Consider the following 72,089-nt stretch of genomic DNA (forward strand, 5'->3'; position numbering starts at 1 on the left):
CGCTATCCTTGTCGCACTGTCCTCTTCACACACTTAGCGCTATCCTTCTCACACCTTCGCACCGTCTTCTTTCCGCGGATCCCCCTTCTCCTCGCGGACCCCCTCATCCATCGCTCGCGCCGCGGATCCCTTCCCCGCACGTGACGTCGCCCCCTCCCCCGCACGTGACGTCACCCCCCGCCGGGGTTCCCCCCTCGCACCTCACCCCCCCCCCCTCGGAGCCCCTGGGTTAGAACCCGCCTAGTCTTATTACTTATATATATATATATTGTGACGTTGCCGTCTCGACGCGCGTCTATCCGCCCCGAAAATCTTGACGGGGCGCGAGCCGAGCGGCCGCACCAGAAAAAGATTGCGAGAGTCGTATCGAGATCTCCGGGGAGACGAGCAATTATTGATATTTCGCGTTAATATTTATTTTTTTTTGTATTATTTTGTACGTCGGGCAACTCGCCGGAGAACACCGGGAAGAAAAAAAAGAAGAATCTTTTTGCGACAACCAACACGGCGCTTCCAGCCTCCGATTCGAAAGCGGAGATAGCGCCCGAAGAACAGGACAGCGCAGAGTCGCGGATGGAATTCGCCTCCATCGGCAAGAGGATGAACATCGTAAAAAGGAAACAGCTGTCTTTGATCGGGATTGCAGCGCCCGGTCGGCGCTATCCTCCGAGGATGGAGGGCAAACGATCGGCGTGAGAAGACCGTCGATAGAAGGGTCGTCGAAATTAAGATTTTTGAATTATCGGGGCCGTTACGGTCCCCGATACGGCGTTGTCGCGGGGCGCAATAATATCGCGCTTGTCGCGGCGCTATTGGCCGCGAATCCGCGCACCCCTGCGCACAGGATTGACGCCGTTATCGACCCTGGATCGCGAGATCCAGGGAGACACTCTGGTGCGGGCGCTCACAACGTGTAGTTGTCTCGAGTCTCTTGTAAATCTTTCGTTGTCGTCTAGTGTGTATCGCAGCCGAGAATCATGGCTACAGGAGCGAGTATCGGTAAGGTTGCCCATCTCTAAATTGTGAGCCACGTACGCGATTCCGTCCGTAGACCAGCCGCTCTGTCGCCGTCGCCATTTTCGTGTCTCGTTGTCGCTCGGGTTTTGCCCCGAGCTTTTGATTTTCGTGCATTTCGGGCAACCGCAGACAAGCGACCGAGGCATCAAGGACAATCGTAACGTCGGCCGTAGTTGATAAGAAGCCGTTCGTCTCTCTCCGGGATTCGGGGTGTCGCGAAACGCATAGCGACCGGCTCTCGTATATCGACCACGTGCGCGGTAAATCGTGGGGAATGCGTTCGCTATACGTGTTGTCGAAGCCGCGTAAGACATCCCTGCAATCGATCTTCATGCGACTTTCGTGTATTAATTAGCGTGTGTGTATGTGTGACCGTTGCGTGTCTTGACTTTGCGAATATCGTTCTGTCTTTGTCGCGCTTATTGTGTGTATGCTTTGCGCCTATTCCGTGATATTTGTCGGGTGTGTGAGTGTGTCGCGGTGCGTGATAGATTATGACAAATTAAGAGATTGCCGAAATCCGAGAGATTCGCGTAAGTAAAGAGCGTTACACCGAAAAGAAAGTAAGCGGCGTCCGACGGCTGTCGAGTATCGATCGCATCGACTGTGCTCGTCGCAAGCGAGATTTTCCGTCTTCGCAAATTAATTAATTATTCTCGCTCCATTATTAAGCATCCTGTCGAACATATTGCTGTCGATTAGAATAGCGAGTAAAAAAGTAAAGGGAATAGATTGGTACAATAAATCGATGATTTGATATTGTCGAATTTCCGTTACGTTTTCGAAACGCCGTTCGGCCTCGCAGAGTCTAGCCATAAAAACGGGCTAGAAGAAATACAAGGAATGACTTAGCGCTTTCTTCTATTCTCGATTTCGTGTAAACATTCGATCCATCTGATTATACAGGGTGTATCTGAAATGAGGCACTACATTTTAGGAGCGTATTCTAGAGGTCAAAATAAGACTTTTTTTTCCTATGAACATGGGTTCGCAAATGAACCCCCTTCCGAGCTAGAGGCCCCTAAAGTTTGGAGAAAAAATTAAAAATTGGCTGTATTTCAGAAAAAAAGGGTTTTGACGTTACCTATCATCCTCTCTTGAGAGATAAATAAATTTGCGTTGCGGGTGTTTGGTCAATTTCACACATTTTCGAATTTTAGCTCGGAGGAGGGTTCATTTGCGGACCCATGTTCATAAGAAAAAAAAGTCTTATTTTGACCTCTAGAATACGCTCCTAAAGTTTAGTGCATCGTTTTAGATACACCCTGTAGATTATTACCGCCGTCGAACGAATATCTGTTATATTTCGTTATTTCAAATTTTCTGATTTATGTTATCATTATTTCTCTCTTTAATTTGTTATTTCTTTTATTTTATTTCTTTTTATTTCTTTTTCTTGAATAAATTTGTTATATTTTCTTTTTATATTAAGTCCGCGTAATTTATTTGAGTGTTCGCCTTTCGTGATCGTTAAATTCCGTGATGTTTGTCGATTTTCGGAATTTCCAAAGCCTCGTATAAAACAAATAACTTTTCCATAGACCCTGCCCCTCTACCGTTAGACGAGCTAGTCGGTCCGTGGCGAATAAGGCAAACGTTTTTCGCGTTATTTTGACGTTTAGCGAACTGATACGTGAAAGACCGTATCTGGCGCCCAACTTCGAGATCTCGAGACGGTCTTCGCTTCGCCGCGGCTCGTACGAGAACACCCTCTATCCCTGTTCCTCCGAGTGCGAGTATTCTCTATTCGTCCTGTGTTTTTGACGACGTTTTCGCTCTCTTACCTCCTCTCTAATACCCGAGGAGGAATTGTAAAATAAAATAATCGTCGCAATGTACAAGGTGATTCTGAACAAACATTTGTGTTTAAAATATCAAATTCTTGAATGAATTCTAAGACGATTTTTCCTCTTGCAAAATTTTGCCCGGAGCTTAGTTTTTAAACTATAAAGGAAAATAGTTAACTAATTACAGAACGAGTACAAGAGGTAGGCAGGGACGGCGCGATATAGGCGATTACATGGGGCGCTCGCCGCGATCAGCTGATTGCTATACGCGATGAGTGTAACAATCAGTGTGTGTGTGTGTGTGTGTGTGTGTGTGCGCGCGCGTACATATTCTCACACACAATATCACCGTGATCAATATTAATGTGGTCAAACGGGTCCCACTCATAACAGACGCGCGCGCGCGCGCGCGCGCGCACACACACACACACACGATGTGCATAATCCGACCGGCAACCTCCACGTGGTGCACATTGGATAACGCTAATGCCGGCGGTATACGTCATTTCACATAAAAAGAAGGTTGGTTTCAAAGTCATGTAGCTCGGTCAAAAAAAATCGTAGGAAAATTTAAAAGAAGCGTTTTGTAGGCAAAATGATGTAGTTTATGTAATTTGAGGTGAATTTTTCGAGAAAAATTTTTTTAGCGAACTGTAGAGTGTCAAAAATACGTAATTTTAAGGAATAAAATTGTTCTTTTTTAAAGCACAAGGAGGATATAAAATTTTAAAAAACTAACGATAGCGCGTTAAAGTTGAAATTTTAAGCTTCACAAAATCCTTTTTTTATTTTTTGTCTACAACTAGAACAATATAAGCGCGCGCTACGCGCGCGCCATTTATTTTATGTACATAAATATAAACAAATACAAATCTCAGTTCCTAATTGCTTCAGAAAAAAAAATATATATAGGGGAGACCGGGAACAAAAGTAACATTTTTTGTATTACAGGTCAGCTATTAATTATCGACAGAGATATAATAAAAAAGATTATATATTAAAAAACTATTTATTATTCTATTATTATACTTATGTTTCAATCTCAAATGATAGATATTTAAAGAGCTACTATAGCTTTTCGCAAGTACGTTGATTGTTACTTTTATCCTGGGGTCTGGGACGAAAGTAACATAGTCTGGGGATAAAAGTACCAGTTCTTATTTTCGCGAAAATATAATAAATATGACTTTTTTTCAATTTAAGGTAACTTTTATTATAATCTTTTATTAAACAAGATAATTTTTATTATAATTTTTATTATAAACTTGTATTATATTAAAATAAAAAATAAAATAAATATTTATTTTTATCATCTTTGAAAAACTTAAAAGAAATAATCTTCGTTAAGCAAAATAATTATAAATAATATTATAAAATAATTATATTTAATATCACATCAGTTTTGTGATTTTTTAAGTCTAAATAATAGTTTAATTCTAAGTAATAGTGTAATAATTGTATGATAACTACTAATACAAAAAAGATTGGTCTATTCCGATTCACAATTATGGCATACGTAATAAGAATCGCCTTTGGTACAGTTATTATGGGACCAGTCCTTACACTCTAAGCATCGAAACATGTTACTTTCGTCCACAGAGTGTCGTGTTATTTTTGTCTTCGGACACATTTTTTAGAATAAAAGCATTATAACCCAAATATGATGCAAGACTTATCCAAATCATCTATAAATACTTAAGAATATATTTTAGAAGAATGCACCGGCAAATAATTATATCAATATATATACTTTAATTAGGCATAGATACAAAAAAACTAAAACAAGAAATATTTACGTGAATAATGCAAATACACTAATTTCACTCCTGCATGTGCAACTGGAGCGATCGTTCTACAACAATTAGCTGAAAAGGAAGAGCATTAGGGCGTATGTGTTTGACTGTATAGTACAAATTATTCAATATATTGTGTAGGTTAGTAGTAGGCTTATTACTTTCATGACACTATTACTTTTGTCCCCAGTCTCCCCTATATATTTATTCATATATTTTTAATTTTTAATATTATATATATATATATTTTACACACACACATATATATTCATATAGTTTTAATTTTAAATATTATATATATATGTGTATATATATATATGTGTGTGTGTGTATACACACACACACACACACACACACACACACATATATATATATACATATAGGTATTCCTTTTCTTCATCTAGCAAAGATAAATTCGCGTTCCTTTTTTATGTATTTATAGAAATACAGAATTAGTAATCAAGGAAAACTTTATATTTGATCAATGATTAAATTATTGAAAATTATTATATTATATTGAATGTATTATATTATTTTATGTAGTTGTTTTTGTTATTACAATATACAATTTCCTTTTGTCAACATCTATGTCACAATATTTCTTATTATTTATATTAGTATACTGGGTGTGCTAGGATTCGCGAACATGGAATATATATAATATATGTATACAGGGTGGCCCACGTAAAGTGTTACAAATTTGTATTTCGGAAACGAAGCAATTTAGAGAAAAATATTTCAGACAAAAGTTGTATGGTTTCAAGGGGGACATAAGATGGTGCTATTAGTTTAACCTTGAAGAGTCACCTGAAGGTCACGTGCAGGTCACCTCCAACTTTTTAAATGGGACATCCTATATGCTTTTACATATTCTTGTAGCTCATCTCGAGAGCTTTCCAAAACACTATAATTAAGTTAATTTTCATTAAGTACTTTCCGAGTTATGAGGCTTAAAATCATTTCTTAATTTTACATAAACCGTAAAATATCTTGTAAAATATTCACTTTTCGATTATCTTACCTTAATACTTTTATGTACAAAATAATTGGTATTGGTATAAATAATTGGTTATGTACAGAATCAATTGGTGTAAAGAAAACACATAATTGTTGTTTTCTTTCTTTTTTATGTGTTTTCTTTACACCAATTGATTCCTCTTATTATTTTGTACATAAAAGTATTAAGGTAAGATAATCGAAAAATGAATATTTTATAAGATATTTTACGGTTTATGTAAAATTAAGAAATGATTTTAAGCCTCACAACTCGGAAAGTACTTAATGAAAATTAACTTAATTATAGTGTTTTGGAAAGCTCTCGAGATGAGCTACAAGAATATGTAAAAGCATATATGGTGTCCCGTTTAAAAAGTTGGAGGTGACCTTCACGTGACCTTTAGGTGACTCTTCAAGGTCAAACTAATGACATCATCTTATGTCTCCGTTGAAACCATACAACTTTTGTCTGAAACATTTTTCTCTAAATTGCTTCGTTTCCGAAATATAAATTTGTAACACTCTACGTGGACCACCCTGTATATATATATACATATATATATTTCTCATATATTTTTTATTTTTTAAATTAAAACCTCTAAAAATATAATTTTAATTATGTTTAAAAAAATAATTATATTTAAAATTATAAATTATTTCTATTTTTTTTAATTTTATTTGTTAAATATCATTTAGAATTACGTTGTATCATTTAACTAAAAATAATATTCTTTTTAAAAAATTACGTTTTTCATACATTTATAAATTGTTACTAAGAACTTTAAACTTTTATGAGAAAAAATGCTTATAAATTTATATCTTTCATGAATCTTTTTTTATTTGAAATTTTATTATTAATTTAATTTAAAATAGAGAAATTTTGCATCTTTCTATTATATATTTCTATGTTTTTATTACATATTTTTATAAAACATCAAATCAAATAAAAAATGAAAATATCTAAAATATCTAAAATTGTCTATACATATAAATTAATATTTTAAAGTTTAGAAATATAATTCTTTATACACATAATTTTTGACATAAGCATTATCTCTTTGATTACCTAGAAAAACTTTTAATGCTTGCCAAGAACGAACTCGTGAGAAAGCAACATAAAGTTGCCCATGATTAAAAATATCTTTGCGAAAATCAAGACCTACTCTATCAAACGTCTGTCCTTGTGATTTATTAATTGTCATAGCAAAAGCTAATTTTACAGGAAATTGTCTTCTTGAAAAAGTAAAAGGATAAACGTTTTCACAATATAATGTTAGGCGATTTAGAAAAACAATATCTCCTGTTTTATCACCTGTTAAAATTTTACACTTCAATAAATGATCAGTAAGTTCCATAATCATTAATCTAGTACCATTACAAAGACCTTCATTAATACTAAGATTTCTGATCAACATAATAATACAATTTGGTCTTAATCGTAATTCATGAGGAGGAAGAGATGATGGAGATAAACTATTTAGATATTCTGGTAACAAAGCTTCTCCAATATCACCATTGTCACCACAATTTACAGTACTATCTATACTCGTATAAATTCGTTCACCAGTTATATCTAATAATTCTACAACTTTTTTATTGATTTCATCTACATCAATATTTCTTGCAGAAAGTATAGCACATTTAGTTATTTTATCAAATTCCTTTTTTCGTATTAAATCACCATATATATCTTCTACAATATCAACATTAATAGGTGCTATGCAACATTCAGGAATTTGTATATTATCATTGGAATCATTTAATATACCATCTCCCATATCTAATAAAAATTTTGCAAATTCAATTTCTTCTGGAAGAACTCGCATATTTTGTATCAAAGAATAATTTACAAAATGTTTCCAAATAGGACTAAATTTGATAGAAAGATTCACAATTTCACTTCGAGTGCCACGTACTTTAATAGGGAGAAGTTGTCTAAAATCACCACCCAATATAACAATTTTTCCATCAAAAAGTAAATCATTATTCATAATATCACGCAAGGTACGATCCATAATCTCTAAAGCATATCGTGGGGCCATTGGTGCTTCATCCCAAATATAAATATCCGTTTCTTTTAAATATTGAGCTTCTTTTGATTGGATTTTAATAGCAGATGATGAATCAGCAAATAATGGAACTGGTAATCCAAACGTTTTATGAATCGTTCTTCCAGCAGGTAATAACGTCGCTGCAATGCCCGTAAAAGCCATTGTACATACGCGTTTATTTTTAATTTTAGCTAAATAATAAATAGTTGTATATATAAATGTTTTCCCTGATCCACCCGGACCATCGATATAAAAACAATAATTATTATTAGTATCACTATCTAATCTATTTAATATAAGATCGACTATTTCTTTTTGCTTCTCATTTAATTGTTTGTATTGTTCGGTACCTATTTCCATAGCTTCTTCAAGTGTCACGTAATCTTCCTCTGTACTATTTTCTGTTAACTGTTCCATTTGTGGAAAATCGGCAAGACTTTTACCTTCAGCACGAAGTATACTATTTATTTGTTCATATGCTTTATTTTGTCCTTGTAACATACCAAAATGTCGGATGTAATCTTCTGACATTGCTATTTTAAAACTTTCCCATAACTGTTCTGGCTGTAATGGCTGACAGTGTAATAATATACGAACAAATAATCTACGAAGTTGTCGTGGCATCATCCATTCAACAGCTTCATTCATAGCTTGTTTCCATTCATCATCATCTTCGATTAGACCTAAAGCTAAACATGTCTCTGAAAATGATTGATAAAATTGTCCATTTACAGTTCTTAAATCATTAAAACTTGTAGCGCCCTTTACTGTAAGTAATAATAATCGTAAATGAAATAATTCTGTTTGTGTTGGACTAACAGAATACATTCGTCCTACACAATTAAAATGACTTTTGCGTTTGACCCAACATGATACATTTTTAACATTAATTTTTTCTTTTTTAAATGTATAATAACGTGGAATTTCTACATATAAATATTGTCTTGCTTCTTCATCACGTGAGTTCAATGAAAAATAGTCTATTAACATAGTAACTTGATTTAAAGCAGTAAGCATTGCGTCTTCAGTAGATTCATTTTCAATTATAATATTTTGTTCATTAGGAAGGTGGACTGGCAAACGTATTATAGCATGACTTTTATCCTGTAATTTTTTACTAAAAATACGCCAGGTGGCTTCCACAGGTCCAACATAACGAGCTTCAATATAATTATGTATCTCATCATGATCAATAATTACGTTTTGTGTTGTTGGTTCAATAGTTATAGCAGCAGCATCATGTCCTTTATAAATATATTTATACAAATATTTAACTGATTTAATACTTGAAACTACTTCAACATTAATATGACAATTAAATATAACTGATAAAGTAGGACAATATGGAACAACATAACGATTATCAACTATATATTTACCAGGACGTTCAAAACATTTACCATTATTTCGTCGACGATAATAAGGATAAGCATCTTCATCCATTCTAGTTTCTTTGAGATAAGGTTTTGGATAATGTTTCGAACACTGCCCATCTACCAAACACCAATCGCCACAAGGTCCATGAATCATATGTCTCATGACTATATTATGTAAAATTGGATTCTCATAGGGATCAGGAATTTCAGCAGAAATATATTTATCAACAATTTGTGGTGTTGTTATTTTAAAATTATATTTTAATGTAATTAATATATGAATATGTGGTAATCCGCGTTTTTTAAATTCAATAACATATACAAACGCTGCTACTTCACCAAAAAATTTTTGTTTCACAATCAAATCAATTAAATAATCTTTTTTAATGTTAAAAACACGAGCACAAATGTCAGGCCTATCACAAGCTTGTTGACCAGGCAAGAGATTTTCCTCAATTTCACGCCATTTTGGATTACAAGTCATGGTAATAAAAAGATCTGGTTTACCAAATTTACTAACAATTGCCATTGCATCTTGATAATGTTGTAACATGTTACGTGGTGACCCAATAAACGTAGAAGGAAGTATAATCATTTTTCCAATACGTCCACTTAAGTTATTCGCCATAGTTTGTATGTAATCTTTTAAACCTTGATATGTTTCAGTACGTAATTCTTTTTGATGAGTTTTGCAATAATCAATTCTATCTTTTTCAATTTTTACATAATTATCAACGAGCCACTGTTGAAATAGACGACGACCTAATAAAACAACATTAAATTCATCACGAATGGCCATGCGATATTTAATATATTGTCCCCTGGTTATTCGTCTATTACTATTTAATTTTGTTAAATGACGATGCCATCCTTGAGTACCAAATGGATAAAACAATGGATATATCCATGGTTCAACATTGGGATCCATAATACTAACTTTTTGCAAAGTTTTAGTATTTTTATTACGTATTATAACATATGAATCTGGAATTTCTCCATCAGCAGTCGTATAAAAAACAGCAGCAACTTCATTAGTTCTTTGAGCATTATATCGACGTCGATCCATACCTGGTTTTAAAGTAAATAATAATTGTAATTCCGGTAATTTTTCACCAGATTCCATTTCTAATTGTTGATTTTTTAATTCTTCACCCATCATTTGATAAGAATGAGCAAACACATTACAGTCCCGCATTATATATTCAAGATTTTGAACGATTTCACAATCTAAATTTGAATTTTGATTAAGACGATAATTTATTGCTTCATTTGAATCAACAATAAAAAGCTGACCATAAGTTGGACTCTCATTTTGTGTAGCATACAATGCTGTATTAATTTGATAATAAATCTGTCCTTGTATTTTAAAACAATATGGACCAGATTGCCAATTTTGAAAATTAATCAAGTTAGCATTAAATGATGCAAACGAAAATGAGCTATTATAACTGCGAATATGTTGAAAGAAATTGTTTGATTTTATATGACTGCCATCAAATAATGTTCGAATAAATTCAGGAAAATCAGGCATTGGTTGCAAATATACTGAACCATGATTACAACAATCATGAAATGAATTTCCTTTATTAGATGTCTTTTCAGGAGCGAAATGTTTTGCATTACAATGAATACAATTCACATCCATAGGACCAATATAATATTCTACTATATTATCCATCGATGTTATATTATTTATATTTAATTGAGGTTGTCTTTTTTTCCGTAATCGATATTGAGATTGATATTCTACACGTTTTTGTAATGAAGTCACATGTGTTGTTACGTGATTATCATGTACTTCACTAACACTTGCAAGATCAATAATATTATATCCTTGGTTAATTTTGTTTTGTAAACTATTATCAACATTTGTTATTCTCATAGCTTGTCGACGTTGACGTTGATTTTCAGCTTTTTTTTCACGACGTTGTTGTTTTAATTTTTCTTTTTCCTCTAAATTCCGTTCTATTTTACGCCTTGGCATTTTATTAAAATATAAATATGTAAATTTTAAAATGTTTAAAAATATGCACTATATATATTATAATTATTTTAATTAAATACAATTAATAATTTAATAAAACTAATCAAATTAATTTTTATTATTAATTATAAAATAATTATTTAAATTAATTATTATAAATTAATTTATTTTTTTGAATAATATTATTTAATAATTATCTTTAATAGTTATTTTTACTATCATAAGCATTTATTATTATTATAATTATCATTATCATCATTATTGTTATCATTATCATCATTATCATTGTTATCATCATCATCATAATCATCATCATCATCATCATCATCATCATCATCATCAATCTTATAATTGTCATCATCATCATATCATTATCATTATAATTTTTATTAATATTATTAATAATAAGTATTATACTGTTAATATTTAATCCTTTATTTTAATTTTATATAATTTGAATATAATTTCTTACATATATTATATTTCTTACATATTTAATTTTTTACATATATGTACACACAAATCAAATTAATAACTTAAAGGTTTATATTTAAAATAAACATATACAATATAATTTAAACTTAATTTATATAGAAGTTAAGAATACACTTAAACTTAATTTTTATAGAACTTAAAAATATGTTTAATTTATATAGAACTTAAAAAATATACACATGCACAAACTTCTTCTATTTTTTTAAAATTGTTTTTCATGTACCTGAAACAAAAAATTATAAAAGTTAATATATTTTAATTTAATAAAAATTATTATTATATACTATTAAAAAATAATAAAAAACCTTTTTCATACACTGAAATTTGCGTTATTTTTAAATCGCTGGAACTCTAAAAAATCATTGTAGATGAGGAATTAAAAAAACATTTCGAAGTTTAAAATCTCAAATTTAACACGCTAGTTTTCGAAAATTTATTTATCTTCTTTATTCTATGCTTTAAAAAAAACATTATTTTGTTCTTTAAAATTATATGTATTTAGTACTATGTAATTCGATAAAAAATTTCTTCCGAAAAATCTAACATAAGTAAAGTTCCATAAATTATAATATTTTATTTACATTTTTTTTTAATTTTTCTTAAAAATAAAAAAATTTTTTAAACAATTGATAGTATATTGAATTAGAAATTTCAAGCTTAAAAAATTTACTTCTTTAAATTTTTCTATACAATGATTTTTCACCTAGTTTGAGTACTCAATTTTTAATGTACGAAAAAACGTTTTTTTTTTAATAATGTATTATAAATGCATATATTATTAAAATAAAAAAAAACTATATATATGTATATATATATATATATATATATATATATATATATATATATATTATATGTATATATAGACGATTATTTTTTTTATGTGTATATGTATATATTAAATGTTTTTAAAATCATAAAGGTTTTATTATAGTGTACAAAATATTCCATTTAAATCCTCTTTAGTATTAATGTAAGATTTCAATTTATTTATTGAAATTAAACAGAAAAATCTAACAAAATCAAGTAATTAAAGATAGTAAAAAAAAAGTTTAAAATATCCAGTATAACAATTAATATTATATTCATTTCTTAGATTGAATATTTAAAATTTAATTAGTTATAATTATTTATCATAAATTAATTTCTTAAAGATGTATTTTACAAAGAAGATTTATCATCAAAATTTAAAGAAATTTGAATAACATATTTTTCAGCAAAAACTGAGACGAAAATTCTAATATAAAAATGTTGAACCTATAGTTGAAATATTAGTTTTTGAGTTATAAGCGATCAAAATTTGCCAATAATGTCGCGTAGAATTCGCGCGCTCAGGTCCGTAACTACATTTACACGTATACCGATCTGTCATTTGTTATTTTTTCATGTCAGGTTATATTGATTTCTATTGCATAGCTGATTTTATTTTATCGTTTCTTATGTATGTGTTTATTATGTACATTATACATTATGGTGATTAATTAGTATTATATACAGTATTAATTAGTATTATATATAGTATTAACGAATTAATTAGTATTATATATAGTATTAATTAGTATTATATATAGTATTAACGAATTATAAATAATATACAGAAAACGTTCTTTTTTAAATAAAAATTTAAATAATACTTCAATTATTACATTTAAACAGAATTATAAAATTTAATGTTTCAACAACTTGAAAAATAAGATACATTTCTTTTTAATCAAAAAAATATTTGTAGAAATTAATCTATTATCATTATAAAACAAAATAAAAAAAATGAAATCAGATGTGCAGTAAAAATCAATATTACCTGACATGAAAAAAATCAATAAGAGATGATATCAGTACACGTGTAAATGTAATTACGGACCTGGATGCGCGAATTCTATACGATATCATTGTCAAACTTTGATCGCTTATAACTCAAAAACTATTGTAGCTTCAATATTTTTCTATTAGAATTTTTGTTGCAGTTTTTGCTCAGGAATATGTTATTAAAATTTCAATTGCGAGTTGTGGGACACCCTGTATATTATTATATTTATTATTATTAATATTAAAGCGCTATGTATACATATTCGATACATTAAAGCGGTAGAAATACATATTTAAAAATTCAATCAATTTTAATACTTTTACTTTTTATTTAAAACTATATTTCAATTTCCGCATTTATTTTTATGATAAATTTTTATTATTGTTTTGCACGTTAAAAGTATGCAGCAAAATTTTCTTCCTTCTTTAAATAAAATTACACAATTGTTCCATAAGAATGTATTTCTTTCGAACTATTTTAATTATGATATTATAAAATGTTTTTAAAAGTATTTTGTTTGTAACTAAAAATTTTATTTAAAATATTAAAATTTAAATTTATTAATAATATTTTATTTTATTGATATTCTCTATTTAATAAATTAATTTTTAAACTTATCCATAAAATAAATTAAAATGCCTGTTTTAAAAAAATATTTTATAATTTAATTAATTTCTCAATTCTGTTGTTCCTTTTTTTTATCTTATTTTAAACATTGAGATATTTCTTTATTAAAAAATTTAACCATTTCTTTAAAATAATAATTAAATTTATAGTAATTAAATTTATAATAAATTGATAAATTTAAATTTATCAATTTATTATAAATTTAACAAATTAAATTTAACAAATTATCCAACAAACACCAAGTAACATTTATATAACTGTTAGTTGTAATTTCCCATTCAACAATATAACAGCTACATAACATATCTGTTATGTAACAGTTATATTGTTGAGTGGGAAATTATAACTAACAGTTATATAACTGTTATTTGGTGTTTGCTGGGTACATTAAATACGTTATCTTATTTTTTTTTAAATATTGAATATCAGATTAATTGCTTATTACAATTCATACTTTAAACAAACTGACAAATAATTAAAAACTCAAATTTTTAAACATCGTAATTATAAAGATTGAAACTAAATTTAATTTAAAATAATAATTTAAAATAATAAAAATATAAAAATAATAAATTACAAAATTAATAAGAAATATATTATTCTTATCGCAAATTTAACTAACAATATACAAATATAAAATGATTCAATCAATCAGTGATTTTTACACACATATTTCTAAATAATTTCTAAATAATTACATAATAAATATTTTGGAAATACTTTTATCTTAATATTCTATTTTCTAACCTCCTCAAAAAAGTTTTCATTAGTTGCTTTTGTAATTTAATTAAAATATTTTAATTTATTTTTTTATTTTATTATTAATATTTTATTATTACCATTTTACTTTAAAATCTCGTTTATCACTGAAATCTTACTTTATTATTAAAGAGGATTTAAAAATTTAAAACCGAAATATTTAATTATACAATAATTTACATTTACGTATATTTTTCATGTAATATATGTTTGTGTGTGTAAATATATGTATTAATGTAAAATATGTTAAACTTTTTTTATTATTTGTATATATATAGAATCATACATATAAAGTAATAAAAATGTTTTATTTAAATAGGAAGGAGATCAATTAACATATTTATAAAAAAAAATAAAACAAACAATTTTTATTTAAAACAATTTTCTTTTTGATATATTTTTAAAGATATAGTACATAATTATTTTAATCTAGTAGGTACACAAAAAGACAAAGATCGATTGAATATATAAAGAAGAAAAATAATATATTAAAAAAATGTTCTCTATAAAAATTTTAAAATATAAAATATTAAATTTAGAGATGATGTTGGTTTAACTTTGAATAGATGTACTAAAATTAAGTTAAATATAAATCATTTCAAATTTGTATATGTATAAGTGAATATACATATACATATATATATGTATGTGTTACATATATAAAAAGAGATTCCCAGGTAGCAAACACACGTCATTTGGCGTTCCAAACTGGTCATTTTTGGCCATATGTCGTCAAAATGACTGATTTGTTACATGACTTTATATTGACGTCTTGATATAACGTTATTTTGACGTCATTTTTCAGTCATGAAGTGACGATTATTTTATTATTAATGTCATTAGTTAGTACATCGATCCCATAAAAAAATTTTTTTAAATTTTTTATATAACATGACTTTTGCGATCAGACTTTAACAATTGTTAAAGTAAAATTCACTGTAAAACCAGTAATCGCTAGTTTGTTCGTTTACCGCTATGATCGCTATCTCTCTCGTATTTAGTTTTAGTCATAAGAATTATATAAAGTTTGCAAAGAGTGTCAGATAAAATTAGAAATATTACTTCGATTTAATTTCTGATACAATCTCAATAGAGAGGCTTCAGATATTAAATCGATCTTATAAGTCGGACAAATAAATGTCTGACTACTTAATCAAAATTATTCGTTCGTTATCTATTTAAAATAACAAGTTCAATATACATGTAATATAAATAAAATAAAATTTTTAATATAATAAATATTTAGTAAATATAAATAAAATTTTTAATTTTATATATATATTTATTTATATTTATACATATTTATTTATTTTTATATTTATTATATTTATATTATATTTATGAAATAGATAGAGAGATGAATTGTAGTTTAATATTACTGGCAATAACGAAAGAAATATTACTGATATTGAGAAATATTACTGAGATATTACTGATTGAAATAGTCAAAATTTATTAACTGATTCTTTCAATAAAATATTACTGATTTACAGTGCTGTACTTATAACTGCTGTAATCTGTGACTATTTACTGTTTTTCAGTGATAATACACTGATTCACTTTTAGAGAGTGCTTTATTCAACAACACTATTAAATATATTATTATGCTAAGAAAAAGACGTCAAAATATGGAAAGCTCTTGAGATAAGCTACAAGAATATGTAATGAAAAGTAAGGAGTCCCATTTAAGAAATTGAAAGTGACTTTTACGGACCTTCAAACGACTATTGAGGGTGTAACCAATGACACCATCTTATGTTCCCCTCAAAACCATACAATTTTTGTCTAAAACGTTTTTTTCAAAAATGCTTAGTTTTTGAAAGAAAAGTGGTGGACGGGTGGTCTGAAACACCCTGTATATCTAATTGTAAGCATGAAAAAAATATTATAAACATATAAATAGATATAAATATATACATGTATATAAATACATATAAATATTTATATAATGTTCTTTCTTTCTTATATGCTTCCATTTTAAGTAAAAACAAAGGAATAATGAAAAAATAAAAAATGTCTTTTGCTGTCATTTTTTTAGTAATAACAAAATTATAATTAATTACTCTTTGTATTTATTAATTAAATTTATAATGAATTAAATTTATAATTTAATACATTTTACTTAATCACACATAAACAATTTTTTTTCTAACTTTTTATAAGAAAAAGCAATATGAATATCATTCTTCTAATTATTTTTCAATCATCCTTTTTATTATTTTCTTTTTCATATATATAAACAAGAGATTATGAATGAGATTGTGAATGAAAAAAATAGATAAATATATATTGTAATCTGTTTATATATATAATTATATATAAACTTTTTTTGGGACTACTTTATTAATATTAAATTTATGATTAAGAAAGAAATTACATATAAAATTACAATAACTCATAAATGATTACTCTAAATAATTATTATTCTATCGTCTTATCGCACATTATTGAATTTATCATAAAATTCTTTATAAATTCATTTTAAAATAGATATGTACTATCTCAAACAAAATAAAACTGATATTAAATATATTCCAGAGACAAAAGTTCAAAAAATGTCGGATCAAATCATTAAATATCTTTTAAAGTGAAACAATTTTTATCCAAATAGTTTTTCTTCAACTTACTTTATTTAAAAGAATAATCGTAATAATATTTAAATCAAATAAGCTGTATTTATATATATATGTGTGTGTGTGTGTGTGTGTGTGTGTGTGTGTGTGTGTGTATGCATGCACGTAAGTAATATGTACGGGCATACATGCATGCGTGCATGCATACATGTGTACATGTGTACATATGTGTTTGTATATATATTTATATATGTGTGTGTGTGTGTGTACGTATAAATCACATTTAGTTAACAAAGTTAAAAATAAGTTGAAATTCAATAATATAAATATATACATATACCTGTATTTTGCATTACACCAATTATTTTAACTTTATTTCCTTTCATCAAATTATATTCATTTGCATCAAAATTTATTATATGTACTTCCAATTGAAAACGTCCATCGGTCAATGAGCCACAACCAATTGTTTTATTCAAGCTATAGTTATATGTTGCTCCAAAATTCGATTTTATATAGCCTTCTAATACTATAAAAAAAAAAAAAAATTATATATATATATATATACACAGAATGTCCCATTTTAATTTATCACCTCGAAATACTTTTAATTCTGATTCTAGAAAATAATGTTTCAGTAAAAGTTGTTTGATTCGAAGGGAGGACATAAGATGATATCATTTATTTAACCTTGGATGACGTCAAGGTTAAGACAAAGTCACCTTGAATTTTTTAAATGAAACCCCATATTTTTCATTGTTTATTCTTATCCCGAGAATTTTCCAAAACACTATAATAAAATATTTTTATATTAAGAACTTTCCAAATTTTATGAAGCTTGATATAATTTCTTAATTTTACATAAACTATAAAATATCTAGTAAAATATTCATTTTTTGATTATCTTACCTCAATACTTTTATCAAAATAATAAAAGGAATCGGTGTAAAAAAAACAACTGTTTTTACACCAATTAATTCCTCTCATTATTTTGAGCATAAAACTATTGAGGTAAGATAATCGAAAAATGAATTACAAAATATTTTATAGTTTATGCAAAATTAAATTATTTCAAGTCTTATAACGAAAGTACTTAATAAAAAAATACTTTATTATAGTATTTTGGAAAACTCTCAAGATAAGCTATAAGGATATGTAAAATATGAAAAATACGGTGTTCCATTTAAAAAATTCAAGGTAACCTTGTCCTGAAGATGCCACCCAAGATCAAACTAATGACATCATCTTATATCCCCCTTCGAATCAAACAACTTTTATCTGAAACATTATTTTCTAGAATCACAAATAAAAAAGTTTTTGAGAGTGATAAATTAAAATGAGACATCCTATATAGGTATACGTATATACAAATAATATGAAACTACGTATATATAAACAACATAAAACTTACTGACACGTTCCGACGTATTCATAGCATCACAAAATTTAATACATTCCAGTTGCGTGTCAGATAAAATTGGATTATATTTACCTAAATTTGAAACAATAGTATTAGATTGTATTTGTAATTCATAAGGCACATTGCCATTGTTAAAACGAGCCATTTTAGGCATTCGAGCTTGCACGCCGTCTAAATGAATAATCTGTCGTATAACAAAATTTAATTAGAAATATATACAAATACACATATTAGTTTATATACAGGGTGTCCCATTTTAATTGTTCCAGGCAAATATCTCGAAAAATATGGAAGACACGGAAAAATGTTTCAAACAAAAGTTGTTTGGCTCGAAGGGAGACAGATGATGAACATATGTACTTGACCTTGAGTGACCTATTGAAGGTCAGGTCAAGGTCATCGATGTTTTTTTAAATGGAACCCCCTACTTTTTATTGCATATTCTTGCAGTTTATCTCGAGAGCTTTCCAAAACACTATAATAAAGTATTTCTTTATTGAGTACTTTTCGAGTAATGAGGCTTGAAATATATCTTAATTTTACATAAACCATAAAATATCTAGTAAAATATTTATTTCTTGATTATCTTCCTTTAATACTTTTATGTACAAAATAATGAGAGGAATCAATTGGTGTAAAGAAAACACATAATTGTTTCGAAGAAAAAATATGTAATTTACAATTAACAATTACATATTTTTTCTTAAAAACAACTATGTTTTTTCTTTACACCAATTGATTCCTCTCATTATTTTGTACAGAAAAGTATTAAGGTAAGATGATCGAAAAATGAATATTTTACTAAATATTTTATGGTTTATGTAAAATTAAAATATTACTTTAAGCCTCATAACTCGAAAAGTACTCAATGAAAAAATACTTTATTATAGTGTTTTGGAAAGCTCTCGAGATGAGCTGTAAGAATATGCAATAAAAAATAGGAGGTTCCATTTAAAAAAACAACGATGACCTTGACCTGACCTTCAATAGGTCACTCAAGGTCAAGTACATATATTCATCATCTGTCCCCCTTCGAGCCAAACAACTTTTGTTTGAAACATTTTTCCGTGTCTTCCATATTTTTCGAGATATTTGCCTGGAACAATTAAAATGGGACACCCTGTATAATATTAAAAATTTATTTAATAAATTTCACATACACAAATATCTCACTAATTTTCTCTTCAAATATCTTTGCTACTTTAAGTAATAAAAAAACATTATTTACAAATATTTCGTAATTTCAATGGAAACAAAATAGATTTTCATAAATACAAAAAAAGCATTTCGAAGATTTGGAAATTAATTCGAATTTTTTTTAATAGAAATATCAACTGTTTTATCTAAATAAATTTTTTATAATATTCTACAAAAAAATTATAGAAGCAAAATAATGAAAAATTAAATAATTTAATAATTTGAATAATTTACGAGATATTTAACATCTTAATATTTTAATTAAATATTTTACTAAATATTTAGTTTTCCGAAATATTAAAGTAATATTCTTGTGTATAAAACAATGAAGTAAATCAAATTGAGAATGTATATTATAAATTACATTGAAAAAGTACATTGCAAATTATATACTTTTCCTTAAAATAACTGTAAAATTTTCTTTGCACCAAGTTAATTCATCTCATTAAACACAAAACCATTATTATAAAAGTATTATTATAAGATTAACAAAAATTAAATATTTTAAGAAATATTTTTAATTTTATATAAAAATATATTGGATTAAAGAAATAAAATATCTCATAAATTATTCAATTTTTAACTTTCCTATCATAACTTTTCATACAGAATTACAAAAACTTATATAAAACAGTTACAATAGTTTCATTTAAAAACATTTTTTAAGTAAATTTGAGTTAATTTTCAAATCTCCGAAATATCTTTAACTTAGAAAAATTTTATTTTACTCATTTCATGTCTCATTTATAATTATAAAATTTCTATTTATTAAACTTTTTTTGTTTGATAAACGTACTTTGAAAAATTTAATTTAAAAAAATTTAATCACACTTATAATTCAAACATAAAACACTGCAAATATATTTTATCAAATGATTAAATTTTGTAATTTTTTTAAATTCTATTTAATTATATATGTAATTATCTGTTATTTTAGAAGCATGATGTACACACGAGAAAAATCTCTTAACATCCGAATTTATGCAGAAACATACACACACACACACACACACACACACACACACATACATTTTCTATAAATATGTGGAAAATGCTTATATATTCCAATATGTACATAAATTCACATGTTCAATCATTCCTGTACAGTTGCATTCAACTTTTCTTATGTGAAAAGAAAATAAAAATAAAAAATAACTTACATAATTCAATTTTATATAAGGTAATATATAATCAATATCGTCATTCCAGACGATAATTTGTACACGTTTTCCATGACCATTATTTATATAAAACTTGAATATTCTATATTGCTTATCGCCAACATCTCGTGGAGTGTCTATTCCATCCACAAATCCTATTATTTCGCTATAACAATAATATGCAAATTAAAAAATGCTGTATGCATAATTATAAATAATTTTCAAGTTACATATGTTCCAACAATTACATATAAATAAAAATAAAAATGTATATATATATGTGTGTGTGTGTATACTAAACTTTAGCAAAAAAATAAGAAAAAATACATCTCAAAAACATGAATATTTTTTCAATGAATCAATTCGTCGATTCAAAAATTAACATTAATCTATTAGATAAAATTATTTTTTAAAATTCATTACTTCAAAAATAATTCATACAACAAAGAAATTTTTATAATATAGTATATAAATATAGTATATAAAAAATGAAAAATTAGAAACATACAATTAGAAAAAATACAAAATCACATGTTTGTGTGTATAAATTCTATTTTAATAATTCATTTGTTATTATATTTCAACTTAGCGTATATAATTAAATTTTATTTCAAATTATTATTAAAAAAGTAATTAAAAAAGTTTATAAACGTTTATAAAATAAATAAAAAATAAATAACAAAACATAGAAACGAAGAATATAACAATTATGAAAAAATTGATTTTTTTTACACCTAATTATAGAACAGTTTACAATATAAAATATGTTGAACTAATAATAAAAATGAAATATAAAATCAATAATGGAAAAAATTTATAACAATTTAAATTTTAATTAGGAAAATCGATATAAAATTCAAGTACTTACACGGTCGAATCATTAATTTGAATATCATCTAACATTTCATTAGAAGACAAAACTCCCATTCCATCCAATTGTTCAAATTCAGATAATCTATCTACTTCTTCATCCATTCTTTCAGATTCCTTTTGATTCGACATATCGCTTCTACTAATGATTTCTTTTTCTAAATTATACTACTGATAAAATTTCGAAAACATTAACATTAAAAAATATTGTACCTCAAATTAATGAAAATAAAAAAAACAAAAAGAGAAAAAGTTACAAATGATAATTACGAAAAAAAATAATATATAGCATGCAATTTAATGAAGAATAAATAATATGTAATTTAAATAAAAATTATAATAAAAAAATTTATAACAATATCACTAAAATTCACACATAACAAATGTAATTCTTATATATTAGATAAAAGAACAAATGTAATTCTCATATTTTAGATAAAAAAGGAATACAAGTTGAATAGATTTCTTATAAGTTGCTTATTTATATATATATATATATATATATATATATATATATATATATATAAATGTACAATTACATGTGAACTATATTATATATGTAAATTTTTGTGACATTCTTATAAATTTTCTTTATTAAACCACACATTATTTATTCTTCATTAAATTACATACTATATATTAATTTTATTCTTGACCAGTTGAAATTTGGAATACACACATCATTTCTCAAATCATCTTATTTTTGCTTACTTTTCGAATCGTTTATCTCTCCAACTTATATTATATTCTTTTATAATTTATTTTTACACACACATATATATATATATATATATATATATATATATATCAATATATATATATATATATAAATCGTTTCTTTATTTGTAATATACATAAAAATAAATTATAAAAGAATATAATATAAGTTGGAGAGATAAACGATTCGAAAAGTAAGCAAAAATAAGATGATTTGAGAAATGATGTGTGTATTCCAAATTTCAACTGGTCAAGAATAAAATTAATATGTAGTATGTAATTTAATGAAGAATAAATAATGTGTGGTTTAATAAAGATAAGATATATATATGTATATATATATATATATATATATATATATATATATATAAATCGTTTCTTTCTTTGTAATATACGTAAAAATAAATTATAAAAGAATATAATATAAGTTGAAGAGATAAACGATTCGAAAAGTAAGCAAAAATAAGATGATTTGAGAAATGATATGTGTATTCCAAATTTCAACTGGTCAAGAATAAAATTAATATATAGTATGTAATTTAATGAATAAATAATGTTTGGTTTAATAAAGATAAGAAAATTTATAAGAATGTCACAAAATTTTACATATATAATATAGTTCACATGTAATTGTACATTAATCTTAAAGTTATACAATAAATAAAAATAAATATAATTTATAAAATTTTACCTGTGTAATTATACAAGTAACGTAAATATGTTAAAAGAATATAAATATATGTGAAATGTGTTATAAATCAAACGTAAACAATCATTATGAAATAATTATTTTAAAAAAAGAATTTATTACCTTTTATATATAAAGTTGAATCTTTCTCAACTCTCTCTTACGTGTCTCGCAAACTTCTAATAAAAATCATTAACAAATCGTCTATCAATTATTTATGTTTATTTACATAGCAACTTATTAATCGCATAGCAACATTATAATATAGTGAAATTTGCAATAAAATATGTCACATAAATCGACTGCGATAAATCGATTAACATACCGTACACTATGAAATTATTTATTTTTATTTTATAAACATATACAAGGGGTGACTTATTATTATGATCTAAATTGTTTTTCTGTTATATGTAAATTTGCAAAAAAATATTCTTAACGAAAGTTTTCTTTATTAATGTAAAGAAATCTAACAAATTAAAATTATCAAATAAACAATATTATATGAAATATTTCATTTGTTATTTTGAAAATTTATTTGTTTATTACAGAAAAAAATGTTTATTATTCATTAACTACTTAATAGATGCTATTTTAAAAAATGCATTACAGATGATGAACTAATTGAATCTATCTACTCTATCTTCTCTATCTACTCTATATCTTCAATCAACTCTTAAAAAATAATTAATAAAAATAAGTTAAACAATAATACCATTTTCTTACTTGTAAGACATAAATTAAAAAATAAAAAATAAATTAGTTATAGTATAATATGTATATATATGTATACTATATACATATTTATACTTAAATAAAGTATATAAAAATTTGTAATAAAACTTATCTTTAGAAATGTTCATGATTTTATCTAATATTTTTCCAATATTTTCCGGAAAATCCATAACATTTAGAGTTAATTAAGAAAATTGAGAAAAGGAAACATGGAAATAAGTAACTGAAAAAAGTAAATTATAATTAAATAGTATTAAAAAATATATATATAATGTATAATGTAATGAAGAGTAGAATAATGTATGATTTAACAAAGATAAGAAAATTTATAAGAATATTACTAAAATTCACATATACAGGGTGTCCTAGACCACCCGTACACCCCTTTTCTTTCAAAAACTAAGCATTTTAGAGAAAAATGTTTCAGACAAAAGTTGTTTGGTTTTGAGGGGGCCATAAGATGGTACCATTGGTTTGACCTTGAAGAGTCATTTGAAGGTCACGTGAAGGTCACTTCAATTTTTTTAAACGGAATACCCTATATATTTTTGCACATTCTTGTAGCTCATCTCGAGAGCTTTCCAAAACACTATAATTAAGTTAATTTTCATTAAGTACTTTCCGAGTTATGAGGCTTGAAATAATTTCTTAATTTTACGTAAATCATAAAATATCTTGTAAAATATTCATTTTTCGATTATCTTACCTTAATACTTTTATGTGCAAAATAATGAGAGGAATCAATTGGTGTAAAGAAAACACATAATTGTTTCGAAGAAAAAATATGTAATTGTTAATTGCAAATTACATATTTTTTCTTCAAAACAACTATGTGTTTTCTTTACACGAATTGATTCCTCTCATTATTTTGTACGTAAAAGTACTAAGGTAAGATAATCGAAAAATGAATATTTTACAAGATATTTTACGGTTTATGTAAAATTAAGAAATTATTTCAAGCCTCATAACTCAAAAAGTACTTAACAAAAAAGTACTTAATTATAGTGTTTTGGAAAGCTCTCGAGATAAGCTACAAGAATGTGCAATGACAAATAGTAGGTTCCATTTAAGAAATTAAAGGTGACCTTCATGTGACCTTCAAATAACTCTTCAAGGTCAAACCAATGATACCATCTTATGGCCCCCTCGAAGCCATAAAACTTTTATCTGAATCATTTTTCCGTATCTGTCTTAGGTACAAAGAAATTTGGGTGCATAGATTAAAATGGCCCACCCTGTATATATATATATATATATATATATATATATATATATATATATATATATATATATTTATATAAAGAAACGATTATTGCTAAATGATTAATTATATCTTTTCCATTATATCTGTTTGTAATATATTTATACTTACCAATTGCAGTTTGTGATCGTTGATTTAAATTATTATTTTCTTCCCCTGTCTCTCGATTTCCTCGCATACAACTAGTTTGACCAACTTCTCCCATTTTGTTGACACCATAAAATTCTCCTCTCTTGTTATGCGTTTCCCTTTCTCTCTCTCTTTCTTCATTTGAAATATATTCGTCATTTTCTTCTCTTTCGTACCATCCACAATCATTCGTATCTTTACATAAAACATATAATAAGTACATTTAATATTCAAAGTAGGAATTAAGAGAAAAACGGAGATTTTGACTAAAATTTTAACATACGTAAAAATGAAAATTATATAATTTACAATATTTACTAAGTTTTCATTTAAAAATAGTACAATTATATATACAGGGTGATTCAAAATAACCTAATTGTCCTTAAAATGACACATTCTTGAGTCAATTCTAAGACGATTTTTCCTTTGGCAAAATTTCGTTCGACGCTTAGTTTTTGAATTAATAAAAGAAGTAATTAACTTATGACGGGTCAGATGTCAGATACAAGAGGCAGGCAAGGATGGCGCGATTCACCGTCAGACGCGGGTGCTTACGCGGGGCGCCTGCTGCGATCACCTGATCGCTACAGACATACACATGCGAATACATACATTCCCATTCTCTCTCTCTCTCTCTCTGCCTCTCTCTCTCCCTCCCTCACTTTCTCTCTCTCTCTCTCTCATTTGCTTACTCACTTTAAGTCATTATTATTCTTACTTAAATTATTATTTACTTTTTATTATTATACATTTTCGCTTTAATTATTATTATTATTTTAAATTGTACTGTTTTTTTTTTTTTTTATGAGAGAGGGGAAAATGCATTTTATGCATACTCACCGGACGGTCCGGTGAGTTATGTGGGACTCGAGTACCAAGTCGAATTACCAACTCGGTACTCCCTACCCACTAAAAACCCCTCTCTTTCGCGAATTTTCTCTAATACTGTTTATTTGACATCCCGAAATCTGTTTTCACACAACACTAAAGAATAGTTATTATTACCTTGTTCGATGTATTGCTGTAATTCCTTGAGAAATGAATTTTCCGATAGATCGTACTTTCACTCAAATTGAACGTAGATATCACGTTCTAAAGGACAGAGATCCACACTAAATAATTAATCGAAAGTTCTTTTTTCTTTTATAAACTGTATTCTTTATAAACTTCAACATAATCACATTCATTCACTCACTCGATAAGACGAGAAATTTACCAATGACTCTATCACTAATCACTATCAATCACTGTCGAATAATCACTATTGGCAATTAAAAACCACTCGATTAAAGAAAGACACGCGCACATACGTTATTACACGACGCGACGACGCGACAACGCGACGATATTTACCCGGCGACAGCAAGCAGTTTTTGGTTATGGTAGGTTACGGTAGGTTAAGGTACTAACAGCGCTGTCGAACGTGAACATGTGTTTGATTGAAGACGCGACAATTTAGCGTATAATATTATTATCATATGATATTTATACATCGTACATTTGTTTTAAAATTAATTAGAATAAATAAATGTTTAATACTTTCACTATCAATGTTAAATATTATTTATTATTAATACTAAATATTATTATTAAATATTCTTAAATATTATTATTAATATTAAATATTTATTTATTATTATTAAATATTATTATTAATATTAAATATTTATTTATTATTATTAAATATTATTATTAATATTAAATATATTTATTTATTATTATTAAATATTTATTAAACTATTATCTGATTAAAAATCGATAATCATATGAAAATAATATGAAAAAATATCATTAAATTCTGGCGTTTCAATCTCTCTTGGTTTTAAAAACGAAATCAGAGCGACCAATATTTTTGAACATTTGGAATATTTTCTTTCGTTTTTAAAACCATAAGAAAAAACCAAGAGAGATTGGAACGTCAGAATTTAATGATATTTTTTCATATTATTTTCATATGATTATCGATTTTCAATCAGATAATAGTTTAATAAATACTTAATAATAATAAATAAATATATTTAATATTAATAATAATATTTAATAATAATAAATAAATATTTAGTATTAATAATACTATTTAATAATAATAAATAAATATTTAATATTAATAATAATATTTAAGAATATTTAATAATAATATTTAGTATTAATAATAAATAATATTTAACATTAATAGTGAAAGTATTAAACATTTATTTATTCTAATTAATTTTAAAACAAATGTACGATGTATAAATATCATATGATAATAATATTATACGCTAAATTGTCGCGTCTTCAATCAAACACATGTTCACGTTCGACAGCGCTGTTAGTACCTTAACCTACCGTAACCTACCATAACCAAAAACTGCTTGCTGTCGCCGGGTAAATATCGTCGCGTTGTCGCGTCGTCGCGTCGTGTAATAACGTATGTGCGCGTGTCTTTCTTTAATCGAGTGGTTTTTAATTGCCAATAGTGATTATTCGACAGTGATTGATAGTGATTAGTGATAGAGTCATTGGTAAATTTCTCGTCTTATCGAGTGAGTGAATGAATGTGATTATGTTGAAGTTTATAAAAGAATACAGTTTATAAAAGAAAAAAGAACTTTCGATTAATTATTTAGTGTGGATCTCTGTCCTTTAGAACGTGATATCTACGTTCAATTTGAGTGAAAGTACGATCTATCGGAAAATTCATTTCTCAAGGAATTACAGCAATACATCGAACAAGGTAATAATAACTATTCTTTAGTGTTGTGTGAAAACAGATTTCGGGATGTCAAATAAACAGTATTAGAGAAAATTCGCGAAAGAGAGGGGTTTTTAGTGGGTAGGGAGTACCGAGTTGGTAATTCGACTTGGTACTCGAGTCCCACATAACTCACCGGACCGTCCGGTGAGTATGCATAAAGTGCATTTTCCCCTCTCTCATAAAAAAAAAAACAGTACAATTTAAAATAATAATAATAATTAAAGCGAAAATGTATAATAATAAAAAGTAAATAATAATTTAAGTAAGAATAATAATGACTTAAAGTGAGTAAGCAAATGAGAGAGAGAGAGAGAAAGTGAGGGAGGGAGAGAGAGAGGCAGAGAGAGAGAGAGAGAGAATGGGAATGTATGTATTCGCATGTGTATGTCTGTAGCGATCAGGTGATCGCAGCAGGCGCCCCGCGTAAGCACCCGCGTCTGACGGTGAATCGCGCCACCCTTGCCTGCCTCTTGTATCCGACCCGTCGTAAGTTAATTACGTCTTTTAATAATTCAAAAACTAAGCGTCGGACGAAATTTTGCCAAAGGAAAAATTGTCTTAGAATTGATTCAAGAATGTGTCATTTTAAGGACAATTAGGTTATTTTGAATCACCCTGTATATATATATATATATATATATATATATATATGTATGTATACATAAAGAGAGAGAGGAGAGAGAGAGAGAGGTGGAGACAGGGACAGAGGAAGAGAGAGAGAAAGTACTTTTAATTAATATTTATTACAATATAGTATAGTATTATATTTTTAACATTAATATTATTATAATAGAGTAATAATATTGCAATAGAGTCATATTTTTAATATTAAAGTCGTACTTTTAATATTAAAATTATATACATATATATATATATATATATATATATATATATATATATGTGTGTGTATATAATATTGTGCAAGAGCGAAATAGAACTCGTGAACGAGCAGCACCGAGAAGGCGAGATTTCCTTCTTAGGACCGCGCAAGCGAGATTCGAAAAGAACAGTTTGTCTTTGTTTAAACGGCACAATTTTCTTTAATATAATAAACGGACGTTACACTGTTTACAGTTTTAGACACTTAATCTCTATTAATTAGTGATTGCGATTTTAATTGCAAGCGCAAGCGACGGAATCACGACTCGGAAAAAATTCGCGAGATGAGAAGTCCTCGTTAAGCGAGAGATAACTTTGAATTGGAAGAATAGCGTACACGCGTCGAAAAGAATCTGAATTGTGTTTTGAGGCCCGAGCGGGCCGCGTATTTATTTGGTCGTGTCCTTCTAGAAAGATCCCGGACAGTCGAGATATTAACCACTTTCCGTTTAACTGGTTTATTTTTGAAGTTGTTTGTGTCTAAGCGGTTGGGATCTTTCTAGAAGGGCATTAATTGTTTAGAAATACAATTTATTTGTTATCAAGGGCGACCGCTATCAGGCCGCCCCTGATTGGAGAGTAATGACATCGGTCGCCGAAGTGATTGGCGCGGTGTGGCGACAGGCCCAAGACCGGCGATTCGCGCGAGCTGCGGCATGACGCGAGACGTCTTTGCGCGGCAATTATGATTAGGTTTAATTGTTAAAGCGCCGATCATCCTTTCTCGCTCAATCTCGAACATTCCGCCCGCCTCGCCTGGAGCGTCTTGGCGAAAAGTTTACTATCCGGGATCGGGGCCCTTGCGGCCCTCCCAGCGAGCCGTCGCTGAGCTCAAGCGTGAATGACGACGCTGCCTGCTACTATGCGCACGTGGTAATGGACGAAGGCGCGGGATTAAGTGAAGTGCTGTGACTAGTGGGGTGGTCGTGAGCGAGAAGAGCGAAGGTAGTATTAATCGGCGTGAAAATGTGATGTTCGACGATATCGGTGCGTATTGGCCGGGGAGGTAATTCACGACCTAGCCTAACGTCGCGCAAGTGCTTTCAATTCAATCGTTCATATTTCGTACAGCTGTTAATCATATGTCGCTTGGAACCATTATTAAAAATATTGCGCAGGGAGAGCCTGGACTTACGCGGTTATACTGGAGTGGCTCGAATTGCCCAAGGCACGATATTCCAATGTCGAGGCGACGATCTGAAGGTAAGCCTTATAACTTTGAAATTATGAATTTAAAGAATAGGTGACTGAAATTTAATTTAATATAATTTTTTCCTATCGTCGATGTTAACTAAATGCTAATATTTATGATTATATGCGCTATATGATTTACCGCAGGGGCTCTCAAAAGCGGCTTTGGGTGATAATTCAGCTAGTTTTTTTTTTTACATAGCGAAGAGCGAGGAGCGTCACGCTTGGTTACGCGCGCTGTTCCTCCTGCGCGTCGGAGTCGCTTCCAGGCAGGAGGATGATTTTCGCGATCGGGCGCGTCAACTCCGAGGCAGTGGTGCGGACGGAGACAACGCGAGTCCGGCCGTCCTCCCCTGGATGTAATCGTGTGATTCGCGCTAGAGGCCAGCGAGTCGGCGGCGCGTTCTCGCTGCGGATGAGGCAGAGTCGACCGACTCGAACCTGGTTGTTGGCGGCCCACCACTTCGGTCTCTGGAGAAGGGAGTGCAAGTACTCCTGCGGCCATCGCTCCCAGAAGTGATCGCGCATCCTTTGGAGCAGCTGCCATCGTGTCAATCGGTTGATCGGCGACTCCAGGAGGCTCGGTTCGGGGATGGAGTTCAGGGCTGATCCTATTAGGAAATGGCCCGGTGTCAGGGCCGCTAAGTCGTCCGGGTCGTCGGATAGAGCTTGAAGAGGCCTCGAATTCAGACAAACCTCTATCTGCGCGAGGAGGGTGCTCATCTCCTCGAATGTCAGCGTGGTTTCCCCCAGTACTCGGCGAAGATGATGTTTGAGCGACTAGACCGCCGCTTCCCAGATGCCGCCGAAGTGAGGGGCCGCCGGCGTGTTAAAACGCCACTGGATCTGCTCGCTGGCCAGCTGGGCGGCTATTTGACGCTGTTCCGGGTTGCTGGCACCGAAAAGCGCACGCCCCGACAAAATTCGTACCGCAATCGCTTTGGAGGCTGCGACAGATGCCTCTACGTGAGGTGAAGCGTCGCAAGGCCGCCAGGAACGCGTCGGCGGTATAGTCAGAGACTACCTCGATATGCACGGCCCTCGTGCTTAGGCACACGAAGACCGCGATGAACGCCTTGTAGGAGCGGTGCCCGCGTCCTTTGGTCGTCCTCAGCTGGATGGGGTCGGCGTAGTCCACCCCGGTATTCAGAAAGGGCCGTGCTGGAGTGACTCGGCACCGCGGCAGATCGCCCATTAGCTGCTGCTGCGTAGCCGCCCGCCACCGCGCGCAGGTAACACAGCGCTGGATCACCGCTTTCACCAGGCGACGCCCCTGAGGAATCCAATATCGTTGGCGAATTGAGCCGAGGGTGAGCTGGACTCCACCGTGTAGCGTCCGTCGGTGACAGGCCTCGACGACCAGCCACGTGAAGTGAGACGACTGGGGGAGGATTGCCGGATGTCTCTCGTCGAAAGCCAGCAGGGCGTGTTTGATCCGCTCGCTGACCCGGAAGATGCCTTGCGGATCTACGAAAGGAGTCAATCTGATAAGTGAACTTTTTTTTGTTAATGCGGTGCCCTGCGAGAGCGATGTTAATTCTGGTTTAAAGTTTTCAGCTTGCACCACTCGGATCCAAGCGAGGCACGCGTCGCTGTATTCGGCGGCAGCGAGTACGCCGGCAGGAGGAGACAGGCCTTTGTCTGCCGTCGGAGGTCGAGTCGTGTCCCGTCGGAGGAGCCATCGCCGGCACCAGGCCGTCACTCGCAACAGGCGATTAAGGGATGAGAATCGCCGGAGTTCATCAGGTTCATCGTCCGGCGGCGGCTGTGTCGCGACAGCATGCGACCTTGAGCGCTCCTCTGGAAAGTTGTCGTCGAGTCCCTTGATCACGGCGGCTGGCCACGAAGATCGGTCAGCCTTGAGCCAGGGGGGGCCTTGCCACCAGAGCGGGTGATTGACCAGCTCGCTCGGCGAGGTCCCCCGCGATGCGCAGTCGGCGGGGTTCTCCTGGGAGATGATGCCATTGAGCCTCCGGTAAAGCGGACTGAACCTCCGCGACTCTGTTAGCCATATACGTCTTCCAGCGCGTTGGATGCCCTCGGATCCATCCGAGAGCGACGGTAGAGTCGGACCACAGATGGACTGGAACGGCTGATGCTCCGAGAGCATGCTGAACGTGGGCCGCCAGACGGACGAGCAGAGTCGACGCGCACAACTCCAAGCGAGGTAGGGTAACTTGTTTAATAGGGGCGACCTTGGTCTTGGCCGCGATGAGTTCAACCGTTATTACTCCGCAGGTTTCCGTCCGTATGTACGACGGCGGCGTACGCCCGCTCAGATGCATCTGCAAAGCCATGGAGCTCGATTGATGCGCCCGTCGCCTCGAGATGCACGTACCTGGGAACGCGTATTTCCTCTAATCGGGGGAGGTCCTTCTGGAAAGCTCGCCAAAGTCGTTCGCTGTCTTCGTCCAACGGGGTGTCCCAGTCGATCCCTTGGAGCCAGGTCGATTGAAACAGGATTTTCGCTCGGATTACGCTAGGAGCGAGCCATCCGAGCGGGTCGAATAAACGGGCCGTCAAGGATAACACTGACCTCTTTGTGTAGGTAGGCACCGAGATAGCTCTGGTGGAGAAGGAGAAGCAATCCAGCCGCGGATGCCACTGAAGACCGAGTGTGGCGTGACATTCCTGTGGCTGCCAGGAGAGCGACTCGTGCTTCGTTCTATGCTCCGGAGGGATGTCAGCGAGCAAGGCTGGATCGTTGGCCGACCACTTCCGCAGCGGAAACCCGCCCGCCATGCACAAGTTCTGTAGTTGAATTTGGAGGTCCTTGGCGTCGGCGATGGATGAGGCACCGGTCAGGATGTCATCCATGTAGACATCCCGGCGAAGCACGGCCGAGCCTCTGGGGAAGTGAGCCTCCTCGACGTCCGCTAGCTGTCGCAGGGCGCGCATTGCTAGGAACGGTGCGCAAGCTAGACCGTAAGTTACGGTATTTAGGGTATACGCCTTGACGTCAGTCTGACTATCGTGACGCCACAAAATTTGTTGCAGATGTCTATCCGCCGGGTCGACTAATATCTGACGATACATCTTTTCCACATCGGACGTTAGGACGTACCGGTGGACGCGCCAGCGAAGAAGCACATCGGCCAGGGCGGGCAAGAGGTTAGGTCCTACTCGGACGCGCCGGTTGAGACTTTCCCCAGAACCCTCGATAACCCGTTGAATACGACCCGGAGCTTCGTCGAGGAACTGGATTCTCGCCTCACGCCGTAGTGAGGAAGAAAGCACCCCGGACTCGCTTCTGCGAGCGCGGGAGGAGCGGGTGACATGTGGCCTAGGACCTTGTACTCCTGCATGAAGTCGCGATAAAGCCGGCCGAATTGAGCATCCCCGGCGAACCGTCTCTCCATCTGCTCGAGGAGGCGGGCCGCGGAACGCCTCGTGGCCGTCAGATCCGATAGAGGCGACTTGAGCGGAAGGCGGACCACGTAACGTCCGTCTTTGTTGCGATAGTGCGTACGTACGAAGTGATCCTCGGCTTCTAGCTCATCAGCCGAGAGCGGAGCAGCGGTGGAATTCACCTCCTCCTGACGCCAAAATCGCTGCACCAGATCGGGGAGGTCGGCATCTCCGTGACACTGGTGAGTCCGAAGCTTCGCTCGTTAAATTGATAGTCCCCGATAATATCCATCCTAATGTTGTTTGTTAAGCCACCGGTTCCTGGGGGCCTCCTCGTCGCAAGCCTTCTTGGAGGATGTCCGCACAGACGTCAACGCCGAGGAGCAGGTCCACCGGATCGGCGGCGAGGAACTCCGGGTCAGCCAGCTCAAGCCCATCCAGATGCGCCCACGCTCGGCGGGTCGTGCGGAACCCACCGCTGTAGAGGGTCAGCCGAGGGAGGATCAGCGCCGAGACGGTCATTGGCGACCCTCCTTTCCACGTCGAGATGCTCAGATCGACCAGGCCTCGGGCTACGCCAGTCATCTTCCCGCCGACGCCGTACACCGACACAGAGGTATGTGACCTCGGCAACTTTAGCTGCTGCGCTAACGATTCCGCGATCAGTGAGGTCTCGGATCCTTGGTCGATCAAGGCCCGCGCGACGTGCGGGACGCCAAAGCGGTCGGACACTCGGACACGCGCGGTAGCGAGGAGAACGGCGGGGGTACGGCCGGACGATCGGTTCGCGGCGTGCGAGACCTTGACAACCTCGACCGTCGCGCAAGCCTCATGGAGGGTGGTGTGATGACGAGCTCCACACGTCGAGCACGTCTTTTTCGATGCGCACTCCGATACCTTGTGCCTACCGAGGCAGTTGAGGCACAGGTTGTTAGTCTCCACATGTAGTTTTCTTTCGGCGGCCGTTTTAGATTTGTAGCCGTCGCAAAACATAATGTAGTGCTCTTGACTACAGAGTGAACAGCGACCGCGTTTGCCCTCTGGCTTTCGCGTGTGGAGTACGCGTGCTTGCTTTCCCGAATTATTGCTCGACTTGGAAGGGTTGGTTTCAGTTTTCACCGGTTGTAGCGACTCGAGGGTGTGCAGCCGTCGATCGAGGAATTGCTGCACGTCGAAATACGAAGGTGGATCGGTCGTGTCACTTATGGAGTTTTCCCACTCGCGTCGCGATCGCGGATCGAGCAGTTCGACTATCTGGTGCACGAATAAGTCCTCTCCCCGAGTTATCGACCGTCCGAGGCTCTCGAGCGAGCCGACGGTGCTCATTACGCAATGATATAATTTACTTAAATCGGATACTGACTCACCCTTCAATTTTTGAAGCGCCGTGAAACGAGAGATGTAGGAGCGTACCAGGAGGCGTGTGTTCTCATAGTAATTCTTCAGCGTCCGCCATGCACGGTCGAAATTCTCCCCCGTCGTTGGTAGACTGCGAATAAGCAACTCCGCCTCACCCTTCACGCACGATTTCAGGTAGTGAAGCTTCTCGACCTGCGACGTTGAGGAATCCTTGGCAATGAGCGAGTGGAAGAGATCCCGGAAGGACGGCCACTCTTCGTACTGACCCGAGAACTGCGGCAGCTGAATGCGAGGCAAGGTCGTACGAAGCGGATGCGGGGCACTCGTAGGAGAGGTCGGAGTTTCCCCGGGTTTTTCACGCTTCAGCTCGCGGAGGGCGTCGAGGAACAAACCCTTCTGCGTGAGGTAAGCTTCCTCCGTCAATGCCATCAAATCCTTGTTTAGATAGTCTGTTCCAGCTAGTCGGCTCCAGTGGTTTTCGGAAAGGTTTTCGTGGTTGGCCTCGAACTTCTCCCAGTTCGACGCGAGAGCCCAGGCGAGCCTCAAGCAGGCCGACGGTGATGTTCGCGGCACCCGACTTCTTCAGGTTTTCGTTAGCGCGCGAGATGCGCCCGAAGAGTTCGAATTGCGTTCGCACTATGCACTCCATGTCCTTACTCATTTTTGTCTTCTAGGTGCGCACAATCCGGAAAAGCACGGAGGACACAAGCTTACCTCTGGCACTGCACTCACTCCACGAATCGGCACCGGACAAGCGATCCGGCTCGAAGGACCAGCAATAATGTGCAAGAGCGAAATAGAACTCGGGAACGAGCAGCACCGAGAAGGCGAGATTTCCTTCTTAGGACCGCGCGAGCGAGATTCGAAAAGAACAGTTTGTCTTTGTTTAAACGGCACAATTTTCTTTAATATAATAAACGGACGTTACACTGTTTACAGTTTTAGACACTTAATCTCTATTAATTAGTGATTGCGATTTTAATTGCAAGCGCAAGCGACGGAATCACGACTCGGAAAAAATTCGCGAGATGAGAAGTCCTCGTTAAGCGAGAGATAACTTTGAATTGGAAGAATAGCGTACACGCGTCGAAAAGAATCTGAATTGTGTTTTGAGGCCCGAGCGGGCCGCGTATTTATTTGGTCGTGCCCTTCTAGAAAGATCCCGGACAGTCGAGATATTAACCACTTTCCGTTTAACTGGTTTATTTTTGAAGTTGTTTGTGTCTAAGCGGTTGGGATCTTTCTAGAAGGGCATTAATTGTTTAGAAATACAATTTATTTGTTATCAAGGGCGACCGCTATCGGGCCGCCCCTGATTGGAGAGTAATGACGTCGGTCGCCGAAGTGATTGGCGTGGTGTGGCGACAGGCCCAAGACCGGCGATTCGCGCGAGCTGCGGCATGACGCGAGACGTCTTTGCGCGGCAATTATGATTAGGTTTAATTGTTAAAGCGCCGATCATCCTTTCTCGCTCAATCTCGAACAAATATATTTATGCAATCAACCATGTCGAAGCGTAAATGTCTGTCGCGTATTTCAACGAGATATCGACGTAAATTAATTCGAGAAGAGAGTGACGAATTGTTTCCACTCATCTTTAGTGAAGAAGAGTGTAGAGCTAATTCACACAAAGTAATAAATGATTCCGCTTCATTGTCGGATAATTCAGATGATGAGATTGTACGTGCTGCCAATGTCGATGACGCTCTTTCCGAAATTACACAAAATGAGACAGTTTTACCGTTTTCCGATGAAATAAATATCTCCGAATACAATGTTTCTTTGAACAATGCATTTTCACATGAAACCTGTATAAGAGAAGATGACAATAATTCAGAAAAAGAAAACAATGATTTTGAGGCATTCGCGATGATCGTTTTCGAGAAACGCCGTAATCATAGTTTTAAGTACCCTATTGACGCGTTCTACCGGATTTGCCTGAGGATGATACGGAGGTACGGTCGAGTGAACGATGCCATACTCTTCCGCAAACGCCTGTAATTCGCGATTGATGAACTCAGTGCCGTTGTCCGTCAAGAGTATCCGCGGCGCGCCCCAACGGTTTACGATTAATTCGTTTAAAAGCTCGCGAATCTTGTTGCCCGTTGCTTTCCGGAGCGGGCTACATTCAATCCATTTGGTAAACAGGTCTTGAATTACCAAAATATACGCATTACCGTTTTTGCTCGGCGGAAAAGGACTCATAATATCCGCCGCTACTACCGTCCACGGAGTTTCGACAGCTCGTCGTCCCATTAAACCCATCGGCACATTCTGTTCTACTTTTGTTCTTTGACAAACGTCACAATGTCTGACATAATTGGCGATCTCACGGAACATACGCGGCCAGAAATAACGAATTGCTACTCGTTGATAGGTTTTCGCGACTCCTAAGTGACCTGATTGTGGAACATCATGAGCCTCCCTAATAACGTTCGCGCGCGCTTCTTTAGGAAGTACTAACTTCCATTGCTCGAGATCGTCGACAACTTGAGATACGACAGCGTTCGGCTTTCGAAAATACAGCTGATCGTTTTCGATTTTCCAACCCGAATTCTTACGCGGATTAGTTTCCACGTCTCGAACGCGTGCATCATACCAAGTGTCTCTGGTAATCGCAACAGCGTATAATTCGTCGGTAGTCTCATACATGCGCGACAACGCGTCAGGAACATGATGTAACGCTCCTTTACGGTGTTCGATCGTGTAATCATACTCTAACAACTCCAGAGCTCATCGTGCTAATCGGCCTGTGGGATTCTTTAAATTGTGTAACCAGAGTAAACTACTATGATCCGTGATGACTTTAAAATGATACCCCTCGAGATATGGTCTAAACTTTTTAATTGACCAAACGACAGCCAAACATTCCTGCTCGATCGTAGAGTATTTCTTTTCGGCCTCCGACAGCGCTCTACTCGCGAACGCAATTACGTGTTTTACGTCTTCCGATTCTTGTGTCAATACCGCTCCTAAACCGACCGAACTAGCATCCGTTTGTAAAACAAACGGTAATTCAAAATTTGGGCACGACAGCGTAGGCGATGACGTGATGCACGATTTAACCGACTCAAACGCAGCTTTTTGTTCATCCCTCACTCCAAGAGAAATTCTTCCGGAGGAGACGAGTTAGCGGTTCTAAACGCGTCGCACACTGCGGTGTAAATCGGCGATACCAAGACGCCATCCCTATAAATCGTCGTAATTGTTTGATGTTTTTCGGTGGCGGATATTCGACAATCGGCGCGGTTTTATCAGGGTCAACCTTGAGCCCTTCCTGTTGTATCAGGAATCCAAGATATTTCACCTGTAACCGACAGAATTTACTCTTTTCAGGATTTATCGTAAGGTCTGCCTCTCTTATTCGATCTAGTACGCGCTTCAACCAACTCAAATGCTTTTCAAAAGTACGCGTTATGACCACGATATCATCCAAATTGGCGAAAGCATGCGGTTCCATTTCAGGACCTATAAGCCGATCAAGTAAACGTGGAAATGTCGCGGGGGCACCGGTGAGGCCATACGTCATTCGGGTGAAATGAAACAGCCCTTTTCCCGGTACCGTAAACGCCGTTAACTCGCGACTATTTCTCTTGAGCGGAATCTGAACATATGCCTGACTTAGATCGATAGTCGAAATATAACTAGCCGATCGTAACTTATCGAGAATTGCGTTCATATACGGTAATGGATAGGCATCCTTTTTCGAAACGCTGTTTAATTTTCGAAAATCCAAACAAAATCGATAGCTTCCATTAGGTTTCTTAATCATTACGATCGGGCTAGACCATTCGCTTTTAGATGGTTCGATAATTCCTGCCGCTAACATTTTATCTACCTCCGCGTAAATCGCTTCCTGAATTTTTGGCGAAACGGGATAATACCTCTGTTTAATCGGAGCATGTCCGCCGACATCAATTTTGTGCTCCGTCAAACTAGTCGCTCCCGGTTTATTCGGATCGCCTACGATATGACCCTTTAAGAATTTATCTAATCGCTGGCTTTCGCGCGACGACAATTCATTCAAACCGCAGCAAATAAGCGGATCAGATTTCGACAGCCGAACCCGTTTGGTTTTGTGAACACGGGTCGTTTTCGCGGGAAGACTAATTTCCCGCGGGCCGTCATCCGACTTCCGGTCTGCTAATTTCGCGCTTTCGGACACGAAAGAATTACCTTATTCGCAACTAGCAGAATTCTCGATTAAATTTAAGTGAAAAATGGGATCCATTGGCTGGCTCTCGAAACGATACACAATGGCTGGTTCATCCTCAAAGTACCATTCTTGGCGTGAAAAATTGACTATCATACCGAATAGCCCCAAAAAATCAAGTCTAAGTATGCATGGTATTGCTAATGACGGTAAGGCATACGCTCTCAAAGAATTCGTCCTATCACACAATGTAAAAGGAATATCCACCTCCCCACTAACGCGTGTCGTTTGGCCGGTCGCCGTAACTACTCGTCGGCCATCCGACTTTCGAAACTTTAACTTTAACCTGTTCACCAATTCGACATCGCTAGAACCTAAGAAAGTTCGAGTCGAACCACAATCCACTAGAGCAGGGTTGCCAGGTTCTAGACGTATCAATGCGCCACTTCTGGAGACCTAAAGCGCCACCATGCGCCAATTTTAAAGATACAATGGCTGCGTTCAGCAGAAAAAGCTGCTTTACAACCGTTGTAAAATTCGTGAGCTTGATTGATGTATACTCTTAATTTTGGCTGAATCTAAGAGCATACACCAATCAGATTCACGATTTTACAACAGTTGCAAAGCAGCTTTTTCTGCTAAACGCAGCCAATGTGACACTAAATACTAAATTTAAAAAACATTTCTGAAACTTGGGCCCATATTCTGAGTCCTCTTTTATCGATAAAAGTGCCTCTAAAAGTAGCTTATAAGCCTTCTGATTGGCTACGAGCCACTTTTAGAGGCACTTTTATCGATAAAAGAGGATTCAGAATATGGACCTTGGAAAATAAATGTTGGCAATGTCTGCAAACAGAATACAGAAATGTTAATAATGCCTTCAACTTTCAATAAAGATGTCTTGGCTTGGATGCATCAAATTAATATATTTTTGTATTATAACTAATGATTTTGAAAAAAATTTGCAATTGAGTCACATTATATGTAATGTAATATATACAATAAATGCGTATATGTAATATTATTATTACATTTAACGTGACTGAAACGAATTTTTTAAAATCAACATGCATGATATGAAATATGTATAGATACAATACAATAACCGATTCGAAATATTCTAACCGAAAGTAAAAGGTATTATATTTGGAAGCATATTTTCTAATTTATAGTCTATAAATCGGAAAAGATCAGAGATTTATTCATACATGTGAAAAAAAATTAATATAAACGCTTTTTACGATTATTATACAATATATTATATATTTTATAAATAAATACATTTATATATTTATAAATATATTTACTTCCAAGTTTTCTTTTTGTAACATAGTATAAAATTAGTTCGTTATAAAGAGATGAAAATATTCAAATACATAAATGTAACGTTTAATCCTATATATTATTTTTATATTTTTATTACTATTGAATTCTTAAAAGAATAAAAAAATTTAGGAAAATATACTTATATTAATAAAAAAACTGTAAATTCTATTTTGTACACTAGAATAACATATAATGTCTTTTTTCTGAGAATATAAAATAAAATTCAGAGTTTTCGTAAAAATCACAGTTTCAGTCTTTTTCGATGTAACAGTCAATATCATTGGTATCATTTACAGCCTCTAGAATATATAAATCTTCTTCAACTTGTTTTTCTTCTTCATTGTTTTTCTCATTTAAATATATTGAATAATTAAACCTTTCCAATATTTTTTGTGCAAACAAATTTTTCACAGCAATAGTTGTTCGCATAAAAATGAGATTTAATAATTAATAATGAATTTAACATTTCAGTATTCATTCTATTCCTCACTTTGGTTTTTGTTGCATTCATAATACTAAATATTCGTTCAACTGCAGCGTTTGACATGGGTAAACTTAAAAATTTTAATCCATAGCTTGCTATTGTGTTAAAGGCTAAGGAACCACCAGCATTTTTATGCTGTGCCACAATAGGCCAGAAACTGTAAGTATCGACAAGTACATCACCTCCATATAAAACATTCCAATCAACATGGATTAATAAGTTATATTTAGTTTCTGCAGTAGCTAAATCTTTTTCACTAATAAGAACGTTTATTAATGGAAGATCAGAAAATTTTAGTCTAATAATGTTGGAAAGGCACACTTTTGAACTTAAAGATTGCATATTTTTAAACAAATCAACATCAAGAGGTAATCTTTGCACCAATTCTTTTAATAACTGTTTTAGATAATTACCAATTCGTTGTTCCAAAGTATTAATAATATCTTTACTTAATAAAGTTGCGTTTTTCCTGTGGAAGTACCTATAATATTCAATTCCAAAATCAATATCATTTGCTTATATGCAAGATCATTGTTAATATTTTTTATAATATCATTAATAGTAATAGTAAATGCAGGTTTCAAAATTTTTCTAGAAAGAAAGAAGACAAGTCCTTTTATATCCTCCATTGCATTTCTAATTTCAACATAATTTAATTGAAAAATGCAATTTACTTTATTTACTTCATTAAGAATTGGCTTAAGAATAATTAAATATAAGTAATTAGTTTCATCATTTAACATTTCGTTCAGCACTCTTGCTGTATAACATTTTTCTTTGTTTACTACTATTTTAAAATGAAGTTTTAATTCATCATAGTGTTCTAATATTATATTTATTACGTTGTATCTACATAACCAACGTGTGGAACACAACTGTACAAACTTATGAAAAGTTTTTTCATCTTTGTTTAATATATCGTATAATCTTTTATATTGAATTCTTCTAAGAGAACTGTGATTAAACCACGTGTAAATTTCTCTACAAAGGAAATCTAAATTTGATGGTAACATCTCAGCTGCTTTACACGACGCGTTATTAAGTGAATGACAAATGCAACGAATAAGCTGAATATTTGGATTGTCTTCTTTCAATCTAGTATATAAAGAATTATGTTGCCCACATAGATTATTTGCTCCGTCTGTGCCTATTCCAATCAAATTTAAAACATTTAATTTCAAATTTTTTAAGAATTCTTTTAATTTCAAGTACAAACATTCCGCTGTTGCCTCTTCTGTTTCAATTAGTCCTAAAAAGCAGACTAAAATTTTCTGTGCTTTTTTACTAAAATATCGTATACAAATACATAAATATTTGACCATTGTTATGTCAGTACTTTCATCAATTATTATTAAAGAATAAGGACAATCTTTCAAATCGTCTAACAAATCATTTAAAAGAGTTGGTGCAATTACTTTCTTAATTAAAAGAGAACACTTAGTTCTATGAAGACTTATACTATTATCTGTTGAGATACGATTATATATCTTTGAAAGATGATCGATACTATTTATTGAAGAATGAACAGCAATATAAACAGCTAAAAGTATTTCGACTTGCTTTTCTTTTTTTGAAAGAATAGTTACATGTCTTTCGGACAATTTTTGTTGATTCGTGTCCGGAAAAAGACTTTTTATGTTAGATTTATGCGCTGCACTTTCGGTATGCCTGATGAGATCAGCTTTGTGTGTTCTTATGCCTGTTATACAAACTTTGCAAAATGCAGTATGGAGTGTGTTCTCCTGAGTACTCTCAACTAACCAACCTATAAATATATAATAAGAAATTACAAAACTTGCAAAATTTATTTTTAATAAATTTTTCTAACATCACAATTTTTTTAACATACTTTTAATATGCTGGATTACTTAAACATGCTCAGGAAACGTAAATCATTAAATGTTCAAAAAGTTTTATCTTGAGTCCAGGGCTCGTTTTTCCATTTTAGATTAAATTTTCGAAGTTTTTCCACTTTTTTCGGCATTTTTACTGAAATAAGCAACCAGAAAATAATTAATTACATATGAAGAAACGTTATAAGATTGTTTGTCTAGAAAGTTATAAATCTAACCTTGTCCTAAACAACTCAGTCTTTTTCTTCTGGAAGCTTGTCTGTTTTCGCTGCATTTCTGAATGCAATCAGTATTGTCGAATCGTGAATCGTGGGACACTATCATATGCACAAATGTATTGGTGTAGCGGCGGCGCTTGTGGCATTGCGGCAGCCAATAGACAATCCTTACTGCATCGCCACCGCTACACCGATACATCTATGCATGTGTAGTGTCCCATGATTGGACAGCAATGAATGCAATAAGTTTGAACGAAACAAATATACGTTCTTTCATTCTAACTTGCATTAGTAAGGTCCTTAAGGTGCCTAACTTTTCCTTCAGGATCCCAAAAAGTCTCAGCAGTCAATCGGAACCGTTTGACAAGCTAGCTGTCGGACACACATGTACTAACCTAAAGTGCCACTTTCCGCCATATTTTTTTCTCAATGCGCCAAAGCGCCAAAGCGAAATTTTACGCGCCAATTTAGAACCTCAAAGAGCCACATTGGCGCTATTGCGCCATACCTGGCAACCCTGCACTAGAGCGCTAATCTCGTTTCCTAATAATTTAACACGAATAAAAAACATCGACGGAATGTCACGACAACCAAAAGCATCGAACGAAAATTCACGAGAACAATTAACGACACGAAAACGGGGTTGGGGTTGAATAGGAGTCGGGTCCTCCCTATTATTCGACTCCTCTACTCTTTTCCCGAATAGTCGGGAGTAGGTGATACTAGGAGAGTTCTAACGCAGGTCCTCCGAGGGGGGCGCGGGGCAAGGGGTTCTCCGGGGCGAGGGGGAATGACGTCACGCGGGACGGAAGGGATTTCGGAGGCGGCGCGCGTTGGATGTTTTATCGCAATGATTAACAATATTATATTACATACGCGGTTGATAAACGATATAAACAGTACATATACCGATGTCCGGTTTATAAACAATATAAACAGCAGCATTTCTTTGAAAGACAACGCGTGCGACAGACAACGCGTGCGAGAGAGAGGGAACGATAGCGCGAGGAGAACGCGTGCGAGAGAGAGGGAACAATAGCGCGAGGAGAACGTGTGCAAGAGAGAGGGAACGATAGCGCGAGATGATCGCGTACGAGAGAGAGAGAAAAAAGGTAAAGACTTGTAACTAGCGCAAAGGATGGAAATATGTGCGAAGAAATTACATCATGATTTAGTAAACTTGAAACTCTTTATTCTTGTTTTTATATATTTTTCTTACGTACTATGGACTAAAAACTAAAGCTGCCAGCTCGCAATCGACGAGTCGATGCTTGTTGAAAGCGTCATTCGCGCGTATTACATTCGATACTTCTTTAGGATCCGTTACAGTGAACGCGATATTGAAGAATTGCGTAAACTTCACATCAACTGTTTCGATAGTTTTATCCAATCGATCAAAAGTTACATTGCATTGATCGAGATCGAACATACGATGTAACGTCGATTCGACCATCATCATGCGTACATCTGAAGATTCGAGACTTATGAGTTTGACGTCGTTAATTGTACGAACTCTCACTGTTAGCGGTCCAACACTTATAAAACTGTAGATGTCTTGAGAGCCGTTTCCGAAGGAAATTTTGAATATTATGACGTTGCTCGTAGAGTCCCTTCCACGTTTCGAGAGATAATATCAGTTCCTTTCCCCGATGATCTCCTATGGCAATCTCCACGTAACTCGACGGACCCATGTTGATACCAATTTCGAGGAATTTGAATTCCGTAGCTGTAAATGCGTATCGTCTACCTAGTATACGAACCGCACGACGCTCCACTGAAATACTACGGGAAAAATTAAAATTAAATAATAGTAATAATAATACAATTTGTAAAAAATATAAAAATAGAAAGAAGTTAAACGAAACTTACTCGTCACATTTGTTCTCAAACGATGGAGTTTTATCACGACTCGGCACGTAATTATTCACGCGTCTTCCGACGCCGCTGCTGCTGCTTCTTTCAACGTAGTACATTTCTCTGGGGGGTTATGAAAAGTGAACCACGAACGGTTAACGCGACACTGATCGTACAGGAATTAATCGAATATACGTGACGCTCATCTTCCAAAAGTATAATATGGTGGGGGATCAATGCTTTTAACGCTCTGAAATTTAGGATAAGGGGGAGACGGCGCTCGGACGAAAGAATTCTTAGAAACGCAAGGAAAGGATTAGGGTGAGGAAATAAGAGATAACACATATTAATGTTTACATATTTTATTTTTCTTGCAATTCTTTCTGACGTTGCAACCACCAGTTAAATATTTTGAATACATTTTGTAATGCGCAATTCTTAACATGTTTTCCACATCGCATACTATTGGTAATATCTAATTTATTTAGAGAATCAATATCTTCGTAATCTGCATCCAAGGTTTCAATAATATAGCCGTTTCCCGCATCGTCTAGTATATCGGTCAGCCATTTTCGCTTTTCAAGTCCTTTAATGTACACGACAGACGATTCTTCTTCTTCTTCTTCTTCTTCGTGTATCGTACCAACGACAGCTGTTGTAATTACACGCTGAGCCAAGCCATACGGAACGTTTCCGTCTTCCCATTGTAATCCATGATGATTTCTAATCACCCATGAGACTCGACATCGCTCAGATTTTGTAAGCACGCTCCACGGTACGGGACTTGCGAAAAAGTAATGCGATAGAACATATCCCTTTCTCAGTATCGCAGCTTCCTTCACGACAAAATTTCTCCCGACAATAAATCCTTGCAGATCCACAAACGTTGGTACGGACATGACGAGATCTCTCGTCGAGAGGAATGACGAAACTCTAAAACCAACGCCTCGCAACACTGATTTATATCCTGCTCCTCTTCCCCTCTCTCTTGTGTCGATATTGTCGCGAACATTTAGGTGATTTTGCGTACAACGTTGGTCAACGGATTGTACTGGATCACGCGATCGTGTATGATGAGACAGTACGCAGTGGTATTCGTCGGCACGTTCTCCTTACACTCGAATTCCAATCTCATATCCACGGTTGCGCTCTTGACCGATTCGCTTTGTCGAGAACAATCGATAATCACGAACGGACCGTTACGTAGAAACATCGAGACGGTGAGACTCGGCTCGAGATACTCGAATCCGTAATAATTCCTGCAGAAGCGCGTGTACGTGTCGTACAGAATGGACCATCTGTTTTTATCGAAATCCAGGTTCATATCGTCGTACGAATAACATTCCGAGTTCAGATAGAGTTTCACGTTGATCAATTTGCAATCGTCGACTCGTATCCTCAGACATAACATTCTTCCGGCCTGTTTGTAGAGCGAAGACAACGTAGCGTGGTTTCTCCAGCTGACAAGGGGAGTGCCAAGTAGTGAGATCACGGATTTGGCTGAATTTTAAATATGTTTGAGAGGTAACCCCCCACTACTTTATAAGCAAGTGGCACGATGCAATATTCATGTATTCGCGAGAAATTTGCATCGAAAGTTTTCCGTGCGCCTTGTATACTGAACAGATTCGAGAGATTTTCAAGTAGTGAGCGTAGCGTAGCAGATAAGGTAGCGGGCGAGAATGCTGTACGTTGCAGGTTCGAATCCTACTTTTCCAATTTTTTTTTTTTTTATGTAAATTTATTCAAAATGCACATTAATGTGAACAATTAGGATCCATGGAGTCGTTAAGTTAAAAAGTTATTATTTTTAGTATACAAAATTTAATATTTTATATTAATACACATTTTACGCTGCATTTCCGCAATTGTACGAATGACATTTTGGTTGATTTAATAAAATACTGCAAAATCACGTTAGTAGGTATATTAGGCCGGTTCTAACGCAGGGGCTCCGAGGGGGGTGAGGGGTGAGGGGGAACCGTGGCGGGGGGTGACGTCACGCGCGGGGGGGTGACGTCACGCGGGGATGACGTCACGTGCAGGGGGTGACGTCACGCGGGGATGACGTCACGCGGGGGGGGGGGGGGGTGACGTCACGTGCGGGGGTGACGTCACGTGCGGGGGTGACGTCACGTGCGGGGGATGATGACGTCACGTGCGGGGGTGACGTCACGTGCGGAGGGGGGATCTGCGGCGCGAGCGATGGACGAGGGGGTCCGCGCGGGGAAGGGGGATCCGCGGCGCGAGCGATGGACGAGGGGGTCCGCGAGGAGAAGGGGGATCCGCGGAAAGAACACGGTGGTGTGAGAAGGATAGCGCTAAGTGTGTGTGAAGAGGACAGTGTGACAAGGATGGCATCAACGTGTGACAAGGATGACATCAACGTGTGACAAGGATGGCGTCAACGTGGGACAAGGACGACGCATTGTAAGATGCCGCATAGGTAAGTGAGTGAGTGATAGCGACGAGCATATGAAAGAGAGAACGATAGCGCGTACGAAAGAGAGAACGATAATAGCTAAGATAACGCGTGCGAGCGAGAACGAAGATATCGCGAGACTTACAACTAACGCGAGACTTAGAACGATAATAGCGCGAGAACAACGCGTGCGAGAGAGAACGATATCGCGAGACTTACAACTAGCGCAAGAGAGACGCAAGGGATGGGAACGCAAGGAGAGGCGCGTAAATAATCACATTCTTTTTTTTTTTTAAATTCAAATATATAAAATTTATTTTAAAATGTGTGTAAATACATTTAGGTGTGTGTGTGTGTGTATGCGTGTGCATGTACTTAATATATAATATATAAGAAAAAAATATATAAAATAAAAAATATAATAAAAAATATATGGGGAGGGGATGCGCCGGGCTGAGGGGAGGCCGCTCCTGGAACAGAAAAAACACATTTCATTAGCTTTATTTTAATAATTAATAATAAAAAATTGTAAAAAATAGATATACCTTAGCCCCCTGGGGCTACTAAGTCCTCCCACTCCTCCTCTTCTTCCCAATCTTCCTCTTCCTGTATCCACTCTTCCTCTTCTATAACTATGTAGGGCTCTTCCTCGAAGAGCCGCCGCAGATCAAAGATATCTCCATCTAGGCCCTCCGGGGTGTCGCCCCACACGTCTCCAAAATTCTCCCGCGTCTGCAGGCGCACCGCCCGCACCCACTGGCGGTGCTTTATATTCATAAAGCCCGGTATCCGGACTTCATCCTGGAACTACATAAAAAATATAATTAATATAAATACAAAATTTTTCACAAAATAATCACAAAATATTCACAAAAACGATACTTACATTCCACGTTCCAAAAGTCGTGTTTAGTGCTACGATGCACAAAATATCCATCAATTTTGTCTTCCAGTCTTTGTACAATGATACTACGTGATCCATTTTTTTAATTTAATTTAATTTTTTTTACTTATATATCTAATACTTCTTCAACACTTTACTCGCGCACCAGTTAGAACTTTCTGATGAGAGAACGAGGTCTCGGTACGAGATTTTATAGTAGAGATGTGGCATTATCACCATATCAAAAACGCGTCGTAAGACAAAAGTATGCATGTTCCCATGCAACTCAGCGTGGTATATAATATAATATAATATTAATATTATCATATCGCGACTTTGTGAGGAGACAACGAGGTCTCGGCACGAAACTTTAGAATAGGGACATATCATTATCGCTTTATCAAAAACGCGTCGTAAGACAAAAGTATGCATGTTCCCATGCAACTTAGCATGATATAATATAACATTATAATATAATGCGTCAACCCTGCTCGAACGGCTATCGAACGGTCATCGAACGACTGTCGAACGGCTATCGAACGGTAATTGAACACCCGTCGAACGGTCATCGAACGACTGTCGAACGCAAACGAACGCTCGTCGAACGGAAATGAACGGTTATCGAACGGTAATTGAACGCCCGTCGAACGGAAACGAACGCCCGTCGAACGGAAATGAACGCCCGTTGAACGGAAACGAACGACTGTCGAACGCAAACGAACGCTCGTCGAACGGTCATCGAACGATAATTGAACGGTCATCGAACGGAAATGAACGGTCATCGAACGGTAATTGAACGCCCGTCGAACGAAACGAACGACTGTCGAACGGCTATCGAACGGTCATCGAACGCCCGTCGAACGGAAACGAACGATTGTCGAACGGAAACGAACGATTGTCGAACGGAAACGAACGCCCGTTGAACGCAAACGAACGCTCGTCGAACGGTCATCGAACGGAAATGAACGGTAATCGAACGGAAACGAATGACTGTCGAACGGCTATCGAACGGTAATTGAACGCCCGTCGAACAGAAATGAACGGTCATCGAACGGAAACGAACGCCCGTTGAACGGTCATCGAACGGTAATTGAACGGTCATCGAACGGAAATGAACGGTCATCGAACGGAATTGAACGGTAATCGAATGGAATTGAACGGTAATTGAACGCCCGTCGAACGGAAACGAACGCCCGTTGAACGGTAATCGAACGGAAACGAACGGCTATCGAACGGTAATTGAACGGTAATCGAACGGAATTGAACGGTAATTGAACGCAAAACTATATTCAATTATCAAATATTTAAATGTATTACAATGTATCACCATGTATCGAAATACAATATCTGCGGCAGCTGTGTCACGTACGGAAACACGATACTGCGCAGGTACATAGATAGAGATGAGGAAAGAAAGGAGAGAATAAGAAAGATGATAAAAGTATATTGCATCATCAATTTATTATAAATATGGATTCGATGAATCATTATCATGATGTTTCAACCACCAATTATAAATCATAAATACATTTTGTAAAGCGCAATTTTTTAAATGATTTTCACAACGTACAGTATTCTTAACATCTAACTTATTTAAAGAAGCTACATCCTCATAGTCTGCATCCAAAGTTTTGATAATCACATCGTTTCTCGCATCATTGTCCAGTATATCGGCTAACCATTGCCGTTTTTCGTGTCCTTTAACGTACACGAGAGGTGACGCATCATCATCCTCCCCCGTTGCACCCATCACCGCCGTCGTAATTAAACGTTTCGATTTCCAATATGAAACGTGTCCATCATCCCACGATAATCCATGGTGATTTTTAATCAACCATAAAACCTGACATCTCTCAGATTTTGTGAGCATGTGCCATGGTACGGGACATGTAAAAATGTAATGAGAAAGTACGGATCCCTTTCTCAGAACCGCAGCTTCCTTCACGACAAAATTTTTCCCAACGATAAATCCTTATAGATCCACAAACGTTGGCACAGTCATGATGACAAGATCCGATCGCAGACTGATGTCGATCGTCAAACATCTCAATCTTTTATATTTTTCATCATATGCAATGGAGGGGATATTTGCTGACTTATGTAATTTTGCGGACTACATTGGTCAATGGATTATATTCGACAACCCGATCGTGCAAGATGAGACAGTAGGCGGTAGTACTCACCGGTATATTTTCCCTGCATTCAAACTCTATTCTCACGTCCACGGTAGCAGTTTTGACAGACTCGTTTTGTCGCGAGCAATCAATGACCGCGAGAGGACCGCAATGTAGAAACTTTGAAATGGTTAATAGCGTTGCATCATCATCGCATCCGTAATAAGATTTGCGAAAACGAGAGTACATGTTGAATAGGACGGCGAATCTATTTTTTTCAAAATCTAAATTTAAATCATCGTAGGGATAAAATTCCGAGTTTAAATAGAGTTTAACATTGGTCAATTTGCAGTTGTCGAACAATGTAACATCTTGTGACACTGAATTCTTTTTAACAGTTTGCAGTGCAAAGATCACGTATCGTGGTTTCTCTAGCTGGGAGGCGGCTTTCACGGTCCACGAATGCTTAGTCGTGCTATGTAGCAGAGGAAATTCGTATAGATCCCAAGATCGGAAACTCATGTTCAAATATCGTCCGCTTTCCAACATTCGCAACATCGACAATTTATTAATCTCATTCAATATTACATGAGGCATACGCCACTGTATCTTGAGTAATTCAATCTCAGCTTCCGACGATGGATGCCCGAATAGACAATTATTATCGTTGCGCGAACGTATCAAAATCAACTCGTGACGAGCGTTAATCACAACGCGTTTATAATCTTCGCAAAATCCCAGCAACATGTTGAGCGGTACGCAATAGTTGAAATAATTTTTGTCACCATTGTACGTCAAATCCCACGCAGCGTTCTTCAAGTTTATACTTTTCTGGTGCGTTAGAGAGACATAATTTTTGAGCGTCGAAGTTATTCCAACATTTCTGTTGCGATCAATCTCTACTCCGTCGAGTTCGTATCGAAGCTCATCAAACATGAATGCGACGCAATTGTTTCCCAAAACAACCTTCATTTCGTCATTCGCTTTACGCACATTAAACCTTCCCTCGATGTAAAGAAAGCTTTCGCACGGTAACGTGTACAAATCTTGATGTGTATAGGTATTCGTATCTCGTCGCTGTATCCAAGCGTTGTATTGGCATACGGATTGTATGTATGAGTCTCAATCTTGACGATGCGATCGTCAAAGACTGGCTCACCTCCGATATTCAAAATATCAATCATTCTTTTCGTACGATGAATCCCAATGATTTTAAAAATTCACGATTCAACGCGCTCAGCTTCTTTTTAACGGCTATCTTATTATTGTCACCCGATACCGTAATAGTATTGTCCCTCGTAAAAGTATTGTCTCTCGCGTGCTCCGTTTCGTTCAGCACGAGCATACTGTTTGTCGCCGCCGTATATGCAATCTTACGGTAATTTCCTCTCCTCGAAAATCGAGCAATCGACCTCTTTGATCCACAATACATATCGTTAAATCCGTAATGCTCCGTACGATGATCGGCAGATAAATGATCTGTGCCGGCGTTCCCGATATCTTATATCCTGGCGGTACGCTCGGTGAAAATTCATGTATCGTGTGTACGCGCATGCCATTGCTGTACGCACCAGTAGTCACGTTACATTCTGTACGAATAATATTTACGTTTATAATATTAACCGGTTCGTCCGATTCGTATCACTCGCGAGGTTGCAATATACGATTCGACGAGAATCCAAGCAAGGATCCTACATTGTCGGGTTTGGTAAAGTTTATTCTGTAGGCACATTTGATTTCGCTCTTTAGCGTGCTATGATTGGCGCGGAGTGCTATTGGATATTCCTCATCATAATCGTTTTCAACATATCTGGAAAGGTGTTCATCTTGCAAAATTGCGCGTTTGAGATAGTCATTTATAGCATGCAATTCGTACGATCCTTCGGGAATCGTAATTTCTTTGTCGTCGTTGCCAAAGTAAAATTTATTATTTGAAAAATTTACGTTCGGAATCGTATAATAAGTTTCAAAATCAGTTAATCCGAGCTCGTAATCGGCATCGGTCAAATCTATAGCAGGAAAATAGCTTACAGCGAGAACGCTGCTTCTGCCAGTCAACATAAGTGTCAGTGACATGTCGAACGAATACTGAGTCGTGACGATGGATTGTCAGGCTTTAAATTGATCGTCGACTGTTTGAAGAAATTTTAAACACAACTGTCCACAGATGCTCTGATTGTAACTTTGATAAGATGCGTAATTGTATTCAATTTTCACTCGTCCGAAATATCGCACAAGTTCCTTGGGTGGTCGAAGATTTCCAAAACTGTTGAAATATACGACACGATCTCCCCTCTTTGCGTACGCTACCCAATGAGTACCGGGACCATCAACGTCATCCAAATTGACAATACCGCTCTCGTTTCGTCGTACACCGCATATCGGTAAATTATTGCGCATGAAAACATCTCTAAAGAAAGATATGTGCATACGTTTTGCCAATTGTTCCAATTGCACGTTAGTTGTCGCACTCGTAGGCATTTTTAATGTTTTTTCGAGGTTTTTTTTTTCTCTTAGACTTTGTTGAGAATCCCTGTCCACGCTTGTACGGAGCGAGATAAAGTTCGCGACCTTCCATAGCGCGATTGTGACGCTGCAACTCTTCCAGCTGACGTTGCGCCGCCTTGCTATCGTTTACCGCCTTTGCAATTCTCGCCGCACCGCCGGCCAAAGAACCGACAACTCCCAACAACGGTAAAAGTGGTAAAATACCACCGCGTTTCGCTACTGGAAGTATTCGTTTTTTCCTCCTCTTTGTCGTCGATGGCTTTTTCATCCCCATGCCGAGTTTTGTCTTTGCCTTCATTGCCGCCCAAACAGTCGTAGCGGCTGCTCTTTCGCCAAGAGTCGAATCCCTCGCGGTAATGCGTTCTCGCGCTCTTGCAGCTAGTATGCGATCCGCGACGTGTCGTTGACCGAGGTCGTTGCTTCGCGAGGAAGCAATGTCGTGCTCGCGACAAGCGGCGTCCAATGGATTGATGCCTCGATCGCCTCTAGCCAATCGTTTCTCTAATCGAGTTTCCGGGCCGCAAAATTGATAACCGGGAATATGTAATTCGATGGGAAGCGCGTTTATCGCACGATTTAAGAGACCGCTACCTCTTACAATTCTCGCTGACATTCGTAGCAATCTTTTATTAACGGTGGCGGACCGTCGATGTGCGTTCGCTGCCACGGTTGATTGTAATGTCGCATGCACGAACGATATTGTCGAACTTCCGAATCAGCCTTTATATATTCTGGAAGCTTGTCCCACAATCGTTCCACGTAATCACCAAAATTTTGCAGTAAAACAATCTTTGGGATATACTGCAGTTGTTCGGCGGTAAGCCGGAAAATGTCTCTTTCATCCGACAGAAGGAGAAACATTTTGATACTGAACGGTTTCGAGTTGAGACACCTCTATAAATAGGTCTCCCCCCTCGTGATCATTCGCAAAATTGATTCGAAAGAGAAAACATGCGGTTCGTGCGACAAGCGCGGATAATCAAAGTATCAAATTTCGACGATAGACTAATATCGGAGAAAAAAGTACGCAAGCATGGAAACATGCTACCGACTACTATACGCGGTATCGTTTGCAGCCCTTCAAACTGCGGTAAGACAAACGTGTTGATTAGTTTGATAGAAAGTCCGTACGGTGTACGTTTCGAGAACGCGTACGTATACTCGAAATCGCTTCAACAACCGAAATATAGATACTTGGAAAATTTATTAGCACCTATAGACGAAATTGGTTATTTCACATTCTCTAATAACAGCGATTTCATTCCACCGAGCGAGGCGCTTCCGAATTCCATCTCTATCTTTGATGACGTGGCATGTGACAAGCAAGATACGATAAGAGAGTACTTTGCAATGGGTCGACACTCGAGCGTCGACTGTTTCTATCTTTTTCAAATGTACGCCAAGATACCTAAGCATCTTATACGCGACAATGCGAATCTTTTGATTTTATTTAAACAAGACGGCACAAACTTGAAACATGTGTACAACGATCATGTAAATACCGACATGTCTTACGACGATTTCCACGCATTGTGTCAGAAATGTTGGCAATGCAAATATGGCTTCGTAGTCATTGATAAAGACAGCACGTTGATCAATGGACGATATAGAAGAGGATTTAATAATTTCGCGATACCGTAAAGCGATCAGTCGTAATCGACACATCGATCGAGCATCATGAACGGCGATCGTGAAAAGATTGCGAGAGAGATTGCAAAAATGAGCGAATCAATTCGCAAAAAATATCGCGCTTTGAAAACTGGTAAAATGGAAGAAGACGTTGCATTGGAAAGATAATTTAAGCCAATTACCGAACCTTTAAAACAGCTTGTCGAAAATACTGTGGAATCTGATGCGCCGAAAATCGAACCATTGAGTTTGACGTTTGGAGAGAAGCACGAGGAAAAAATAAAAGAGTCAAAGCAAGGAATAAAGCGAGCACGGATAAATATGCCGATAAACGATTCGCAGATATATTCGACACCGAATCGATCAAAACGAAGGAAACAATTTTCTAATATGGCTACTGTTTCTACTCCGATAAAAGTACAACCGCGTCAAACAATACCATCCCCGTCCGTCGAAGAAATTTACGAGACCACGCCTGATTCGTTTGTAATATCGGTCCGACACGAATTAGAAACGTCCGAAGGTCAGAAAACGTTCCGAGATCATTTTGGTCCACTAGCGCAAAAATATATAGGAGCTATCATGAGTGTTGATAAAAATAAGAGTATGGATTACGTCTACGGTGTTAAATTTACCAGCGAAGGAATGATGCTCGGTGATAAACGTTTCGATGTGGACATGGAAGATAATATAATTATCGATGGAATAAAATATACGGGAACCGAAGGTATCTACGATTTGATTTTTAGAAAATTTCCCAATCATAAAAAATACACTCAAGACGATTTGTATAAATATCAAAGTATATTAAAAGCAACAAATGCGCATAAACGTGACAACAAAGTTAATAATCCTATTAAAAGTAATAAAGGATACAAGTACAAATATATAATTGCACCATTATTCCCCGATAGAAAGGTGGGAAGAGGTATAGACGCACCGTGCACCATGACGCTAAGCGACAACATGATCGATTACGTGCATTGGAACGATCCCAACGAATTGGTAGATCGTTTGCGATTGCTGGACGCCTCGCGTCGAGCCGGCAACAATGCTCACGACAATGAAATCTTGTCAATTATCGAAGAACTTCGCGAGGCCGACATTATTATAAATTAAACTGTGCGTCAACGATACGTGTCATTCGGTCAAAGTTCTCGGTACCGAAATGTCGATTAATAAATTGGATTATCGCTCGGAACGTCGAATAATTTGTACTATCAATGGAATGGATTATTGAGAAACTACGTTCGCGATAACGCTCTCTGCCAGACTACTACCGGCTTTGACGCAAGGTCGCGCAAGATTCAACGCGTAGCGCAACCGGAAACTGATACTGACGCCGTCAACAAACGATACGTGGATAAACTTTTGAGAGATCGACAGGGAGAAATTGAGCAAAAAATTATCGCGCTCGAAACAAACGTGCAGGCGCTACGAATAATGATGGACGAGATAAAGAATGTGTTGAGATATGCAACATCTGACTCGGTACAGTAAACGAGACATACTAATATCGCAATATTAATTATGCCTCGATCAAACGTGCGAAAGAAGAAAAACACCTCCGAAAAGCGACAACTAGTTGAGGAATTACATGCTTCGGCGAGAAGAAATTTTCCACGAAGACGCGTCATTGTACGCGGATACGACGATCTGTGGCAGGCGGACGTGGTCGAGATGCGTTCGTACTCTCGACTCAACAAGGGTCATAGATATATACTCACAGTTATCGGTGTGTTGAGCAAGTATGTGTGGGCCGTACCGCTCAAGAGTAAGAGCGGAAACGAAATGTCCGAAACGATCGCAAAGATTATTGGAGATGATAAAATGTGTCCGAAAAATTTTCAAACCGACAGAGGAAAAGAATTTTACAACGCGAGTGTGCAGAAACTCATGTAGAAACACAACATTAATCATTACTCGACGTATTCCGTTATGAAAGCCTCGGTCGTGGAACGATTCAATCGTACTTTGAAAAACAATATGTGGAAAATGTTTACGCTCAACGGAAACTACAAATGGATCGACGAGCTATCTCGACTCGTTGCAGAGTACAATACGCGAAAACATCGCACCATCGGTATGAGATCTGCCGACGTCACTCCAGCGATCGCCGCAAAACTTTTAAATACGGTGTATAGTAACATAAAAATTGCGGCTCCGACAAAATTTAAAGTAGGCAATTCTATACGCGTGAGCAAATACAAGACCATCTTTGAAAAAGGTTTCACACCTAATTGGACGACCGAAGTTTTTAAGATTGTCGAGGTGCAGAAAACTAATCCCGCGACATTCATACTCGAAGATTCGCGTGGAGATCCCGTCGCTGGAGGATTCTACGAATACGAACTACAACGCGTCGTTAATCCCGACGTATACAGGGTGAGCCATTTTAATTAACGCACGCAATTATTTCGGAAACAAAGCATTTTAGAGAAAAATGTTTCAGACAAAAGTTTTATGGTTTCGAGGGGGCCATAAGATGATATCATTGGTTTGACACTGAAGAGTCATTTGAAGGTCATGTGAAGGTCACTTCAATTTTTTTAAATGGAACACCCTATATATTTTTGCACACTCTTGTAGCTTATCTCGAGAGCTTTCCAAAACACTATAATTAAGTACCTTTTCGTTAAGTACTTTTTGAGTTATGAGGCTTGAAATAATTTCTTAATTTTACATAAACCGTAAAATATCTTGTAAAATATTCATTTTTCGATTATCTTACCTTAATACTTTTACGTACAAAATAATGAGAGGAATCAATTGGTCTAAAGAATACACATAGTTGTTTTGAAGAAAAAATATGTAATTTGCAATTAACAATTCCATTTTGACGCGCGCTACATCCGGCACCCGCGTGTACGAAACGTCCACGTACCGAATTTTTCAACCCTTCGAGGCGCGCGATCCGAAATCAACGATTGTCGATTTCCGATTGATAATCGCGGTCGCTTGATTCGACTTTGCTCTTCCAACGACTCGATGTATTGGTCGCATCGTTGCTCCCACACAATGTAGTCTTCCAGTGAATCAATCAATGTGGATTGCTCTCGCAAATTTTGTTCCTCCATATTGTAACACACACTTGCGAAATGCGCTTCCCAATGATAGTTCCGGATGACTTTAGCAAAAATACTGGCGTGGTGTGCCTCTTGATCATGATTTATATACTGTCTCGTGCATATCATCGAACATTCTAGAATGATTTCATCTTAAAAAATTCCCCGGAATAGCGTGTGCAATTTAACCTTGATAATTTCACGTTTTGTCACGTACATTTGAAAAATCTAACGTGGTTGCATCAGGAGCAGCCGTACATCGGCGCTCGATTTTAACGCATTCAGCTAAATCTTTGTCTAGGGGTGATGTGCGTTTTAACCTTGACGGTTAATCTTTGTTCCGATGCACATCTTAACCTTGAAAATTTCGCGTTTTGTCACGTACATTTGAAAAATCTGACGTGATTGCATCAGGAGCAGCCGTAAATCGATGCTTGATTTTAGCGCATCCAGCTAAATCTTTGTCTAGGAGTGATGTGTGTTTTAACCTTGGCGGTTATTTTTTTCATGTTTTGTCACGTACATTTGAAAAATCTGACGTGATTGCATCAGGAGCAGCCGTACATCGGCGCTCGATTTTAGCACATTCAGCTAAATCTTTGTTCCGATGCGCAATTTAACCTTGAAAATTTCGCGTTTTGTCACGTACATTTGAAAAATCTAACGTGATTGCATCAGGAGCAGCCGTACATCGGCGCTCGATTTTAGCGAATTCAGCTAATTTTTTGTTCTGGGGATGATGTCATCACAGCCATACATCTGCGCGACAAAATTTTAGAGGAAATTAAAATGATGCGTTGGCAATAATCCCCTCTACATTGCAATTTGCGATACTATTTGAATTGATATTAATTCTAATACGATCGGTATTACATCAATCACGCGTGAAAGGTTCGCTGAAGAAATCAACATGAATTTTTACGTTCCGATTCGAAACGGTGAAACTCCACCGTGTAAGAAGCAAAAATGCGACACGTAAGTTTCGATCGTTTAAAAATATTATTTATTAATTTTTTTAAATATTGATCTAATTATTTATATTTTTATAGCATTCAGCCTCATCGTGCGACTCGCATACTTGGAAGAAGATACGCTCTAACCCCAACGTCGTACAAGTATTTGGACATTGGAATAAGCGTGAGAGCTGTATCGTACGTGGAACTGATTCTCGGCGATAATCGAGGCAATCAAATAGTATTGCCTTTTTCAACGTGGAATTTGTTGATGCAGAAGCAAGCAGACGTTGAACAATTTCTACAATCGACTGCTCTCCCATTAAGGATTGGAGATTTATCGATCGAAATGTATCAATCGAAAATTGTAAAACTCACATTATGCGAAAATTCTTTGTACATGAAACCACAAACATTATTATATTTATTTAATTTTGAAAATTGTATCGATCATATGCACAATTGGTTATGCGAGAATACGTATCTCGTGAATGAAAAATTTAAACAATTTGAAACTGTATTACAACGTAACAATATTACTACTGTATGCGATGCTGTAAAAACGATACGCGATAGTGATGTCTTTAACAGCGAATCATTAATCGATTGCGAATTATTAACATGTGCTGTAAATGATATTCTTTACGATGCTTGCAATAAATAATTATTTTTATTCCTTCTGTGATTTTAATTCTTTCCTTCCATATGAATAAGAATAGTTATACTTTTCTCAACACGCTCCGCTAAAGATGTAGAGAAATGCTGAGGTAGATGAGACGTGATGCTCTAGTTGGAATGAGACAAAAGATATTAAAAGATATATAATGAAGAGGAGTCTGCGACATTAGAATATTATTTCTTTCGTTGTTCTGCTTGTCACAAAGTTGTGGAGAGTGTGCGAGGAAGAAAAGTGAGCTGTTTATTTACAATAATTAGGAAAAGAAGAGACAAAATTATGTGTATTCCTAAACCATACAAACCGAGGTCCGATCCTCGCTTTCACTCCGATCTCCCGAGAATACATATTACAAAATGTTTCTGGACCGAGTCCTACCTACGTCGAAACCGACACTACTGCAAGGATTGTCGGTACGGATTTTATCGAAATTATGCATTACAGCATAATTATTTCCACGGGTTCTTCGAGGGACCGTTTACACCGTTTAGGTGCTGTCACTGCGGCACGGAAGTGACGGTGATAAGACCTGTCCTAGACTGTAAGGATTGTTACCAGGAATACCGTCATACGTTCCGTAATACGTACCCTCAAGAAGCAAGGATATGATGTGGATAATATGTCTGTCATAGTATATAATACTGACCGTATGGAAATATGGAAGATACATTTTTTACCGTCTGAACCTCCTAGTATAGAAGAGCAACGAGAGGAGTTGCTGGAACCTTATTATATGCTGTCTACTCAGAGCGAGAATTCGGCGACGCGTAACGAACTCTTCTTTCAAGAAACATAAATTGTAAGTAACTTTCAATTTATATTACATGAAAAGTATCTTACAATAAATTATTAAAAACTAATGAAATGTCTCTTTTTCTGTTGCAGGAGCGGCCTCCCCCTTAGCCTAGCGCATCACCCCCTCCCCATATATATTTTTATTTTTATTTTTTATTTTATATATTTTTTTCTTATATATTATATATTAAGTACATGCACACGCATACACACACACACACATAAATGTATTTACACACATTTTAAAATAAATTTTATATATTTGAATTTAAAAAAAAAAAAAGAATGTGATTATTTACGCGCCTCTCCTTGCGTTCCCATCCCTTGCGTCTCTCTTGCGCTAGTTGTAAGTCTCGCGATATCGTTCTCTCTCGCACGCGTTGTTCTCGCGCTATTATCGTTCTAAGTCTCGCGTTAGTTGTAAGTCTCGCGATATCTTCGTTCTCGCTCGCACGCGTTATCTTAGCTATTATCGTTCTCTCTTTCGTACGCGCTATCGTTCTCTCTTTCATATGCTCGTCGCTATCACTCACTCACTTACCTATGCGGCATCTTACAATGCGTCGTCCTTGTCCCACGTTGACGCCATCCTTGTCACACGTTGATGTCATCCTTGTCACACGTTGATGCCATCCTTATCACACTGTCCTCTTCACACATACTTAGCGCTATCCTTTTCCCACACGTAGCGCTATCCTTCTCACACCACCGTGTTCTTTCCGCGGATCCCCCTTCTCCTCGCGGACCCCCTCGTCCATCGCTCGCGCCGCGGATCCCCCTTCCCCGCGCGGACCCCCTCGTCCATCACTCGCGCCGCGGATCCCCCCCAGCACGTGACGTCACCCCCGCACGTGACGTCATCATCCCCCGCACGTGACGTCATCACCCCCCCCCCCGCGTGACGTCATCCCCGCGTGACGTCACCCCCCTGCATGTGACGTCACCCCCCGCTCGTGACGTCATCATCCCCCGCATGTGACGTCACCCCCCCGCGCGCGCGTGACGTCACCCCCCGCGTGACGTCATCCCCCCGCCTGGGTCCCCCCTCACCCCTCACCCCCCCTCGGAGCCCCTGCGTTAGAACCGACCTAGTATACCCCTACTCACGTTTAAATTTTACTTTTATTTATATTCAGATTCCTCGGAAAGTTTACAATTTTTTGGGTGATAACCATCTCCTAACATGCATATTATTTCTTTAAAAATTTCGTCACCCATTGCAATGGAAGCCGACGATATTTGTTGAAGAGGTGTATTTGTAAGAAGATTCTCGGATTCCAATAAACTTTTACAATATGTAAAAGCGTTGGTAAAGGTGTTTTTCGTCTCATCGTTCGTTTCTTCTATTTCTAATTCACAATCAGATGGATTTTTCTCTGCACTACTGCCTGGCTCTTGCATGTTTTCAAAATATTATCTGCACTAGTCACTGAACAACTCGTTATAACGGCAGCTGCTATTTGACTGTGGAGTGAATCAAACGGACAAAGAAGAGCAAGGGCTATCCCCACCCTAACTCTCCCGAAAATAACGGTTTTCGCAGGTAGAAACAGCAATAAGAATGTAATATAAAATATTAAAATATGTAATATAAAATATTAAATTTTGTATACTAAAAATAATAATTTTTTAACTTAACGACTCCATGGATCCTAATTATTCACATTAATGTGCATTTTGTATAAATTTACATAAAAAAAAAAAAAAAATTGGAAAAGTAGGATTCGAATCTGCAACGTACAGTACTCTCGTCCGCTACCTTATCTGCTACGCTACGCTCACTACCTGAAAATCTCTCGAATCTGTTCAGTATACAAGGCGCACGGAAAACTTTCGATGCAAATTTCTCGCGAATACTTGAATATTGCATCGTGCCACTTGCTTATAAAGTAGTGGGGGGTTACCTCTCAAACATATTTAAAATTCAGCCAAATCCGTGATCTCACTACTTGGCACTCCCCTTGTGAGTCGCGGTCTTAATGGCCCACGAATGCTTGGTTGTACGCCGCAATAGCGGATACTCGTACAGATCCCACGAGCGAAAACCCATGCTGAGATATTGTCCGCTTTCCAGAGCACGCAGCATCGACAGTTTTTTAATCTCGCTCAACAGCACATGTGGCATTCGCCATTGTATCTTGAATATGTTGATCGCAGGCTCCAGCGTCGAATCTCCAACCAGACAATTGTTGTCGTTGCGCGATCGTATTAAGATCAATTCGTGACGAGCGTTAATCACCACGCGTTTGTAATCCTCGCAAAATCCCAATAACATGTAGAGCGGTACGCAAAAATTGAAGTGTCCATTCGCATTGGTCGACGCATCCCAGCCGGCGTTCCTCATAATCACGCTTCTATCGGATGATACCGTTATATAGTTTTTGAGCGTAGTAGTTATTCCTACGTTTCTATTGCGATCAATCTCAACGCCATCGAGTTCGTATCGAATCTCATCAAACATGAATGCGACGCAATTATTTCCCAGTGCCACATCAGCTCCTCCGTCAGCTGGTGGTCTGTTTTTCGTTAATTCTCCCTCGATGTATAGGAAACTCTCATACGGCAACGTATACAGATCCTGTTGTTGTATGGGTATTCTTATCTCGTCACTGTATCCGAACAGTTGTACGAACAGTGTTGTATTGACGAACGGGTTGTACGTGTGAGTCTCGATCTTGACGATACGATCGTCGAAGATCGGTTCGTCACCGATGTTGAGAATGTCGGTCATCGTTCAGCTGTTTCGCTCCGCGAATCCCAAAGATTGTAAAAACGCAACGTTCGATGCGCTGAGTTTCTTTTTTTTGGATGATTGGATATTGGTGAACGTCGATGTTGTTGTTGTTGTCGCTGGCCTCATAAAGATTGCGTTATCTCTCACGTCTTTCGATCCGTTCAACACGAGCATCTCATACGTCGCATACGTATGTTATCGCCGTAGCCGTCGTACGTGTAATCTTACGGTGATCTCTTCTCAAAAATCGAGCAATCGTCCGTTCTGGTCGACAACGCGTAACGTTAAATCCGTAATGCTCCGCGCGATGATCGGCAGGTAAATGATCTGCGCCGGCGTTTCCGATATCTTATATCCCGGTGGTACCCTCGGTGAAAATTCATGTATCGTATGAACGAGTTTGCCGTTGTTGTACGCGCCCGCGGTCACGTTACACTCTACGCGGATAATATTCACGTTGATAATGTTAATCGGCATGTTCGATTCGTACCATTTTCACGGCTCGAGAATACGATTCGAAAATCCTAGCAGCGATCCAATGTTGTTGGGCTTGCTAAAGTTTATTCTGTATGCGCATTTGATCTCGCTCCTCATCGTATTGTAATTAGCGCGGAGCACTATCGGATATTCTCCATCCTCATAGTCACCGTCGTCAATGTGTTTCTTATCGCGATGTTTCCGTGAAATTGCATGTTTCAAAAATGCATGTATATCTCACAACTCGTAGGATCCCTCGGGAATCGTAATTTCCGCGTCGTCTTTGCCAAAGTAAAATTTATTATTCGAGGAATTCACATTCGGTATCGTGTGATAAGTCTCAACATCCGTTAGACCGAGCTCGTATGCATCGTCGTCCAAATCTACGGCGGGAAAGAAGTTTGCCGCGAGAACGCTACTCTTCCCAGTCAACGTGAATGTCATAGACATGTCGGCAAAACTGTTTAACGAATACTGAGTTAAATAGCGCAATATCTGTCTTTAAATTCGCACGCATCGACCGTTCGAAGAAACTGCAAGCACAATTGTCCGCAGATGCTCTGATCGTAAGTTTGAATAGGTGTGTGATTGTACTGTATCTTCGTTACGTTTCGTCCGAAATATCGCACCAATTCATTCGGTGGTCGAAGATTGCCGAAACTGTCGAAATATACGACACGATCTCCCGTCTTTGCGTACGCTACCCAATGAGTACCTGGGCATCGATCATGTAATTTCACGTGAAATTTTTCACTTTTCACTTTTCATTTTTCACTTATCCAAATTTTACGTGAAACTTTTCACGCATGGCGATTATGTACGTGGCTTGGATGCGCGGAAAGTAAAATTATTAAACATGGTTTCTAGTTAGCATGGAGTTAGTTATTATTTAGTACAGCACTGCACGATAAACAGTCATAATCATAAAATATACAATATAACCTACAACAGTAACATTATAATATAATTATAACAATTTATAGATAAAAATATTAAACATGAATGTGACCATGAAACAAAAGGAAACTTTATTAAATTATTTAAAACAACATCCTGAATTAGTGACGGGTAGAATAGATAGAAAATGCGAGAGTCGATTAAAATTGGTAACATTTAAAATATTAATATGTGTATCATATAAACTGTTAAGAAATAAATAATTATTTAAAAAATAAATATTATTAAAAACATTTTTAGGCTAAATTGTGGGACGAAATTGCACAAGGCATTAACTCAATTCTCGAAGGTCCTCAAAAAAGTGGTAAAGAATGGGCAAAGGTTATATATTATTTTTATTATTTAGTTTTATCTTTTAGTTTTATAACATTAAATAACAAATTTATTTATTATTAATTATAAAAAGTAATTTTGTTAATATACTTTTATAGACATGGAAAGATATGAAGTTATATCTGAAAAAAAGAAGCAAAGAGACGCAGTTATGTACAAGGAACTGGTGGTGGTCCGCCTCCTAAAATAGCTTTTTCAACTTTTGAAGAGGAAGTTTTAGAATTGTTAACGCCGGAGGCAGCCGGGATAGAAAACGTTCCAGAAGGTGGAATTTACATAGAAGAAAATCCTATTGTAGAAGATATAATACAAGAAAATACTGAAACAATGGAACAAGACGCAAGATAACATAATAATTGAAAAAGACAATAGAAATGAAAGGGACTCTGAAAATATACCACCATACAATACAGAAAAAAGAGGAAAAGTTAATACATCAAAAATAAATAATACAACACAAGGTAATTTATGTAATAAAAATAATCTTACATATATTAATATATCTATCTATCTATCTATCTATCTATCAATCAATCAATCTATCTATCTATCTATTTATATATATATATATATATATATATATATATATACAGGGTGATTCTGAATAACTTTATGTTTTTGCAAAAACATAATCTTGACCGAATTCTAAGACGATTTTTCTTTTGGCAAAATTTCGTGCAAAGCATAGTTTTTGAATTATTAAAGGAAGTAGTTAACGTATGACGGGTCGAATACAAGAGGCAGGCAAGAGTGGCGTGATTCACCGTCAGACGCGGGCGCTCACGCGGGGCGCCTTCGGCGATCAGCTGGTCGCTATACTATGCACGGACATACATGCGAATACATACATTCTCTCTCACTCTCTCTCTCTCTCTCTCTCATTCGCTCACTTACCCGTGGTTTTTTTTTTTTTTTTTTTACGAGGGGAAAATGCATTTTATGCATACTCACCGGTCGGTCCGGTGAGTTATGTGAGACTCGAGTACCAAGTCGAATTACCAACTCGGTACTCCCTACCCACTAAAAACCCCTCTCTTTTCACGAATTTCCTTTGACACACTGTCCCTCTGACTTCCCGAGATCTGTTTTCACATAACGTCAAAAAATAGTTATTATTACCTTGTTCGATGACTTTTGATGTATTGCTGTAATTGCTTGAAGGAGAAATGAATTTTCCGATAGATCGTACGTTCTCAAATTTAACGTAGATATCACGTTGCAAAAGACAAGATATCCACACTAAATTATTAACTGAAAGTTTTTCTTCTTTCATGAACTGTATTCTTTTATAAACTTTAACGTAATCACATTTATTTACTCACTCGATGAGACGAGAAATTTACTAATGACTTTATCACTAATCACTATTAATCACTGTCGAATAATAACTGTTGGCGATTAAAAATCACTCGATGAAAGAAACACGCGCGGACACGTTACTACACGACGCGACGACGCGACAATGCGACGGTAATTATTCGGCGACTGCAAGCAGTTTTTTGTCATGGTAGGTTGCGGTAGGTTAATGTACTACTGACGCTATCGAACGCGATCATGTGTTCGATTGAAGAATGCGGTAAACATAATAAACATTTAACATATTAATATTATTATTATCATGAATGTGTGTGATATCCATACATCGTATGATATCTATTTAAAAATTAATTAGATTAAATAAGTGTTTTTAAAATATTTATTACTTTTACTATTATCTTAAATAAATATTTAATATTAATATTTTATATGATAATAGTAAAAGTAATAAATATTTTAAAAACACTTATTTAATCTAATTAATTTTTAAATAGATATACGATGTATGGATATCACACACATTCATGATAATAATAATATTAATATGTTAAATGTTTATTATGTTTACCGCATTCTTCAATCGAACACATGATTGCGTTCGATTGCGCCAGTAGTACCTTAACCTACCGCAACCTACCATGACAAAAAACTGCTTGCAGTCGCCGAGTAATTATCGTCGCATTGTCGCGTCGTCGCGTCGTGTAGTAACGTGTCCGCGCGTGTTTCTTTCATCGAGTGATTTTTAATCGCCAACAGTTATTATTCGACAGTGATTAATAGTGATTAGTGAGAGTCATTAGTAAATTTCTCGTCTCATCGAGTGAGTAAATAAATGTGATTACGTTAAAGTTTATACAAGAATACAGTTCATGAAAGGAGAAAAACTTTCAGTTAATAATTTAGTGTGGATTTCTTGTCTTTTGCAACGTGATATCTACGTTAAATTTGAGAACGTACGATCTATCGGAAAATTCATTTCTCCTTCAAGCAATTACAGCAATACATCAAAAGTCATCGAACAAGGTAATAATAACTACTTTTTGACGTTATGTGAAAACAGATCTCGGGAAGTCAGAGGGACAGTGTGTCAAAGGAAATTCGTGAAAAGAGAGGGGTTTTTAGTGGGTAGGGAGTACCGAGTTGGTAATTCGACTTGGTACTCGAGTCCCACATAACTCACTGGATCGACCGGTGGGTATGCATAAAATGCATTTTCCCCTCTCTCGTAAAAAAAAAAAAAAAAAAACAGGTGAGTGAGCGAATGAGCGAAAGAGGGGGGGAGAGAGAGAGAGAAAGAGAGAGACAGACAGACAGACAGACAGACAGAGAATGTATGTGTTCGCATGTGTGTATGTATGTGTATAGCGACCAGCTGATCGCAGCAGGCGCCCCGCGTAAGCACCCGCGTCTGACGGTGAATCGCGTCACCCTTGCCTGCTTCTTGTATTCGACCCGTCATACGTTAACTACTTCCTTTAATAATTCAAAAACTAAGCTTCGGACGAAATTTTGCCAAAGGAAAAATCGTCTTAGAATTCGGTCAAGATTATGTTTTTGAAAAAGCATAAAGTTATTTAGAATCACCCTGTATATATATATATATATATATCTTACTAAAACATCTTATAATAAATAATTTTCTAATAAAATATTCACTTTAAATTAGAGGACTACAAAAAATATCACATGACATGTTAGAATTACAAGAAGTAAAAGTAAAGTTAAAGAAGAAGGAAGTAAAACTTAAGAAAAAGACATTAAAAATACAAAAAAATATTTTATCCGAACTAGTAGAAATAAAAGCAGCTTTGAAATCATGGTCTGAGACCGTATGAAAAATATGAAATACTCTAAAGCCCATTCTACAATGGCAGTAAGTAGTACAGAGTAAGGAGTAAGAAGTACGAAATGGGATTTGCCCATTTCGTTACTCCCGGTTTTTAATTTTTCAAATCTTACTTCTTATTCCTTACTTTGTATTGCTTACTGCCATTGTAGAATGGGCTTTATAGATTCCAATCTATTAGAATATTATCATATTAGATAAATACTCTAATAGATCCCAAAATATTTAGACACAGAAAAGAACTTAAAAGTTAACTTAAATAGTATTTTGCAACAGTTCACACACGTTGATATATAATTTATAAATGAAACATATTATTAATGTTATTTTTAGTAAAAATTATATTTTTTTAATTTCTTTATTTTATTTTTGTTTATTTCATTTTATTTTGGTTGTTTGGATTACACACATAAATAAAATATGTGATATTAGTTTGAAATAAAATAGATGATATTAGTTTTAAATAAAATATGTGATAGTAGTTTTAAATAAAATGTGTGATACTAGTTTTTATTTTGTAAACATAAAATAATAAAATAGAATAAAAAATAAAGTGTTTATGTAAAATATCTTTGGATTATTGTTTCTCGCACTATATTTCCTCTTGCACGCATATTTGCATGCATGTCATCTCCTGCTTCAATATTTTCCTCTTCAAAATCCCTGTATATTTCAGCATCTGGAATATTATGATGTTTGGCAATATTATGCAGTACGCAAGCCGCATTTACTATAAGTGCTGAAATAAAAAAAATAATAAATATCTACAGTAATTTTAAAGATATTCTTTTATATATAAAATATAACGAACAAATTACATTACCTGCAAATTCTGGAGAATAATGTAAACCTCTTTCTTTACGTAAACATCTCCAACGCCCTTTTAATACTCCTATTGTTCTCTCTACAGAGCATCGTGCTCTAGCATGAGCATCTGTATATAACGCCCCAGGAGATCTTGGTGGTTGGTTTAATTTTGGTGTCATTAAAAAAGGTAACAATGGATATCCGGAATCTCCTAAAAGAGAAAGCATAAATTAAAAAATATATACATAATTAATATAAATCTTAGTAAAATATAAAGTTTAAATTTAAAGAAAATTATTTAAAAAAATATATATATATTTATTTATATTTATATTTATATACTGATGGAGAGTGCCTTACCTAACAGCCATAAATTTCTTCTTCCATTTTCATACTGGTTTAACATGTGCCTCGATAATTGAGATGAGTTCCAAACTCTGGCATCATGTGTCCGACCCCCATGATTTGCTACTACTGCTAATATTATGCCATTATAATCACTAACCTAAAATAAAAAAAATAAAAGAAATATTTTTAATATTTATATTTAGATATGTATATCTCAAGTAAGCAAGAAAATTGTGCGTCTTATTTGCTCTGCCCTCTATTATAAAAGATCTTTCACAGTTTTAATAATACATATATTAGATAATTGAAAAGATCTACAGATCTTTCTAATTATCTAATATATTATTAAAACTGAGTATAATGTTTCCTTGCCACAATGTTATGCTTGTTATGGAAAGATCATTTTCTATTAAGGTTATTTAATTAAATTTTTATTTACTATCATGACATTTAACGAATGATATATTTTTCTGTTTATATATAAATGTTCTCTTCTTTTATCAGGTGACCAAATCGCTATATGTGTTCCATCAATGGCTCCTATTACGCCTGGGAAATTGGCATTAATCCAGAATCTGAAATATGATTGTATATTTTAATGTCTTATAATATAAGAAATTTCTGAAATTATAAATGTTCTTATATCTTATATTAATAAAAATCGGATAATAAAAGAAATAAAAAACTATTTTTTAATGTTTAAAAAATAGAAAGAATAATATGTAGTTTAGTATAATATAGTTTAATAGTTTGAACAGATTGCAAACACTAACTGTTGTTGGATTGCTTCAATCTCATTAGCTCGCACAGGAAATTTTATCCACTGTGGCATAATGGCGTTTATTGCATTTACAATTTCATGAACTGCTTCACTAATAGATGCCTGGCATATACAGCTCAAAAAATCTTGTCCAACTCTTCTTTGATAGGACCCTGAGCTTATAAAATTTAACGTTGCTAAAACCTTTACAATTAAAAAAGAAATAATTAAGATATGATAATAATAGTTTAAAAAACTATTATTATTTGCAACATATGACTATATATTCCAATATAATAGATTTATTTTTAATTTGAGATTATATTTTACCTTTAATTCTAATGGGATTGCTGTTGGCCTTACAGTTCTTCGCACATAGGGTCGTATGTTTTCACATAGGTCAAACACACCAGCTTTTGAAAACCTGTACATTAAATATTTATAAAATATATATAATATATATAATATTTATAATATATAAAATATTTATAATATATATTTATTTATATATATTTACATTCTTATACAAAATAAAATAGGCAAACTACAATGAATTCAAAATTCTATACATAAAAACTATTTTTATTCTAAATTATTATATATAAATCAATATTTTCGTAATTTACATTTATGCTTTCCTGTATAATTTCTTTTTAACGTTTTTTGCTAAAATTTTTTTATTTACCGATATAAAGAAAGAAATTGTGATTCTGGAATTTCAAAAGGATTGGTGGCATCACGTAATTGTCTTCTTTGTATCCTTAATAAATTTCTTTCTTCATTTGCAGCAGCAATTTGCAAAACCCACCACGCAAGAGCCATACTATATACAATGATGTGCAACAAATATTATTAAAATAATATATAATTATTATTAAAATTATATCACAAGAAAATCTATAACCTTCTTTCTGTCTGCAATGCAATACTACAAGAATGTACTACATTTATTCAATTCCGAAATATATTTATTAATTCCCCAGATTTCCACCAGCAACTCTCATGGCAAAAAAGTTTACGTGAAAAGTTACACATTTCCGCTGTTGGGAGAGTTTTATGATTGCGCGAAATCATAAAGTTCACGTGAAACTTTTCACTTTTCGCCTTTCCGCCCTAGGGGAAAAGTTACATGACCGCTGCCCTGGTCCTTCGACGCTATCCAAATTTACGATGCCGCTCTCGTTTCGATATATACCACCGATCGGTAAAGAGTTGCGCATGAAAACACCTCTAAAATATGGAATGCGCACACATTTTGCCAGTTGTAGCAATTGTACGTTGGTAGTTGCGCCCTGCGACATTTTTAGCGTCTCTTTGACTTTTTTTTTTCTTCTCGTTGAGGCTCCTCGTCCGTATTTGTAAGGAGCGAGATATAATCCGCGACCTTCCATGGCGCGATTGTGACGTAGCATCTCTTGCAAGTGACGTTGCGCGGCTTTTCCGTCGTTCACCGCCTTCGCTACACCCGCCGCTCCACCGATCAGGAATCCGAGCGCAACCCAACATTGGTAGAATCGGCAACACGCCGCCGCATTTCGCTACCGGAAGTATTCGTTTCTTCGCCGTTTTTTTCTTCGTCTTCGTCTTCGTCCTCTTCAGACCCATACCGAGCTTCGTCTTGGCTTTCATCGCTGCCCAGACAGCTGTGGCGGCGGCTCTCTCACCGAGAGTCGAATCTCCCGCAGCGATGCGATTTCGCGCTTTCTCGGCGCGTATCCTATCCGCCGCGTGTCTCCCAGTGAGATCGTTGCGCCGAAAGTATGCTATATCGTGTTCACGACACGCCGCGTCCAATGGATTGATACCTCGATCGCCTCTGGCTAATCGCTTCTGCAACCGCGTGCCTGGACCTCAAAACTGATAGCCGGGAATATGGAATTCGATCGGAAGCGCGTTTATCGCACCATTTAAGAGACCGTTGCCTCTCACAATTCTCGCTGACATTCGTAGCAATCTTTTATTAACGGTGGCGGACCATCGATGTGCGTTCGCTGCCACGGCTGATTGTAATGTCGCATGCACGAACAATATTGTTGAACCTCCGAATCAGCCTTTATATATTTTGGAAGCTTGTCCCACAATCGTTCCACGTAATCACCAAAATTTTGCAGTAAAAGAATCTTTGGGATATACTGCAGTTGTTCAGCGGTAAGCCGGAAAATGTCTCTTTTATCCGACAGAAGGAGAAACATTTTTGATACTGAGCGGTTTCGAGTCGAGACATCTCTATAGATAGGTCTCCCCCCCCTCGTGATCATTCGCAAAATTGATTCGAAAGAGAAAACATGCGGTTCGTACGACAACCTTTGACGATACGCGTGACGAATTGCGATGACAGATTACGATCAATGGGGGACAACGCGGAGATGCACAGATACGATACGATGCTACCGACTACTATACGCGCGATCGTTTGCGGCCCCTCGAATTGTGGTAAAACCAACGTTCTGATAAGTCTACTGGAAAGTCCGCACGGTGTACGTTTCGAGAACGTGCACGTGTACTCGAAGTCGCTGCAACAGCCGAAATATCGATATCTGGAAAATTTGTTGACGCCGATGGACGAAATCGGCTACTTTACGTTCTCGAATAACAGTGACGTCATTCCACCGAGCGAGGCATGT

General features: G+C 35.7%; 6 protein-coding genes across 9 annotated transcripts; all 6 read right to left on the reverse strand.

Annotated features, from left to right (window-relative positions):
- Positions 1 to 6,809: 6,809 nt before the first annotated feature.
- LOC145964893 (uncharacterized) lies at positions 6,810 to 10,176 on the reverse strand. Its single transcript, XM_083088049.1, has 6 exons — positions 9,444 to 10,176; positions 9,045 to 9,185; positions 7,995 to 8,345; positions 7,494 to 7,784; positions 6,906 to 7,373; positions 6,810 to 6,826 (listed from the first exon to the last, which is right to left on the reverse strand). The coding sequence occupies exons 1-6, from the start codon at positions 10,174 to 10,176 to the stop codon at positions 6,810 to 6,812; spliced, it is 2,001 nt and encodes a 666-aa protein (XP_082944175.1).
- Positions 10,177 to 11,665: 1,489 nt separating this feature from the next.
- On the reverse strand, positions 11,666 to 23,630 carry LOC145965217 (uncharacterized). 4 transcript variants are annotated; one of them, XM_083088614.1, is made up of 6 exons: positions 23,438 to 23,630; positions 21,908 to 22,048; positions 21,040 to 21,205; positions 18,674 to 18,866; positions 17,603 to 17,791; positions 11,666 to 11,722 (listed from the first exon to the last, which is right to left on the reverse strand). In XM_083088614.1, the coding sequence occupies exons 2-6, from the start codon at positions 22,039 to 22,041 to the stop codon at positions 11,715 to 11,717; spliced, it is 690 nt and encodes a 229-aa protein (XP_082944740.1). In that variant the 5' UTR covers positions 22,042 to 22,048; positions 23,438 to 23,630; the 3' UTR covers positions 11,666 to 11,714. The 4 variants fall into 4 exon arrangements, with proteins under 4 accessions (XP_082944740.1, XP_082944739.1, XP_082944737.1 ...); XM_083088613.1 differs by having other exon boundaries at positions 21,908 to 22,051; XM_083088611.1 differs by having other exon boundaries at positions 21,908 to 22,067.
- A 6,844-nt stretch (positions 23,631 to 30,474) lies between these two features.
- Positions 30,475 to 30,969, reverse strand: LOC145964894 (uncharacterized). The gene has a single exon (XM_083088050.1). It carries the CDS (start codon positions 30,967 to 30,969, stop codon positions 30,475 to 30,477), a length of 495 nt encoding a protein of 164 aa, XP_082944176.1.
- Positions 30,970 to 31,075: 106 nt separating this feature from the next.
- On the reverse strand, positions 31,076 to 32,356 carry LOC145964895 (uncharacterized). The gene has a single exon (XM_083088051.1). It carries the CDS (start codon positions 32,354 to 32,356, stop codon positions 31,076 to 31,078), a length of 1,281 nt encoding a protein of 426 aa, XP_082944177.1.
- Positions 32,357 to 32,463: 107 nt separating this feature from the next.
- LOC145964896 (uncharacterized) lies at positions 32,464 to 33,282 on the reverse strand. Its single transcript, XM_083088053.1, has one exon. It carries the CDS (start codon positions 33,280 to 33,282, stop codon positions 32,464 to 32,466), a length of 819 nt encoding a protein of 272 aa, XP_082944179.1.
- Positions 33,283 to 33,900: 618 nt separating this feature from the next.
- On the reverse strand, positions 33,901 to 35,382 carry LOC145964897 (uncharacterized). Its single transcript, XM_083088054.1, has one exon. The coding sequence runs from the start codon at positions 35,380 to 35,382 to the stop codon at positions 33,901 to 33,903; it is 1,482 nt and encodes a 493-aa protein (XP_082944180.1).
- Between the last annotated feature and the right edge of the window lie 36,707 nt (positions 35,383 to 72,089).

The sequence above is a fragment of the Camponotus vicinus genome, unplaced genomic scaffold, assembly GCF_025532165.1.
Source record: "Camponotus vicinus isolate PSW18456_S1 unplaced genomic scaffold, iyCamVici1.0 SCAF_14, whole genome shotgun sequence".
Taxonomy (NCBI): Eukaryota; Metazoa; Arthropoda; class Insecta; order Hymenoptera; family Formicidae; genus Camponotus; species Camponotus vicinus.

Coding starts and splice junctions, on each gene's coding strand:
- LOC145964893 (XM_083088049.1), bottom strand. CDS start 10,176: ATGGGTGAAGAATTAAAAAATCAACAATTAGAAATGGAATCTGGTGAA. Junction 8,346..9,044: donor TTATCGTCGACGAAATAATG/GTAAATGTTTTG, acceptor AATCATTTTCAG/AGACATGTTTAGCTTTAGGT. Junction 7,785..7,994: donor TGAAGAAGCTATGGAAATAG/GTACCGAACAAT, acceptor CGGGCATTGCAG/CGACGTTATTACCTGCTGGA.
- LOC145964896 (XM_083088053.1), bottom strand. CDS start 33,282: ATGTATCGTCAGATATTAGTCGACCCGGCGGATAGACATCTGCAACAA.
- LOC145964894 (XM_083088050.1), bottom strand. CDS start 30,969: ATGAGCACCCTCCTCGCGCAGATAGAGGTTTGTCTGAATTCGAGGCCT.
- LOC145964897 (XM_083088054.1), bottom strand. CDS start 35,382: ATGGCATTGACGGAGGAAGCTTACCTCACGCAGAAGGGTTTGTTCCTC.
- LOC145964895 (XM_083088051.1), bottom strand. CDS start 32,356: ATGCTCTCGGAGCATCAGCCGTTCCAGTCCATCTGTGGTCCGACTCTA.
- LOC145965217 (XM_083088614.1), bottom strand. CDS start 22,041: ATGTCGAATCAAAAGGAATCTGAAAGAATGGATGAAGAAGTAGATAGA. Junction 18,867..21,039: donor CTTATATAAAATTGAATTAT/GTAAGTTATTTT, acceptor GTTATACGACAG/ATTATTCATTTAGACGGCGT. Junction 17,792..18,673: donor GAATACGTCGGAACGTGTCA/GTAAGTTTTATG, acceptor TTTTTTTTATAG/TATTAGAAGGCTATATAAAA.